The following is a 72,089-nucleotide window of genomic DNA, read 5'->3' as shown; positions in this document are numbered from 1 at the left end:
ACATGATTTTGAAATTCCCAGCACTGAGAATGCTCGGAATTGGATTGTGAACCTGGTGTTTAAATTTCACGACGATCCAACGGTGAATGAGTCCGAGATCGTCATTTTTCTGAGACAAGTTTAGTGAACTGCTGGAAAAAGAAAGAGTTTTGAGAGGAGAAGGGAAAAAACGAAAATGAGAGACAGAGAAGGCTGAGGAGTTAGTCTGAAAAACCTAACATGTTGCTACTTATAGCTAGGGACATTTATGACCTATTATTTACTCTATTTATTTATTTTTATTATTTTTACTAAAAAACTTTTTAAATTTATTTATGAAAAAAATGGAATGTTACACATATTACCTCGGTTATAATCCCACCACAATTATCAAATGATAATTTCTTTTTAGACATAACCCTAGCTTTGAGCAATTGATATTGCCTCATACATAACCCCACCACTTGATAATTTAATGATAATCAAACATATTTCACGAGGAAGCATCTCATGAATGTGTAGGTCCACACCAAAAAATAATTTAAATAATTAATTGCTTATCTTTTTTGTTGATAATAAGATAGTCAAACATATTTCATGAGGAGTTTTGTTTTTCTTGTTCAATTATACTTTTATAGTTTACAATATTGATATTAAGTTTTTATATTGGCCTTTTTTTGTTTTTTATTTATTAGAAATATTTCTATGTAGATTAGTTATAATGATGTTAATGTAACTACTCCGTCAAAAGGCTTAAATGATCACGTGTACACATTACAAGGATGGGTTCCCAAGTGTGATAAACAACTCAAGCCTATAGTTGGCAACATGTTTGATACTTTAGAAGAGGGCAACAACTTTTATACAACGTACGCAGTTGAAGTTGGTTTCAATGTATGCAGATCAACCGAAGTGAAATATAAAGATGGGGAAATAAAGTTTAAATATTATCTCTGCTCAAGACAAGGCTTCAAAGCAGAAAATAGGACTATAAGTGCATTTCTTGTTGATGAAAAAAGAATGCCAAAAATCAGATGGAGAAAACAAACAAGGGAAGGGTGTAATGCAAAGATTGTTTTCAAGAGGACAACAGATGGAAAATATAAAGTTTTTCAATTTTATGAAGGCCACAAACATGCATTAGCCACACCTACAAAGAAGCAATTTCTTAAGTCTGCAAGAAATGTAAAGAATGTTCATAAGAATTTATTGCTTTGCTTTGATAAAGCTAATGTAGGGCCTTCAAAAGCTTATCAGATAATGAAAGAGTAGATTAGGAATTATGACAATATAGGATGGACAAAAAAGGATCTCCAGAATTATTCTACGGGCTTGAAAGGCCTGATTAAAGACACTGATGACCATATGTTTGTTGAGAATTTCAGGAGGAAACATGAGATAAACAATTCATTTTACTATGATCTTCAGGTTGATGATGAAGGGAGGCTAAAATATGTGTTTTGGGCAGACGGTCTTTGTCGAAAAAATTACTCTTTGTTCGGAGGCGTGGTTTCATTTGATACCACATACGATACAAATAAGTATTGTATGGTTTTTGCACCATTCAACGGCATAAACCGTTATCAACATAGTATAACTTTTGGAGTTGCCTTGTTAGCAAATGAAAAAGCTGAATCATTTGAGTGGTTATTTGAAACATTTTTGAAATCCATGGGTGGTCATAAACCTATTGTGATCATAACAAATTAGGACCCAACTATGAAGATTGCAATGGAAAAAGGTTTTCACCGGTATTTCTCACAAATTTTGTATGTGGCACATTCTTAAAAAACTCAGAAGGTAGGTGCTTCCTTGAATGCCAATATTGATTTTCATAGTCCTTTTAAGTCTTATATTTGGAATTCTGAGTCTTCAAAAGAATTTGAACTAACATGGAAAGCTATTATTTGTGATTTTAAGTTAGAAGAAAATGGTTGGCTTTCACAAATATATGATATGCGAAGTATGTGGATACCTGCTTATTTCAAAAATAAATTTTTGGCTGAGTGAAAATTCATTATTAGGTAATTACTTGAATAAGAACCTTAGTTTGGTAGAATTCTGGATGAGATTCAATTCTGCAATAGAATCACAAAGGCACACAGAACTACTTACAGATAGAATCACAAAGATTTCAATGGATTTTGGTTAATTGTAAACCTTAAATATAATTTGGTTAATTTACTTTGCAGGTTTTATTGAAAAGGGAAACTTTTTTTTTAATAGAGTAGTAATATTTGGATTTTCAATTCATATTTTGTTCTAGCATCAATGCAATTTTGTTTATTTTGTTTCCTATATTTCTTAATTTTTGATTCATTGTTGATCATATTGTTTATTGAACAACTTTTATAAAATTAATTCATTTTGTTTTGTTTATTTACAATAGTGAATCAAGACAAAAGGCTACAATCTATTTATCAAGAAGAAACAAATAAACTATAACCCCCGTCAAAGAATCTCCAAACCCAACTTTCCAACTTATTCTTTCACGTATCCATATTAATTTGCATACAATCCACGTCACGTATCAAAGTAGCATAAGTTCACTGCCAAAAATCAAGTGGTATAAAGGAACTAGAATTTCATAACAAAAAAGCACTCTGCACCAACTAAAACAGTTTATATTTTGCAAGTACCAAATGAAAAATTTATACAAAACTCATAGATCGAGTCCAAAAATAGACATCTATTTCATAACAAGTCATATGACACAGTTGATATTAAATTGGAAAACTGGAAGCACCACACTTTGGGTAAAGAACAATTACCAATAAATATAAAGCTACAGGTGAAACAGTAAAAACAAACACATTGTTGCATGAATGGATAGAAGAGAGCAACACAAGCAATGCAACTTCCATATATGTGGTTTTTATGCGCCGCAATAACTAGAAGCTCATATTTGAGTGAATTGATTTCTTTCCCACGATTCAATGTTGCCCTTAAGAAGCTCAATTTCAACCTCAACATGTTCTTTTTCTTCACTTAAATTGATTATCATGTTAGAGCGCTCTTACAAGAACATTGACAGCAAATCTAAGGAGTTCCTACTCAAATTTTACTCTCTTAGCTTCAAGGTTGCTCTTAATAATTTATGTTTATGTTCTTGCTTCAGATTAAATGTTAGAGCACCATCTAATTTTGATGTCTAGTCCTCAACAGAGAGTTTTGAAAGAGTGGTAGATTCTAGAGATTTGAAAGAGTGTAGTCAAATGTGTCTGCTTATATATGTGAATGTGCTCTAATGCAAGATTAATCTTTGCCTGCACTGCACCCTCCATCATATATAAACTCAACTCCTGTTCACTACCCCAAGATAACAATAACAATGGCAACAATGCCTCTCCAAAAGATGTGAAGGCACACGTCATGTAGCAATGTGGCCATAATCCCCTCACTCATAGGCACGTCGTCCAGTGCAACAAAAGTTTGGAGAATTTCAGAGGTAGGGCAAAGAAAGGAGGTTTCGTGAGTGCTTAATTTAGGTTTCTTAATCTCAATTTCTTTTTTTTAATCTGTCATTTACGCTAATCTAACGGTTAAGATATTTATTCTCATTCTCATATAAGAATGTATTTCTCACAATAGTCATCCCCTTGAATTTTCCTTGCATTCCACAATATATAGGGCACTATACTTTCTCATTTGAACTCTCATTCACTCCCCTTTTATATTTTCTTACTCAAGTGCCAAAGTGTACATGCAAGCGAGGGGTGAAATCTATTTTAAACTACGGTTGTAGTTTTGTCTCGATTGTTGACATTGTGAGAAATTACGGAGAAATTAATTGATGTGGCTTTAATTGTGATTGCAATAAAATTGCGAAGATATATAACATGGCTGAAACTGCGGACTATTTTCTAAAACCTTGATAAGAAGATAACACCATCAATTGAATCCACCTCAAGCTAGAAGGCAACCCAGTTCATCTTCTTAATTTGTAAGTGTAAGCCGATCTTTCTTTGAAAAGGTTAGCAAAGTCAAATTGCCAGCAGACTTCACAAAATGAATGCATTATATTAGTGAAGTACTTGTACAGCATTCACACATACAAGCATCAATGATTACGAAATTACCTATAAACACAACCATTTTTTGTTGTTATTATGTGAACATTTGATTGAACATTTTACAACCATATTCAGTGTTATTTGTACATGCAGTTGGTGACACTTAAACCGAGAAAACGAGAGGAAAAAAGTAGCCTCTTATCAGCTATATGAATAATCAGCATTTTATTGGTTAACGTACTTTAGCTCACTCTGTGAAATTCAGAAACAAAGGCTGTAAAAGCACTTGTCAGGAAGTAACCTTAAGGATTAGAATACTGATGAAAAAATAACCATGATATATATCTTGACCTGCATAAAGAAAGGAGTTTGATAACAAACAGCACTTAGCATGTACCAATTTTTGTTTATGCATGCTAGAATTACAATGCCCTTTTTCTTGTGGCAATATAAAAGAATTTAATTTGGATATACTGTTAAATTAAGTAAAAAAAATGTATATTCTCAACTAATTAAAAATTAGTTTAAATATGATATATTTAAAGTAATTATTACAAAAAAAATCAATTTATGATTGAACTAGTGTAAAAAAACTTACATTATCTACGTATCCTAATTAAATTCATATAAAATTACAATAGTTTATTATACAAGTCTTCTATTAAGGGATCATATCCTAAGACATGTCAAGTCGATCAGAATTTGCAAATATGAAGATAACACAGCTTTCTCTCCAATTCACCCACACTCATTCAAACCCTTAAATGAAGCCCTCAATAGACTTAGCTCTGGTTTAATGGGCCCAGTCTCACCAGAGCCCAATCTAGTTTCCTATACAACTCATTTTTAATATCCATTCCTCAATAAGCAATGATTTTTCTGAAGCTGTGGGAAATCATTTTATGCCATACCCCCATCCAAAAAAAGAAAGTACAGGCAATAGTTTCAGCCTAAATTTATTATACATATATGAATATATGCATTCCTTTCAGCAATAATAATGAGATGAGAAATAATGAAAAGTGCATACCAAGCAAGCATCTCCAAATTTGGTATACATCACTGGTTCTTGGTATACGTAGTTATTGCCCCTATGTATGAAAGATGTAAGAGATTGGAAAATAGCTAAGAAGAGATAGAGTGTGCATGAATTGAATACATTATACGTGCAATATAATGTGCATGCAGCATGAGCAAAAGATTAATTAAAAGAAGATCGATCTAGCGAGAGAGGAGGGAGTGAGGGGAATGAAGCCTGGTCCGAGAAAACACTCACAAACTGATGATTAGTGAATGCATGGACACATCATATCATATAGATCTCTCGAGCCAAGGCGACATTCCCCACACCCTCATTCTCCCACCCTTGTAAATATCATATCATATCATATGCAAGTTATAGCTAGTATATATGAATTGAATTTTCTTTTGATTGATGCAAGTTCTGTTTTCTGGGCTTCGAAACTGAACTGTGAGAATGAGATATGCAATTGGTAATATTAATGGGGTGAGAGAGAGAGAGAGAGAGAGAGAGTGAGTGTATTCATTGCTATCTTGACTTTAGAACTTACCGTGTGGAAGTTAGAGGCTCTCTTTGTCGTTAAGGCTTTCCAACATTGAGTTACATATTGCTTGCATGCAAGGTTACTGTGCCGATTATATATTTTTCTCTTATTATTTTATTTCCACCACAATAATTCATTCAATGCATCAAATAATTTCAGAAATATAAAAGCTTTTTAGATGAATAATTTTAAATTTTTGTTCAATATCTTCTTCCTAATTCTCTTACTTATTGTCTTGTATGATAAATATTAAATACATTTTATATTTCAAAGATACTGAATATATTTACTTTTTTTTAATTATTTAATATGTATTTTTTTATAACGTATTGGAAAGATTTTTATAGTAGATGGATATGTTATCATTCTTTTTACATTTTTATTTAATTATAAATTGTTATGTATTATAATTAATATTGTTGACTTTTATGATTATTTTTAAGTGTGCTTCTGTTTGAGACACGGTAGATCCCCTAGCAAATTAAAATTCTAACCGTGGAATATTAATCTTAAAAATCTAAGAAGCATTAATATATAATGCAAATAAAAATTGTCAGTTATAACCAAATAACAAAGTAAAAAACAAACCACGAAATAAAAAATGCTGAAAATTCCTTTTATTATATATAATAATATAGTTTCTATACGTATATATACCGTTATTTTATATTTTCAGTGGATCAATTATTAACTTCTATTAACTTATAAGAGACAAAGACACATAGAGAGGGAGAGAAAAGCTTGTGTTTTGAAACTGATTTTTCGAAACCTTCAATTAAAGCCACTGGTTTGACTCACGTATACATGGTTTCCCTTCATTTGTAAAAACCAAAGGGACTTGTGGTTAGTAGTCAGTGAGCTTCTAGACATGTTTAATGGGCCCTCTCTAATGAGACTGATAAAAAGAAAAAGAAAAAAGTTGACACGTGCAATGCTTGAGTAGTATAATATGCTTAATGAGTTGAAGTAATGATTGAGAACCTGAAGGGTCCTATTTTTGCTTTTGTCATTTCCCCAATTTTCTCACCCTTTTCTCTCCTTTCTAAATATATGATTATATCTTCATAATTTAATTTGGAAATGACAAAGGAGTGGTCATAAAAAATCAAGGTCCCTGATTTCCTGCCCCGTGATTTGTAAAGTTTCGATAGATTTATCCATACATATAGGCTTTTACTTTAAATTAGATACTTATGTTATATCTATACAAATAAAATTTACTAAAGAATCAATTTTTGTGCTGTCTATTATCGTGATTATATCTTTTATTTTAATCTTTTATTCATTAAAAAAATGAATTAATATACAATTCAGTCGGAATATAAATAAGATTTAATTAATAATTATTTCTGTCATAAATCAAATTCGAATATTATTTAAATGATTTAAATTTAATTTCATATATTATGTTCAACCATTTAGAATGATACATTATATAATTATAGTTATAGTTTTTATTTTAAATTGAATTAGAAAAAATATGCTAAAGAATACTTCACAGTTATTCATTGTTTTAGCTTTACCTTTAGTCTTGGTTCTGCCCCCAGATACGCTGGACAAACCTAAAGGATGATAACATCAAAATCATGACGATATATAATTATATCTTTAAAAATAATTTGTCACCCTCACCCCTCTTCTTCCTTATTTTTCAATATATGATTGAGCTTAAAAAAATAATTTAGATAATGGGATCTTATGTATATACCCAATTAAATTCTAGAGAAGCACACTTAACTCAGATTTGGCCCTTTTGCACATTGGCATTACTAATAACTGGAGTTATTCACCACGGGCTTTACGTACAAGCCTACAACACGGACACTGCTACTAGCATCCGGCGAAATTGTTGGTATATCTAGTAATTTTGTATTTTTTCCATTTTACCCTTTCTTACCAATGATTCATGGGTCTCATATAGGACAACCTTTTACAAAAGGACAAAATTGAAAAAATACAAAATTACTGGGTGTATCAACAATTTCGCTAGATGCACATAAGAATGCCCCTACAACATAGGTTACAAAAGGTTAATCTTTGGACCACACATATATAATGGACCCCCAAGCAAAAGGGAGACAAAAAGAAAATCACATTGCTTCCATATTCTCAAATTCAAATAGTTTCCACCTAATATCATGGTCCAATTTGGCAGGCAATAGAAATTGATTTGTCAAATTTTCCCAAATACCGCAAGATGGGGGCAGCAGTCAATAACTCAACATGAGGCAAATCAAATGGGACGGCCAAAACTAACCCAATATCTTTCCCTATATTTGAATATTTTATTTAGTGCATATTTGAAAATAGACTATTTTAAGGTAAATAATTGTTTTCTGAAAGAAGTTTTTAATTAAATGATTTTTACTTAGACATAATATTAATTCAAACACCTTATTAGGAATAAGATTTTGGACGTGCTAATTTGTATCAAGAGATTTGCGAATTAATTTTTGTAAATACCTTTGACAATGTGACATGGTAACACTAATAATCAGTAGTGATCAGTGAATGTAAATAGTTATTTTCAGAATTTGACATGTATGCATTTTCTCTCGTATGCCACTGCATGTCTTTAGAGTTTGAAGGTTGTGATAATTTCACATATAGCAATTGCCATAACTATACAGTTTTCTTTTGGAGTGGACCGTCTCTAATCAAGGCAGGACCATGATTTCTCACCCCATTTTTAGCTTCGCCCTCACCACTTTTTTTTTTTTTTCCTTTCAGTTTCTATTCTATTTCTCTCTTTACACCCTCACTTTTTTTTGTTGGAGTGTTGTTGATAAGGTGCAAACTAATTTCCATTATTTATGAGATACACAATAGAAACTAGTTTTTATTATGTATTTTTGTTGAGTATTTTTGTAAAAAAATTACAAAAAATAGTGGAGTATGAAAAGATAAAATAAGGCAGTTGCTATTTTCTCTCCCACTCTTGTATACTTCTTTTTTCTTTTTTTTTCTCTCCAAAATTACCCTTGTAAACAGACATTTCCCCTAACCTCTTTCTCGTTTCTATTGTTCAGGAAAAAATACAGCCCCCTTATTTGCAAATTTCTAATTACATCACAACCCCAATGCTTATTCATCTAAAACAATTGATATCAGATTTCAAACTTTTGCAATAGATCAGACAAACACAAGATAGTCTGTATTTAATTGGTGTTTTTTCACTTTCGAAAGAAAAGTTGCTTTGGTAGGGAGTTTTATTTCGTTAAAAAAAATATATCTATGTTGGTTCTTAGCTTGGGGGGTGGGGTGGGTGCGTTTTTATGCAATGTTTTTATTTTCGGTTGTGGTAGGAATAATGATAGGAACTATCCAGCATATTTGTATTCAAGGCTTTTTTTAAAAAAAATTAAAACTTTCCAAGTCCCTTTAAATTTCAGTTAAAATTATCTCATAATTATATTTTGTGGATTCAACTTTTCTTTTAAGGTCTATAATCATCCATTGACTAAGAAATATATTAATTCATTGTACATTTTGTTTTAGAATTTGTATGAATCTTCATGAATATTATAATATTCAATCATGATTGACTAAGAAATATATTATCCATTATAAATTTTGTTTTAGAATTTGTATGATCACCCTTTATTCTTCATCAATTATATTTTTTAAAGTTAACTTGGGAAGAATAAGGTGAAACTTCATACTTCTTTATGAAATCAACTAATATTTGGGATTGTAGATTGGATCAATTTCCACCACTAATACTCAATGAAACCCCACAGAACCAGGACCAGTTATGAGTAGTTGTTGTGATTACAAATTCAATCTCTTTTGTTTGACATTGCAAATGGATTTCCTATTTGGTATGTGTAGTATATGTTGTTGATATTTGATAACAATGACAAACACATTTTATTATAAGTACTTGGATAAATGCTATAATTTGATTTTCATTTGAATTGTTCACAATATTTGGAAGTGCCCAAGAGAATTCCTCTTAACCTATATGAATTTATATTCATATTTGCAATACTTTTAACCTATCTGATTGTAGAATCTAATGATTAAAATTTAATGTTCAGATGGCGCGTACAAAAAGAGTTAGTTTTGATGGTGATGATGACAATGATAGACGCAATAGAACAACAATGTCTGAACGAAGGCGATGTCTAGAAGCTCAACAGGTGGACCCTTTGAAGATCGAGCATGTTGACCAAGTCCAAGTTGTTTAGGAAGTGGAGTCTGTTGAGCATGTGTAGCCTGCGGACCAGCAAGAGCCATAATCAGATGTTGAATTTCCAGGTGGCCCTAAGGAAACATCACTGTTGACTTTATACATTGATCATGTGGCCTGGGAAGTATGGGGTGGCATTGTAAACTACTATATTTGTTTGAATATTTAAAATTGATTCAATCATTGAAATGTTTTTTTTGTTTTGGGACTTATTTAGTAATTATATATGTTGTTGTAGGAACGTGGTGAGCTTAAATTAGTATCACATGGGAGAAAGTTGCAATTAGAGATTACGCTACATGAGCAGATACACAATGCGATCAAGGAGTCTGGTTTATTCCCGTTGACTACATGCAGTTATCAGACAATATACAATGGACTCTTGTCTACTTTTGCTGGGAGATGGCACACAGAGACAAACACCTTCCATCTATCCGTGGGAGAAATGATGGTAACACTTGATGATGTGACATACTTACTTGACATTCTCATTACTGGCGCTTTTTACAATTGTGAACATATGGATAAGGAAGCAGCAATTTCCGTGCTTGTGGAAATACTTGGAGTTGGATATTAGGATACCTTTGATGAGACAAAGAAAATAATATAGGGGAATTCCATTTAAGCTTGTTGTGGGGTGTATATGAGGAAAGGTGTGAAGAAAAGAAATGAGATGAAGCAGCAAGAGCCTATTTGTTTCATCTAGTCGGTTGCATCTTATTTGCTAATAAAAGTGAAACCTATGTGGAGGTAAAATTCTTAGATTTTATTCGTGACCTCGAAGGATGTTCTAGGTATTCATGAGGGGCAATTGCCTTGACATATCTTTATGAGCATCTTACTCGTGCTAGTTTTATTGACACAAAGCAGATTGGTGGCTATGCCACTCTTCTTCAGGTAATTAGGTGTTTGGTAAATTATTTGTTATATTATTAACATCATCATTGATGAACCGAGTATACACTTTTCTTGGTGACATAAGGATGGATCTATGAACATTTTATAACCATTGGCGTTAGGGACAATGTCTTGGGATATGAAGAGACGTCTCCGCGGGTTAGTCGATGGTCAAATAAGTAATGAGCTGACCACCAAAGGAGTTAGGTGGACTCCATATGAGACACATAGGACTCATCATCCGTTTAAGAATATATCCTTATTCTATGGATATATTCGTTTAGGCCCAGATTTGCACCTTCAATTGCCAGAAAGGGTGTTGCGCCAGTATGGTTATTGCCATAATATTCCCTAATACCCTTCTGTGTACATTGATGAGATTTCTATCCCACAATAGGTTGACGATAAGTGGTTGAACGTGCATAATCACTTGATCCAGCTGACAATGGGTGCAGTTAAGCTGGTTACTAAGCATGGTTCTACAAAGTCTCGCATCCTTTGTCCAACCAAGATATTCTGCTCCACCCCCTGATGCAACAATAGATCAGGCCCATCCTACAGTTCAGGCACATCCTATAGTTGTACGTGTAAATGAATTTACTTGCATAATGTGTATATTATTCTGACATTTACGTACTTCTTTGTTGTATCTATGGTAGGAAACATGTTGAAAGATTAGTTGACTATTGTAGCGTATCGTTGATCATAGGTTGGTTACCCAAGGCACTGATGCATATTGTGGGACTAAAAAGGAATTAGCATTAACGCGTGGAGTAACTGATGATGGTCCTATGAAAACTAGTAGGGCACTAGGTGGCACCAGAGGTGGGCGTGGCAGAGGACGACATTGAAAGTTATTGGATTGTATTAATGTCCAGATTGTTTGTTTACTTGTTCACTTTATGTCTATGTTAAGACTGACTGATTAGTTGTGGTAATTGGCTTATTATATTATCTTTAGTGAATATACGAATTGACAAATTATGCATATGTAATTTATTTAGTGATTGTACGATCAGTCAAATGTACCTACATAACATAATTAAAAACATAGTCACATTATGAAAGTCTACTTTATAATATGTTATGACTCTTAGCATAACAAATGGTTTACCTGAACAAAATGATTCTCATTAACATGACCTTTGCATATGATACGATGTATAGAAATATCTTTTTGAGGTTGAGTTCTGATGGAAAAAAACAGATGTTTTGCTTCAGTAACAACAAAACAAGAAGTACATTGTATCGACTTGCAATAAGATACCCCATGTTAGGTACAATTGTCCATTTATCCACACTAATCCGTTTAAATAAAAAACATTGAAATCATATGGTGTGAAAGTTAAATTAAAAAATCAATCATTTCTATGTAATAAAACACAAATCATTAAGACATGATCAATAAGTAAAGATTGTTTTATCTGATAGAATCGATCATATCGTCCTAAGATATTTGCGTACTCGTCACGCCATTGTCCCAACTCTTTATGCAAATCGTTATGGACTAAAGGCCAAGAATTTTCACCCATACCAAGTAAAGCTGGAATTTCCCAATACCCACAATGACCATCTGATCTTACATCTACAATGTCTAAAATGTATGGATGAAGGTTTCCATGGAATTGATCTAACATGAGAATCTTTCTCTTTCATGTTGGTTGTTGGGATGAGGTACCAGGTGACTTCCATGAAGATGAACTATCATGTTGTGAATGTAATGCATCCACATGCTTAAATAAAGAAGGATGATGCTTCGTTGACCGTTCAAATTTACTTGCATGACTTTTCTGCAAACTTTTGGTTTTGACCTTGTCAGTAGGTGGACACATAGAAGTCGTATCAGGGAATTCCATTTCTCACAGTTTATTCTTTTATAGTAATATTTCCAGTTATGTCAACCTCTTTTAAGCGTTTTGTTATAACATCAAACTCTTGTTGCACAAAGAACTCATCGTTTAAATCAGTAGACTCCATGTCGTTGAAACTTAGCCTTGTCCAGTACAAATGAACCGCTTAAAGTGGTATTCTACCTAAAGCATACCAAGCTAGTTTACAGGCATAGGGCAACCCATGTGTAGATCTTACAATGCATCCACAACGAGACGTGTCTACACCAACAAAATGCATTTTGTGAACCTCATCTGCAATATGATTCAATGCATACCTTGAAACAAATCCGCACATTCTCTTATACAATTGTACATTAAAAGTGTGCCGACAACGTGAATGCTATGTTCAAATAAGGCTTTAATTTCATTATGTCGCATAATGATCATGTTGTTCATCGCATCCCAACATTTACACAAGTCTTACATGCTAGTCTGGAGAAACCACTTCAACGCCCAATGGGCAAACTCAACCCTACAAAACAAGTTTGCAACAAACGTTACAACAGAATGAACATTGTATACAAATACTAGTTTAATAAACCATGGGTTATAAGTTAATTACCTGTTGGTTGTTGTGTTACCCAAGTACCATGACTTTATCTGTCCATGCCTTTACAAATCTTTCCTTGTGTAAGATCAACCAAGTTTCTTTGACATAGGCAACAAACTCACGCCAAGGTGCACAGGCAACTTCAAACTTTGTCAAATGATCTTCATCGACACACTCTGTAGGACAATCCATAATAGAAATTCATGCCTCCATCACTTGATCGCATGCGTTTTTGGGAGTTACATGTTGTTTGCACTTTTCTTTGGCATTCTTATCAATATGAAATTGACACAACAAATTATGTGAATCGGGAAACATAATTTTTATTGCATTCATCAAAGCCAAATTTATGTCCGTGACAATCACTTTTGCCAATTCATCATGCCTACGAAAAAGGTCTCTGAATCTTTAAAGTGCTCACACAAAGGTAGCTTATACTTGTTGGTTTTGTATGTACAATCCATGAAAAACACTATGTTAAATGCATTTAACAATTTTACCGCATCAAGATGTGTCCAAAAATATGTTATGCACAACTTCATCATTTGTTACATGTCAATGAATATACATATCACGATTTAACAAATACAGTAAGTGTTGCATTTATGATCTGGGGCCTCTAAGAGATCTTCAATATGTAGTTCTGGCAGTATACACTTATATGATGGTGGTGATATTTTTGTCATTGTGTTCTTTTAATGTCAGAAGAATATTTTTAGGCTTCACCATACTCTTTGTCATATTGGTAAGCATTGTCTTTTCATCACGAGTTAGTCAACCAACATATGGATGGCCGATCAATGTCTTGGCAATATCATGATTATGTGACCCACACAGAACCCTATGTACCCATCCTTCACTAGTCTTTAGTGGTCTTCCTTTCAACCTAAAAGAGCAATCACATTTTCTAGTCCTAGTGACCGCCTTTGCATCTTTTTTTATGTCTATATTTGCCACCCCTCTCACAACCCAAGATGAAAAATGTCTTCCTTCCAGGTTATTTTCCTGTGTTTGACCTTAAAATGACAACAACAAAACCTAACTCAAACACAACCTTCCGAACCCATTTCAATAATTCATCTCGAGTATCAAAAACCTACATAAACAACATACACCATTCTTTTTGTCAAAGTTCACCTTCCAAGTATTAAATACATCAACAATTAAATAAACTACCTATTAATTATAATGATGATATTATTACCTTCATAGTTGTAAAGATTTTGCTACAATCTTCATTTTTAACGGTATCATCCATATCCATGTCAACTTCATCAGACATCTTGTTGAAGTAATCATCCTCTATACAAACTAAAACTAAAACTATAAAATAAAAAAATGAATAAAACTGCAAAATAAAAAATTCAAATTTGCTTTCGAAATGACCATTCTGTAACCAAAAAATGTTTCTAGAATAGCATTTCCATAAGCACGAAAAGATGTTTCGGAAAAGGCCTTTTCAGAAGCAAAAAGTACATTTCAGAACAGGCTTTTTTGGAACAAGTATGCTTCCAGAAAAAGGTGTTTTGGAACGTTCATTCCATAAACAAATGTCAAGAATGATATTCTGGAAAAGGGTGTTCTGGAAAGAAATATTTGGCTTATGGAAATCCCCCTCCAAAAGAAGCACTTGCACTCCAGAACAAGTTCTTCAGAAAGGAATTTTGGCTTTCGGAAAGGTGTTCGCCTATATAGAAGAAAAATATTCTAGAGCAGGCTTTCTAGAAAAGGTGTTACTTTCATAATAGGTGTTCTGGAATCCTTTTTTTGGAAAGGTCATTCTAGAAACTAAAAAACAAGGGAGGTGCAGTGTGCTAAAATGTACCTGACATGGAGAGTTGGAAGAGGAAAGCAATGGAACCTCTATCGTAGTTGGAAGAACAATTCAGTTGGAACCTTTGGCGTAGTTGGAGCCTTTAGCACTGGAAAACAGGTGTGCTATGGAAAGAAGAGAAGAAGGAATGGAAGGGTCTGCGGGATAAAGAAGGGGAAAAAAAAGAAGATACAAGGGTTAGGGGTAGGTTGGGTTTTTTTAAATATGGGAGGTGCAGGATGCGATTAGGGAGGTGTAGAATATAAGTGCCGAAGGAGAGTGTAAGTAAAAATTGGTAGTGAAGGTGCACTTTTGGGCTAAGCCCACGAGAGGTGGCCCATATTGATAACTCTAACTGATCCAATTGACCCATTGCCTTCTTCTTCAGCCGTCTGTTACTCCTTCAGCTTCACCAATCATTTGTTGCTCAAGTTTCCAAATTGAAGGCAAAAGACGAAACCTTGCTCAAATTCAAACACCACTTTGAGGTCTTTCTTCTTTTTATTTGAAAAAAAGTCACATTTTTTTTCATTTTCCCCCTATTTATCAGAATCCAGTTTCATTGATGTTAAGCTTAATCAGTTTTTTTTTGGTATCTAACTGATTTTTTAATTCTGGATGGTAATTTTATGTGTGTTTGCATAAGAAGAAGTTATCTATTTCAAGTTGAAGTGTTTTAAGCATATTGAGAGAGAGAGAGAGAATAGTTTCAGATTAGCTAGTATTTTGTGTTCTAAGTTCCATGACCATAAGATGGCCAAGAGTGTTGACACCAACCTACCTCTCTCAGATCATAAAAACCCAAAGAATCCATTAAAGGCTCTTAACATTTTCAATGAAGCCAAATCCAGATACCCCAATTACTTCCACAATGATCCTATTTATGCCACCATGATCAACATCCTTAGAACATTAGGGAGACTCTCTGAGATGAGGGATGTGATTGAGCAGATGAGAGATGATTCATGTGAATGCAACGATTATGTTTGTGTCTGTTATCAAGACGTATGCGAATGCCGAGCTGGTGGATGAAGCAATCTCTCTTTATAAGAGTATTCATCGGTTTAACTGTGTGAATTGGATAGAATCCTTCAACGCCATGTTGCAGATAATGGTGAAGGAGAATCGGCTTGAAATGGCACACCTGCTTTTTGTTGAGAGCTCTTGTGGTTGGGAAGTGAGGTCTCAGGTTTGAGCATTGAACTTGCTTATGTATGCTCCTTGTCAAAAGAATCGCTCCGATTTGGCACTGCAATTATTCCAAGAGATGGATTATCAGAGTTGCTACCCTAACAAGGACAGTTATGCAATTTTGATGAAGGGATTGTGCCAAGACAGGAGGTTACATGAGGCCACCCATTTTTTGTATTCGATTTTTTGGAGGATCTCACAGAAAGGAAATGGTGAGGATATTGTCATCTATAGAACTCTTTTGGATGCTTTATGTGATGCTGAAAAATTTGAAGAAACTGAGGAAGTCCTGGGTAAAATTTTGAGGAAAGGACTGAAGGCTCCGAAGCGATGCTATAACCGACTTGATCTTGGCCAGAATTCGGATGGTAAAGATATAGAAAGCGCTAAACGCATGATTCATGAAGCTTTGATCAAGGGCTCAGTTCCTAGTTTGGCTAGTTGTAATACCATGGCTATTGATCTGTACAGTGAGGGTAAGATAGATGAAGCTGATAAGGTCATCGTTGAAATGCAAGAAAGTAGAGGCTTTAAACCAACACATACTGTCTTTGAAGCAAAAGTAGCTGCATTGTTCAAGGTTAATAAAGTGGATGAAGCAATCAAGGTAATTGAGGAGAACATGGTGAAAGTCAATTGTCTACCAATTGCTAAAGTGTACAATGTTCTCTTGAAAAACCTTTGCAATGTTGGAAATTCCACAGCCTCGTACTCAAGAGCTTGAACAAGGTGTCTAGCAAGGTTGGTTGCACAGGCGACATAGATACTTATGACATTTTGCTGAAAATGCTTTGCGGTGAGAGAAGGTATCTTGAGGCAAGCCAACTCCTGGAGAAAATGTCAATTAAGTCATACTGGCCTTGTACCAAAAGTTACAATTCACTCATTGAGGGTCTTTACTCCTTAGGTCTGCAATATGAAGCGATTATGTGGTTGGAGGACATGATAAACCAGGGGAAGCTTCCTTAAATTTTTGTCTGGAATTCATTGGCATCTTTATTTTGTAACTCAGAAAAGATAAAAGTGTCCTCTGAGACATTTAGTCGCCTAAGAAGTTTGTGATTACTAGAATCCTGTACTACAATTTTTTTTTTTTAATTTACATGCTTCTTTTTAATAGCTTCAAATACACCATAGAGTGTTGATTCTGACTTGGTTTTCCTAACTTGTTCATGCAAGACTTGGAGTATAGTAAGTTTCTTTATAGTTTGGCATTGTTTTTCTTCAGGGCATTGATTTGGTGAATAAGACTCTACTAATATCTTTTTCTGGTTATTTTTGTACTTTGCCTTTCTGTTGATAGCTTCAGTGTTCTTCTGTTTGATAATGCTGCTATAACTATGGCTGCAACATAAGATATTTTCTGTAAACATGGATCGATTCCACCAAAACTGTATAATTAATTTTTCATTTTTGGGTCATCTAATATATAAAGATTTAAGACCCCTTATCATGAAATACTATTTGGATAAAAAAATTTAAAACTTCCCATAATACTATTTTATTACCCTAAATAAAAATTTAAATTCATGATTCTTTACCAGCATAGCTTCACTTACCCTTCACTATAATACTGTTTTTATATGAATTCCTCACCTCCTTTGCTCTCTAGCTTGGGGAGTTTACTCAGCTCCTATTACTTGATATGTTGCTTCTGCTGTCGTTTTTTTATTAATGTTTTATTCTATGGATTTCACTACGTTTTTGTTTTTTATTTTCTTCGTTTTCTTGTTTGATTGCTGCTGTAATCTTGGTTCAATCTTGTTCTAATCAGATAATTTGTGTAATGGTGTTAAGGAAATGTAGAACATGACATAGTCAACTTTCACATGCATTATCATGGCTTATGCAAATTTACAATCAAGGGACGTCGTTTACTTGCTAGCTATGACACACCATTTGCTTGATAGAGAAAATATTGTGTTAATTTACTATTGTTTTGCAATCAAGGGATGCACTATTCATATTTCATACATTGTGTGTGTATATAGAGAGGTGAAAGAAAAATAATAAATAAATAGTATAAAGTATATAAGACTAATTACATTTTGTTTGAAAAATTCAAAAATAAATATTTTTTATTATTCGTGAAATATTGTAAAATTTTACTTTAATCTGTGCTCCACAAATGTGTTCATATAATAATTCATAAAAAAAACTTTTAAAACTATTTGTGTAGTTCAAAAGTATTGTTTATCTCATAATTTTTGGATAAGATAAAACTGTATTTCCTCAACACATTCTCTACCTAAACCAATGGACCACGACTATCTTATTTGTAGTTTATTTTTTCTAGTCTTTTCTTTTTGTCATTGGTTCAATTCCAAAGAACAAATACTACTAATAGTATAGACATCTTTTAATAGATTAATTAATATATACTGTATAAGACATTTTTACATAAATATTTAACAAAATTTAATTATTTTATTATGTTATTTTATTCATTGCTATGAAATGGTGATATATAAAATGATTTTCCATTATATATTCAAATAAAAATATCATACACTGATAGTGTATGCAAATTAAATTTATCTGCATCACACAAATTTTCAAAATGTTTTCTTAAACTAAATAATCAAGAGGATTTACTCAGGTGGTCGAGCAAGATATAAATTATTATAAATTTTCTATTTTCGTTTCTTATGAATAAAAAATTAAATAAACTAATGGATCTAAAGAATAAAATAATAGTCATTTATTTTCAATTTTTTAAAAAACCACCATAATCAGGACCTTTGATTCCCTAATAAGAACTAGAGGTATCTCTATAAACTTTGATCATCTAAGTCATCTATGAAACTAATTTTTCGTCTAATAATTACACTTAAAATTTTTCATTGCTATCTAAGGATGTATTATATGAGATTTTCAATTTCTAACTTTTAACTTTTAACGGTAACAAAAAAAGTAAGCCTTTTAAAAAAATAAAAATAAAAGTAATTGAAAATCTCATGGGAGGGAAGGACAAAAAACTATTTAGTGAGAATTAGTATTATATTCTATTTACTTTCTACCAAACAAGTTGTTGATCCAATTAATATTGGATTTAGTTCCCTTAAGTAAGATATTGAATTTAAAATTTGTGGATGAAAAAAATGATTAAGAATAGAGTTCTCTTTAATCAGAATTTTCAAGGAAAATTAACCATCAATAAAAGTCGATAAATAATCAGTATCAATAATATATATATTTGAACAGCATATGTGGGAGAATGAAGATATAATGCTCTAATATTATCGAACAGAACAGAATGTTAATGATATGCTTTTTTTTTTTTTTTACAAAAGCAAAGTTAACTAATATCATTAGTAATGAACGAAGAGATACAAAATGGATAGTATGATAGAACAGACGATCGAGCATGACATTCAGCTAGAGCATGGGCTATTACATTTGCCTGTCTATAAAAAATATTCAACTGAGAAGTTTGGTAATTGGATAAAAAGGCCTCTACAGTCCTCAATGAAGACCCCAACTTAGAACGACCACAGCTGCCTTGCAATCCAATAGTGTGTTTGGATTTCACTTTCAATTCAATCCTTCCTCTCACAGGCTTTTCCGTTCAGTCAACTTGGAAAGTGTGCAAACCAACTTTCAGTGAAAATCCAAACACACTATAACTCAATAACAACATGAGTTAAGTCTAACTCATATATCCAATGAATTAATGGCTTGGAGGAGACCTATATATAGTGTCTTTCTCTTCAACAAAGATATCTTGTTTCAGTCACCCTATCCTAATTAATTAGAACAGCGTAACTGAAACAAGATTATTGTAAAATAATATGTTAGAACTATTAATAAAGACTTACCCAAAAATATTATTGTACATGTCTAAACTATAAATATAAGGCATTACAACTATTCAATTAGTCCTGAACTTCGGAAGATCTTTCTGAAGACAATTACTCATCAAGTGGAAATTTAGCAGTTATTAAAAAGGAATCACTTTCTGCTTATTTTCACACACTAGTCCTTCAAGACTTTTCCTCAAAAGCATGAATTGTTTTCCTTCTGTTGTCGTTTTTGATTTCTTGTAATCAAGACAGTGAGCGCACATTGGGTTCAAAGAACTATACCTAACACTGGCGGCTAGTAGGATTAATTGCGATAAATTCGTTTAAATATTTTTTTGGTTTATTTCCTTGGCTTAAAAAGTCTTAAGCTCAATTAACTCACATTTACGTCCGCCATTTACAATGATTTTATACAATATATACATCTCTTAAGTGCAATCTTGTCGCTATTGCAAACGCAACGAACTTTATACCGAACAATAATTAAGATTGGGACACCTCAATCGTAAACAATAGGCCATAAATTTCTTTGGTCTCTTTTTTCTTTTGTATGCATGCATTCTTACAACTCAAGTTGCAATATATTTAAAATTTCAACGAACATTAAGTATTGGCCGTTGTGATATGATGCATCTCGTTGTCAGCTGCCACATATTTAAAGGACGGATGGACCCGAAGTCTAGTAGCTCTACCCCTACCTTCTTCAGTTCTTCTAATTAAACAATAGATTACACACAAACTATTAAGTTCCGGAAAAAATTATATTATTTATTGAAAAAAATTGAAAATTGATACATTATTGGACCGGATATATATACATAGAGGTGTTTCCTCCTCGTTCTCAAAGATCTAGCAAATTTTTCTAACAATTTTTTAACATATTGTAACAGAAAAATTGGAAGTTAAAATACACGTGTGTGTTAATACTCCCCCTCAAGTTGGAAGATATATATCTAAAGTACCCAACTTGGATATGAGGGATTGAAATAGTGGTCTGTGTAATGCTTTTGTCATAGGATCAGCAGCTAATTGGTCTTAAGACTTGATTTGGACAAGGTTGATGAAGCCAGTCTCGACATGTTCCCTGATAAAATGACAGTCTATATCAATGTGTTTCGAACGTTCATTGCATGTGGGATTGCTTGCAAGTTGTATAGCAAAATTACTATCGCAGAAAACAACACTTGACTATAAAGTCATATCAAAAGATCGCAGCAGTTGCTTAATCCACAAAAGCTCAGAAGTCAGTATGGCTAAGGCTCTGTATTCTGCCTTTGTAGATGAACGAGCCACCATGGGTTGTTTCTTGGACTTCCATGCAATGAGTGATGAATCGAGAAACACACAAAAACCAGTGGTGGAACGACGGGTGACTTGGCAACTGCCTTAGTCGGCGTCCACATATGCAGAAACCCGCATGGATGATGATGAGGGAAATAGAATGCCTTGGCTAGGTGAGGACGTCAGGTACTGCAACAGATGATAAATTGCATGTAGATGAAGAGTTCTCGGCTTGGACATGAACTGGCTCAAGCAATTAATGACAAATGAGATGTTTGGGCGCAAGATTATGTGGTACATTAACCTCCCTATTAGCCTACGGTATTGAGAGGCATCCTCCAATGGATCACCATCAGTTTCATTTAGCTATGAATTAGGATCCATAGGGACAGATTGAGGCTTTGATGCTGCAAAGTCGGTGTCAGTCAGGAGTTGCAAAGTATATTTATGTTGGCAAAGATGGATGCCACGAGGAGACTTGGCAATTTCCAAGCCTAGAAAATACTTGAGATCATCAATCACTTTGATTTTGAAGTGTTTGGCAAGCATTAGTTGGATTTCAGCAATCAACTTTTGATCTGGCCCAGCAACGATAATTTCGTCAACGTACACCAGCAATGTGACTAGAGTTGCTCCACTCCCTCTGGTGAACAAAGAGTGATATGTAGGGCATTGCTGAAATCCTTGATCAAGGATGGTGGTGGAGAACTTGTGAAACCATTGTCTGGAAGCTTGATGCAAACCATACAAAGATTTTGTGAGTTTACAAACCATGTTATCATTCTTGACAAGATAACCAAGAGGCATGTCCATGTATACTTCCTCAATCAAATCACTATTGAGAAATGTGTTATTTATATCAAGCTGCAACATGTTCCAATTTCTGTGAGCTGCAATGGAAAGAAGCACTCTCACTGTCGTGAGCTTGGCAACAGGTGAGAAAGTGTCCAAAAAATCGATCCATGCTTGTTGTGTGTACCCTTTCGCAATAAGAAGGACCTTGTATCTATCAAGGGAGCCATTTGCTCTATACTTGACCTTATAAATCCATCTGCAACTGATGGTTCTCTTACCGGGTGGTAGAGGTTGAACAACCCAAGTGTTGTTCATTTCAAGGGCCTGAATCTCCTCATTCATGGCTTGACGCCATTCAAGAAATCGAATTTCTTGATGATAGAACTGAGGCTCATAAATTTCTGAGACTTTAAACACATAGTCTTTGTAAGTTGGAGAAAGGTTGTCATACATGAGGTGATTTTGGATGGGGTAAGTGGCATTAGAGACATAGTCACAAAGATGAGTAGGTGGTCTAGTGACTCTGGTTGACCTTCCCACGTGTGCATTGGGTTGAACATCAGGTTAGGCAAGGTCTGGTTCTATCTCAAGTTGTGGTTCAGGTTCAGGTGGTGATTGAGGAGCGGGGTTTGGATCAGGAAACATGTCAGGCAAAGGTCTGGGTACAACAAGGTTTGGAAACGGATCAGATGTTGTATATGTGCTTGTGGCAAAAGGAAAGCTATTTTCCTAGAAAGTCACATCTCTAGATATAAGGAATTTATAATTGTCTAAATCATAGAGCTTGTATCCTTTGTAACCAAACGGATACTTAAGGAACACAAATTTAGTGGCCCGAGGAGTGAACTTATGTCTTTGAGCAGGGGCAGTGGCTGCATAGCACAAGCACCCAAACACCTTTATCAAATCATAGACTGGTACTTTACCATATAGCAACTTATATGGTGACTGGTTCTGCAGATTTGAGCTTGGTGTTCTGTTGATGATGTAAGTTGTCATGGATACACTCTCCCCAAAAATAAATTGGCAGCTGAGCTTGAAACATTAAAGCATGTGCTACATTCAATAGGTGTTGATGGTGCCTCTCTACTACCGAATTTTGTTGGGGTTTGTGTGGGCAAGAAAATTGGTGAACTACTCCTACATTCTGCAAAAAATCAATCAAGGCTAATTCTTTAACATTATCAGACCGCACAGCCTTAATGCTTTTGGAAAATTGCGTCTGAACAAGCTTGAAGAAAGCTTGTAATAGATGTGGTGCCTTAGACTTGTTTCTCATCAAATGAACCCAATTGTACCGTGAATTATCATCCACGATGGTTAAGAAATATTTCTTGCCATCGTGAGTGTCATGAGGAAATGGTCCCCAAATGTCACAGTGGATCAAGTCAAAAGGCGACTCAGAAAAATTATTATGAGAATCAAAAGACAAATGTTTAAATTTTGACAGAGGACAAATTAAGAAACAATTAGATGAAAAATCTTTTGGAATATGAAATGAAATTTTATTGCTGAGAATTTTTAGAACATTGTCTGATAAATGTCCCATTCGGGCATGCCAAACATTGGCATCTACAACATTATTACATTGACTCAAAATAGCAGTGTGCATGGAACTACATGCATATTCACTGTGTGGTTGGAAGTGGTAGAGACCTTGATAGAGGTTACCCTTGCCAATCACTCTGTTCCATTGCTTGTCCTAAAGCAAGAAACAATTATCAGAAAAAAAAAATACACGAGTTAGTGTTTGAGCACATAAAAGAACTGACAGAAATTATATTGACATGGAATTAAGGGATGTACAAAACATTGGACAGTTCTATCGAAGGAGTGAGAGTGACTGAACCAATTGCTTTCACATTTATTTTGTAATTATTAGGAAGTGTGATAGTTCTATTTGACAACAGAGTATATTGATCAAACAATTTAAGATCATGAAGACTGACCAAGAGTTGAAAAGATCATACCAAGATTTGATTGATCCGACTGTGATGTCTCTGAATTCATTGCCCGAGCCATTTGACTCTGTATGAAATTCAGCAGTTGTTGACATTGGGCAATGTTGAAAGAGTTTGAAGACTCTCCTTGATTGTCATTGACAAGATTAACCGTGCTCTTGTGCTTCTTGTGACCTGGAGGATATCCAATAATCTTGAAGCACTTGTCCTTGGTGTGTCCAAGGAGACCACAATGTGCGCAGAGTGGATGACCTTTGTCCTTCTTGTTGCCAGATTTCAAATTCTAAGAGCCTTGAACAACACATGCCAATTGCGAATCCAAGGGAGTTTGCACATTACTTACCTCCCGCTGCTTTTCTTCTTGAATCACCAGAGAGAAAGCACGTTGAATGGAGGGAAATGGATCCATGGTGAGAATCTAGCCATGAATCTGACTGTAACTTTCATTGAGGCCTAGCAAAAATTTCAGGACATACTCAAAATGAAAGTGATCTAAGAGTGATTGAACACCACCATAGTGACAATGATGTACATGCTTGTACTCACTGAGTTCTTTCCAGATCGATTTCATCTTTGTGTAATACTGCAAAATAGAGAGGGAACCTTGCAAGCAATTTGACAAATCATGTTTTAGTTGAAGGATGCGAGGTCCATTGTTTTGCTGGAAGCGATCCTCAAGATCCTTCCATATTGTTGTTGCATTTGAGGAATAGGTGACACTTGCAGCAACTTCTTTTGAAATGGAATTCATGAGCCATGATGCAACAATGTTGTTGTTACGGAGCCACACATGATGCAAAGGATCTTTAGGATCAAGTGGAGGAATTGTTCCATCAACAAATCTGAGTTTGTTTCTTCCACCAAGAGTCATGAGCATTGCTCGTTTCCATGAGTTCCAATTCTCCTATGTGAGAGGCTGAGATACGAGAATCAAACCAGGACTATCAACATTATGATGATGTAAGGATCATATGGATCGTCCATGGTAGAATGCTCGAATGGTTGAAGAACTTTGGAGATGAAAGATGAATAAAGGAAGAAGGTTGCGGAATTTACACTTCTAATACCATATTAAGTTCTGGAGAAAATTATATTATTCATTGAAAAAAATTGAAAATTGATATATTATAGGATCGAGTATATATACACAGAGGTGTCTTTCCCTTGTTCTCAAAGATCTAACAAACTTTTTTTAACAAACTGTAACAAAAAAACCAAAAGTTAAAATACACGTGTGTTGATATAAATTCTATTTAAATTTAATTAGAATTCACTTATAATATAAATTTTAGTGACATGAATTATATACGATATTTGATAAAATATCACAAAAATAAATTAATATTTATTCATATTTAACGATATTTTTAAATATTATCAAAAAAAATTAATAACATTTTTACGTGTTGAGTAAAAAACTATTGTTAGAAGTTACGCTTGTAATAGTGCTGCATGAACATTAGTTAATAATTTAAAGGGAGAGAGACAGGAGTCAGGAGTATATATCAAGATATGCATTATAGAACATATAAAAAAAAATCTAAATTCTTTTGCAACATCATCTTACTTCTTTTTCATAGTAATTATTAAATATTTAAATGTTTCATTTTTTTATAGATTACAATTTTTTCCTTGGGAAGGCAATTATACTTAAGTAAAATATTATAAACAACAAAGTTTTTTTTCCAAACATTTGATATAGTTATATATTCAAAACTTGAAGTTATGACTACTAGTTAAATTAGAATAATTGTGCACCAAATGACCTGCAAGCACCAAATGTATTTTTAAAACATTAAATATATATATTTTATTTAATACATTTCTTATTTGTGGAAAAATATAACATTACTCGATTTTTTTAAAAAAAAGTCTTGCATATCTGCATTCACAAAATAACAACTTTATTATGTTCATTAATTAATATATATCTTAATGCATGGCCGGTTTTCAACCTCTATCCAGTAGCAGCCCTCAGCCAAGTTGTGCAACTTGATTTCTGGGACCAGTTTCCACAGATACCGATTATGCAAACTATTTAACTCCCCCCAATTCCAATTGCACATATCAAACTCACCACTTACCTAATTCGAATTTTGAGTGATCACCAACACTTTAATAAAATAGGATTGATTAATTGGTGGTTTTTTTATCGAGTAATGTTAAATTTTGAGTTATCATTTTCCTCATTATTTAGTTTTCAATAATAATAATAATAATAATAATAATAATAATACAAAGGCTAGTCAGTATCTTAGGAACATTAGTGAAGAAATTTAAAATGAAAAGCGTCATTTTACCGTGATTTTTAATGTATTTTCAATGTGAACTTTAATAGAAAAATATTTTAAATTCTTAACCAGTATCTCAAGAATATTGGTTAACAAAGAACCTAATGATGATGATAATGTTTAAATTTACAGCCCGCTGCAAAGAATGCTACTAGTATTTTTCTATTGCAAAATTGCTCTCCATTGCCTAGCTAACATTGTACAAGTAACTAGTAATATATGTTTTCGGGATTTGTCTTCTTTGGAAGTTGGAATCTTGGACAAATTATTGATGAGCCCACACCATACAACAATACTTCTTATTATAGCAATAATAATTTATTATGACTATTGTATTTTTTTTTCAGAAAATAAAAAAAACAAAGTTGTCTTGTAACGGACTTCTCTGGCTTATTGACTTATTATTTTTGGCTTCTGGCTATATATATACTCATCCAAGCAAATATGTTGTCCTATTTAAATCCTCTCGATCGATTATAAAAACAGGTCGAAAAGATTCCCACGTTTTAAAATGATAAGCAGCATGAACATTTTTTCGGCAATAAAAAATAATTTAGATGTTTATCAATTGGAGAAACATCGTGATGGTTCTGAAATTAAGTGTTGTTTTAGGTCATTTTAGTTTATGTGATGAGACTATATATATATATATATATATATATATATATATATATATATATATATGAAACAGAGTCCTAAGTAGATGGTGATATTATTTTCAAGAATCGAAAAGTTGTATATTCATAATTGATTTAACACAATTTTAAAGGGAACTAAAAATAATTTATAATTGATTGGTTTTTAAAAAATTACATTTAATTGTTGAAAGATAGCAAAAAAATAATATAATTTTAGGCTTTCTATTTCAAAATGCAAGAACATAAAGAAATTAGTTTAATGCAATTAGAAAAATGTTAGATTTAAGGTTCATTTTATAATTTAGGTGTTTAATTCAATTCGATTTCTTAATTTGTCTACTATATTTTCTAATTTATTTAAATCTTAATTAATTAATTCTTTGATCAATCAGATATTTATCCCTAATTAACAATCATAATCTTGTAGGTGAAATTAAATAAGTATAAGCATTAAGATTTGAAATCTCTAATCGTATGAACATCTGATGGGAACTATTAACTACCATTAATTTTAAACCTCAGAAGTCCATAAAAACAAAATGTATTAACTAAATAAATAATTAGTTATATTATCATAATGTATCTGTAACGAGTAACGACCACCCTTTTAATCGGCTAGCCACGTGTATTCATCCTCATATTAATCATATACCATATTTATCCCTTTTTTTAAGAGATATTTATCGCGGTTTTTAAATTTTTAAAAAAAATAAATGATAGAATAATTAATTGAGAAATGAATTATAACTTGTAATGAAGATATGTGATAAACAAATAAAAAATATAATAGTTTAAAAAAACCGGAAAAACTTAGAAACCACCAAATACTTTTTTTTAGAATAACCACCACCAAATAAACTTGCCAAAGGAGGGAAACAATTTTGATAGTTTACTTAAAATCAAAAGATGCATAACCTGAATCCCCCTACTCATTTCAAGGGTTACTACAAACTACTATTAATTTTAAACCTCGGGAGTTCATAAAAATTAAAATACATTAACTAAAAAAAATTATTAACTATAATTCATTACATTATCATAATTTATTTGTAACAACCACTCATTTAATCAGTTAGCCACGTGTATTCATCCCTATATATATTAATTATACATCATATTTATCCCAGCTTGTAACTTAAAAAATATTAAATGATATAATAAGTAATTAAGATTCTGGTTTAACTTATAATGATGATATGCATGTGATAGACAACTAAGAAATATAATATTTTTCAAGAAAAAAACTTAAAAACTACCAAAAAAAAATATGAAAACACAATAAATATTATTTTTTTAGGAAGATGAAAGTATAATAAACATAAAATCAAAATATGAAGAACCTGAATACTCGATCCCCTACTAATTTCAAGGGTAACTACAAACTACCATTAATTTTAAACATTAGAAGTCCTTAAAAACTAAAATACATTAACTAAATAAAAGTATAGAATAAATTACATTAATATATCTTGAACTTCTATCAAATTATATATAACTTCATTCTTTATTATTTTTATTTTCTACACTAGCACTCCTTTACGTTTTAAAACATTATATCAGTACTTCTTCATATGTTCGAAAATATTACAAAAACATTCTTTCTAACATCTTCTAAAATCTTACACTAACACTCTCAAAAAAAGAAATGTAATAGTTCAAAAAGCATTAAATATTTATGTAATTGCACGAAATTTCAAAAAGTGTTACTATAATTTGCTCTAAAATATATTAACTCTTTTCTGCTGAAATAAAATTTATTAACTGATAAAATAATTAGTTAATTATATTATCATAATATATTTGTAACAGCCACCTTTTTAATCAGCTAGCCACGTGTATTCAACCCTATATTAATCATTAATCATATACCATATTTATTATCGTAGCATTTAATTTCTTAAAAAATATTAAATGATAGTATGAGTAGTTAAGAAATTAGTTTAACCTGTAATGATGATATGCGATCAACAACTAAGAAATATAATATTTTCAACAACAAAAAAACTTTTTTTTAGGGAAACAAACAAAAACCTTAGAAACCGCCAAACACTGTGAAAACAAAATGAAACATTAATCTTTTTTAATAAGATGAAAGTATAATAAATTTGTCTAATTAGAGAAACAATTTTGGTATATAATTTACTTAAAGCATACAGAACCTGAATCCTCCCCTCTAATTTCAAGAGTAACTAGAAATACCATTAATTTTAGATTAAATTATATTCGTATTTTTATTTTATTTTTTCAAATTACACGTAACAACACGCCTAATTTTAAGAGTAACTAAAAATACTATTAAATTTAAAGAAAATTATACTCACATTTCCTCTGAACTTTTTTCAAATTGCACACAACACCTATATTAAATTTTAAAAAAATGAAAGTATAATAAATTTGGCAAAGTTGAAAACAATTTTGGTAGTTTACTTAAGAACACGCAGAACCTGACCCTCCCCTACTAATTTTGAGAGTAATAAAAAATATCATTAATTTTAGAGCAAATTATACTCACGTATCCTTAGTTTTATTAAATTACACGTAATTCTACTAAAAGCTCTTTTAGTTTAAAAATATTACATTAATATATTTTTATATGTTACAATAATATCTTCTTAATGTTTAAAAATATTATACTAACACTCTCTTATATATTACATCAATACTTCTTATAAAAGAAATTATTATAATAATTAAAAAAGCAAATATGTTTATATAATTTTATAAAATTTTAAAGAGTAATTAATATAATTTACTCTTAATTTTAAACCTGATGGTCCATAAAAAACTAAAATTCTGTAAAGGGTAAAAAAACACAATATCCTGAAGTAAATAGTAACTATCATTATTTTAAAAAGGTTTAATTACTCATTTAGTCCCTATAATTTTATTATTTATATATTTTAGTTCCTATAGTTTTAAGCAATTTTTTTAATCTTTATAGTTTTAAAGTAGTTTTTTTAGTTCCTATAGTTCATATTTTAATTCTCTTTTAGTCCTTATAGTTTGAAAGTGGTTTTTTTGTCTTTATAATTTATATTTTAATTTTCTTATAATCCCTATAGTTTAAAAGTGGTCTTTTTAGTCCATATATTTTATATTTTAATTTATTTTTAGTTCTTACCATCAAAATATAAGTAATATTATCAATTACAATTAACTACAAAAATATTAAAAAATAATTCGTAACTAATTTATCGCAAGATAATTTATAATAAAAAATAGTTGATAATTTATAATTAATTTATAGCTAATTAATTTTATACATCTTTTGTAATAAGCATTAAAATGTAATTAAAATATAAATTATGGAGACTAAAAAGATCACTTTCAAACTATAAAGACTAAAAGAAAATAAAAATGTAAATTATAAGGTCTAAAAATATCATTTTTAAACTATAAAAAATAAAAAAAAAATTAAATGTAAACTAGATATGAACTAAAAAAATTCACTTTCATATTATAGAGACTAAATGATATCAATTGTAAAAGTATAGAGACCAGTTATTTAACTTTTTAAAACAAAGTAATCCATAAAAGCTAAAATTCTTTAAAAAAAGTAAAAAAAATCTCAAAATTCATACCTAGACTTTTTGTTTATTAATAATTCATACCTAGACTATTGAATTCAAAATCATATAAAATTTAAAAATTGAAGATAAGAGTGAGGAAGTTGGGAACTGTGAAAGGCCTGCTACATTTTATCACATGCAAAATAAGAAAAGTAAACAAAACTCAGCTCCAGAAGCATATGCATATCCAAAGCATTTTATCACGAACAATGATTCAAAAAGTGGGTCCCACTCCCATATCCAGCCTCTTTCCTTCCTCAAAAGCCACCATCACATTCACTTCCCACTCACTTATATAAAAACCCTCACACCATTCACACCTCACTTTACGTTTCCTTTTCACTTTTCTTTTTCTCATTTCGTCCGCCCTCAACCGCCGTGATGGCCCTCGTCCGCCACCGCCGCCACCCCAACCTCCGTCTCCCCCTCCCGGAGCCCTCCGAGCGCCGCCTCCGCTTCCCCCTCCCCCTCCCTCCCACCACCACCGCCAAACCAGCCTCCGGCGACGCCATTGCCGCCGCCGACCTCGAGAAGCTCGCCATCCTTGGCCACGGAAACGGCGGCACCGTCTACAAAGTCCGCCACAAGGCCACCTCCGCCACCTACGCGCTCAAGATCATCCACTCCGACACCGACGCCACCAGGCGCCGCCGCGCCCTCTCGGAAACCTCCATCCTCCGCCGCGTTACCGACTGCCCCCACGTTGTCCGCTTCCACAGCTCCTTCGAAAAGCCCTCCGGTGACGTGGCGATCCTCATGGAGTACATGGACGGCGGCACCCTCGAGACCGCCCTCGCCGCCAGCGGCACGTTCTCGGAAGAGCGACTCGCCAAGGTGGCGCGTGACGTCCTCGAGGGGCTCGCGTACCTCCACGCGCGCAACATCGCTCACCGCGACATAAAGCCCGCGAACATCCTAGTAAACTCCGAAGGGGATGTTAAGATTGCAGACTTCGGAGTCAGCAAACTCATGTGCCGCTCGCTCGAAGCGTGTAACTCTTATGTCGGCACGTGCGCGTACATGAGTCCCGACCGGTTCGACCCGGAAGCGTATGGCGGGAACTATAACGGTTTTGCTGCGGATATTTGGAGTTTGGGTTTGACCCTATTTGAACTCTATGTGGGTCACTTCCCATTTCTTCAAGCGGGTCAGAGACCCGACTGGGCTACCCTTATGTGTGCAATTTGCTTCGGCGACCCGCCGAGCCTCCCCGAGACCGCGTCACCGGAGTTTCGCGATTTCGTGGAGTGCTGCCTCAAGAAGGAGTCCGGGGAAAGGTGGACGACGGCTCAGCTCTTGACCCACCCGTTTGTGTGCAATGACCCGGATACATGTTAAGTGGGTTGACCCGGTTGTTTTTTTGTTATGACTTGGATCTTGGAATCACCTTTTTGAGTTGGTGTATATTCCCCCGGATTCAAACCTTTTCAGTTTTAGGAGAACCATCCCCTTTGTAAATTATGATAAAAGGGAATTTAAAATTCTGAATTATTTATCTACGGCTCTATTGTTTTCAATTCTTAACTGAGTCTAAGAGAATCATTCCCTTTGTACGTAAATTATGCTTGCCAATGATAAAAAGAATTTAAAATTCTGAATTATCTATTGCTCTTTTATTTCAATTTTAAACTGAGTCTAATTTTTAGTTTTTTACACCATTAACCAAGGGTTTTGTTGTTTTTGAAACATCTAACTCGAATATACTTCTTCCTTGTGAAGGATATTCTTGATGTTAAATATCAAAGAAATTTATCAGAAATCATAATATATATAATTTTAAAAATAATTATTATAAACATCAATTAACTTACCCTAATACTAATTTATAATTAAACATCAATCATTTTATAATGTTAGTATATATATTATTTTAAAAAAAATTGTGTTTGATATTTGAATTTTTACGGGTAACTAATTAAGTCATAAGTATTGTATTGAAGTGTGAAATTGAGAATGGAATAAAAATTATATGATTTTAAAGGGACAGAATGGGAAAGGGCAGTAGATAATCCAAATTCGAATGGAATGGGGTGGTTTGTTTGATCAATATTGGGTGGATAAGAAATGATTTGAATTGATAATGAAAGCAATGGGCAATGGGTTTGCTGGAATTAATGATGTGGGACTGCGAGGTGAAAACGATGAGGTAGGTGAGTGGAAGGTGGAAGGGTGGAAGGAATGCATGAACGTGGAACAATCCTTTGTTTTGCACTTTAATTACTTTGTTATGAGTTGTCAAGTTGATGAGCAATGAGCACTAGAGCACTAGCTTCTCTCATCATGGCTGTCGTCATTTTATTTGGAAGTTTTTGTGTGCACCACTTCACGTTTTGTGTGCTTAACATTGTCCTGTATGATAAAGAAGAAAACGTGGGGGAGAAATAAAAGAGGAAGCCACATGTTTGGACAAAATAATAATATTTTTTTAAAAAATTATAGCAGAAAAAATAGATAAAATGTAACCGTGTAAACTGTAAAGTGATATGTTTTATTATTGTTTACATTCTTAAAGTTCGGTCACAAGAACGAGAAAAAATGTTGAAAAGAAAGGAGAATATTTCGATAAAGAACAAAAAGTGATAGTAATGATTTAAAATCTCATTAGAGAATAAAGAGAAGATACCATTGAGAGAGGGAGAGAATATAACGAGAATGTAATTGTGTAAAATGATATTTTAGTTATTTGGTAGTAAGGAAATTTAGAGTTTTCTACTCCAAAATAAAAAAGAAAAAAGAAAAATTACACAAATAATACAAGAGTTAATCGTGTTTTTAGTTCCTAAGTTTTTTTTATATTTTTTGTCTTAAAAAAATTGATCAATCTTAATTGATGATATTTGTGTCTATTAATATTTTTAGTCTCTCCATTAAGTCTCATTAATTGATGTTGCAGCGACTTTAATGAATGTCACATGTTAGTTTTTAGTGATAGTCATACTTAGAGATTAAAACGGTCAGAAGATGCTTGATCAACAAACATGAACCCACCAACTAGTCTACGAGTGGTTTCTCTCTCATGCCTTTCATCGAACACCAAAGCTCTCATGCTTATCCATCACACACCTTTAATCGAACACCAAATCTTTTGCGAAACCTGGCTTGTGTTGTGCTGATTAGCTTATTTTTCTTCTTTGCGTGCTATTGTAAGCTCGATAACATCGTAGATCAAATACATATCTAGGGAAAAAAATCAAATCTGAAACTCCAAACCCAACTCAAACCCAAAAAATTCATCTTCCTCTTATTGGTGGCGACATGGATTTAGATCCTGAATCCAACCTCAAAATGAATTGAAACTCCAAATCCAGATAAAGCGGTCGTTGTCGCGGAGTAGAGCGATGGCTGGCAAATAGTTCGCGTCGCTGAACATTGTGTTGTGCAGGTTTGGGGAAATCAGTGGCAGCAGCGCAGAGATTCGGGTTTGGGTTTGGGAAAATCATCAAATCTAACTCCACGCTCACCTCCTCCTTATCTGAATCATCATCGTCACCCTCGTTCTTTTCATCACTACAAGGTCTGACGAGTCTCGATATCTTTCGAACGGTGTTTCATTCGTTGTTTCCGTCATAGGTCTGCGAGCAAGGTCACTGTCATTGTTAACAGAATGAATTGGTAAAATAAATTCCTCAGTTGTAGGATAAGTATATATACAACTCATTTGACCACCCCCATGTTATCTATGCACCAAGTTCATGTTATCTATGCACCAAGAAATGTTATGTGAGGAAATGTATTTGAAAAAAGCACACAAGTACATGTCTAAAGATAAGTTAAAATATATAAGTGAGGAGTAATACTCACGATAATTTTTGGATTAAATTAGACATAGACTCACGTTCTAAAAATCTAAAAGTTGTGGTGATATCATGGTAGAATCACTAGTGAGAATAACACCAAGTGTTGATGAATCTGAGAATTAGAACCCATTTGTAATTGGATTTATTTTGGGATTTGGTTCGATGAATAATGTTGTTGCATTTGTGATTTTGTGAGTTCGCATAAGGAAAACAATGGAAGAGTTTGATTATTCTGGTGTGAGATGATTAGCTGGCGTCAAGCTATTTTGTGGGGGTTTACACCGCCAGAAGTTTCAATACCTTTAAAAAAGCTTTAACAAGCATTTTCTAGCAGTTAAAACTGTCAGAAATTTTATTATCAGTATAATCATAATAAAATTAATGACCCGTTATTATTTAATGCCAAAATTTGATGGCAAAGATCAAAATCAATGACAGAAAAAAAATAATAAACTATGACCAATCAATTTTTTTAAGAGACAAAAAACATAGTGAATCTATACTATAACTAAGAGACCAAAAACATACTGAATCCATACTATAACTACAAGTGTTATTTATCAAAATGATACAGATTAGAATTGCCATTGAAAATTCGGTGCCCAATCCGATTTCTCACTGTCCCACCTTTAATTTTTTTTCCTGCGGAACATAGGAAATTGGTTTGTGGAGAACCAATTCTCTAACGTGCCATTTATTTTTTATTTGTTTTCTTAATTGTATATTTTATTTTTAAAACAATTTTTATTTTTATTTCCTTTTAGTTTCCAATTTTATGATTTATTTTTTAAAATATATTAGTCATAGAAATTAGTTAATTCCTTTAAATGTTTGCATGGAGGTGATTTTTGTGTCATTTTATTCATATTTATGATATTTTATTAACTAAGTAATAGTTTAGTTCTATAGATGAATATGATGATATAAGTTTCACATATTAAAATGATAATAATTCTTCAAAATGATGTCCAAATATACAAAAAAAAAATAAAATTAAAGGTCGTTCAAAACTCTCCTATATACACCAAAATAGATACGAGGAAACTAAATTTAATAAAAAGATGTCTCATGTGTTACAACCTAGGTCATTTTAGAAACAAATATTCTCATCGTGTTGGAAATACAAGATCAAGTCAACAATATTAATTTTAATCTTATATCTGTTTGTTATTTTAATTCTTAGTCAAAACAACGTTAATTTTAATATTATGTTGTATTGCTTGTAATTTTATTTTATTTCATTGTTAACTTAATCTATTTTTTTAGTAAAATTACAGTTGTGGATTAAATAAAAAATTTATTGACAAATTATTTATTTATAGAAAGATTAAAATATTTTTTTTAAAAAATAGAAATGAAAAGAAAATGGAAATTCACTGTAGAAAATAATGAAAAATATATACAATTAAAAAAATAAAATAAATAAATGACACGTTGAAAAAACAATGTAAAGGAAAAAACAAAATTTAAAAATAAAAAAATAGAATTAAAACCAATTTCCCAATATTGAAAGCAAAAACAAATTTGGATGCACATTGAGAAATCGGTTTAGGGATGATCAATTTTTTTTCTAGGAAAAGTAATTTGTATCATTTTGGTAAATATTTTGGCACATGTATTATTTGTGTAATTTTAATTTAGTTTTTGTATTTTAGCATGGGTCTAAACTCATAAATTTATGTCTTGTAGTAGAGTCCTTGAGAGAAAAGTAAAAGATATATTTTTAATGGTTTGAAATAAAAGTTTAATAAACATATATTATTAGTGTGAAAAAGCATTCATTGTTAATCAATCTTAACATTGATGTAACTTTTAAATTTATTAGTTATTTTTTCTTCTAAAATAATGTAAAATTATTATTATAAAAGTTAATAAATTTATATTATAAAAGTCAATTCATGATTATGTTTAATTAATTATAATAATTAATTTAAATAATAACATTTTATTGCTATTATATTAAAATTAATTATTTTAAAACACTAACGATATTAATATCAAACTAAGAGAAGGACTATTTTAGATAATATTATAAAATTAAAGAATCAAAATAAATATTTTATAAAAATTAATAAAAAAGATTGAGACAGTTAAAATCCATCATTATTTTTTAGCCAATTCATCATTATGTTTAATTAATTATAATAATTAATTTTAATAATGACATTTTTATTGTTATTATATTAAAATTAATTATTTTAAAATGCTAACGATATTAATACCAAACTAACAAGAAGGATTATTTTGGATAATATTGCAAACTTAAAGAATCAAAAAAAAAATTAACCATAAATTACCAAAGAAAAATTACTAAATACATAAGTGACTAAAATAATATTTTAGGCTTTAAAAAATGATTTGCAATCATCAAGATTTTTGTGATCACAATTGTATCTGTATCCACAACATTTTATCTTAGTATTTTTCTCATTATTAAGGATCCGATGAAATCACAGGTACAATTTAAAACTTTTTAGTTAATACATTATAATTTCTTTTCACTGAAAAATATATTAATAAAATATAATATTATTTAAAAATAAATTAATTTAGGATCACATATAGTGAATAAAAGTAATTTCTTTTCACGAAAAAATACCCATTAATGAGAAACGTTAATTGAAAAATAATATAGGGAATAAGATTTTACTATTTTTATTTTTATAATTCAATAATAAAACCAAGTTAATTAGGTAGTTAGTTTTTTTATATAGGCAAATGTATTTTTACGGAGATAATGTTACTTGAGCAGTGTAAAATTATTATGAGTGATAAAACTTATAACAACTTAATTTGTCAACTATTTTGTAAGTCAATTTTTTCATTAGCTTAATAGTGGGATTTAGAGATTCTTTTTTACAAATTAAAAAATCTTTTTGTAAAACAATTTTATTGATAACAATTAAAAGATACAACTTGATTTCTTCAAATACAACTAAAAATGAAATATAATCAAATTATTGTTTTTACAGAAATGCTAGGTTAGATATCTTAACATGATAAGGATTTGCATCACTTTATAATGATTCTATAACACGACTGACCAATCAAACATACATTTCTCTAAGTTTGGATAACACATTCCTAATAAATAGTTAGATGCATATTAACACATCACCCCATAGCTAGGGATGAGTGAGTTTTTTCTAGACTTTAAACTCTCACTCCAAAAGAAAAAATCTTTTACATACCCACTAATGCTTATGTTATGCCACTCTAACACAAACCAAGTTAAGGCTTGTAAATTGCTTGACATGTGCAATGCCTCAAATTAGTCTTCTCGAGGATCTGAATTACCCATTTCAGGACTAACTCATTAAATTTTATATCTTAGGACTCCATAAAAAGTAAATTAATTCTTTAAAAGATAACAAATCTCAAAATTAAATGTTGATGTGTCATCAAATTCAAAATCATGTATTAAATTTTGAAATGAAAGATAAAATTGAGAAGCCAAAAATTGTGAAAGGAAGACTAAATTTGTTGCATGCAAATCAAGAAAATAAAACAAGCTTTGCTCAAGAAGTTACCCACATCCATTGCATATTACCATGAACAATGATTCACAAAGTGGGTCTCCTTCCCATATTTGTTCATTTGCCTTTTAAAGCCATCATTATGTATCCCGTTTGCTTAATATATACCCCTCACACTTATCAAATCTACATTGTACTTTTATTTTCAATTTCACTTTCTTTGCCCTTCAACTACTATGATGGCCCTTATTCGTCGTCGCCACCCTAACCTCTGCCTCCCCATCTCTAAGCCTATTCAGTGTCGCCCCCACTTCCCCCTTTACTTAACCCTCACCACCACCAAACGCACCACCAATGATGCCATCACCATTGATGACCTTGCGAAACTCATTATTCTCGGCCATGGAAATGGCAGAACCGTCTACAAGGTCTACCATAAAGTCACCTCCATCACTTACGAGTTGAAGATCATCCATGGTGAAATTGACGCCATCACACACTGTCATGCACTCTTAGAAGCATCAATTCTTCGTCGTACCATTGATTGCCTCCATGTGGATCACTTTCATAGCTCTTTCGAGATGCCCATCGGTGATGTGGCAATCCTCATGGAGTACATGGGCGGTGGCTCCCTCGAGACTGCCCTTACCATCAACAGCATATTCTTTGCAGAGTAACTTGTGACAATGGTGTGTGAAGTCCTTAATGGCCTTGCATACCTTCACGCACACAACATTGCGCATCGTGACATCAAGCCCGCAAACATTATCATAAACACTCAAGGGAAGGTTAAGATTATTGACTTTGGAGTCAACAAAGTCATGAGTCACATGAAATATGTAATTCATATGTCGACACGTATGCATACATGAGCCCTAAACGATTCAACTCAAATGCGTATGGTGGGAAATATAATGGTTTTGATGCTGATGTATAGAGTTTGGGTTTGACACTTTTTGAACTCTATGTGGGTCACTTCCCATTACTTCAAGAGGGTCAAAGGCCCAATTGGGCCACTCTTATATGCGTCATTTGCTTTGATGAACCATCGAGCCCCCCAGAGACTGCATCACCAGAATTTTGCAACTTTGTTGAGTGTTGCATCAAGAAGGAGTCTAGCGAAAGGTGGACAACGAGTCAACTCTTGACCCACCCATTTGTTTGCAAAAACTCAAAACCTTGTTAAGTGGTTGACTCGAGTTTTGTTATGACTAGGATCGAGTCTGGATAACATTAATTTTTCTTTAGATAATCTTTTAAAGTTTATGAATATTTCCCCATATTCAAACTTTTTCGGTTTTAGGAGAATCATTCCATTAGGAAACTATTCTCTTTAATGATATAAAACAATTTAGAATTCAAAATTATGTATGGATCTTTGTCTTCAATTCTAAATTGAGTTTAATTTTTCACATTGTTAACCAATCAATCAAAAACTAATATCGATTGCATAGATTAATTGGTGTGTGATTGTTCCAATTTAATATCTTTGTCCCTATATATAAGATCTTTTTCACTTTATTGTTTGTCCTTTTTTATGAGGCCATCTACTAAAGTATGGTGCATTAATTATTTTTATCCTATAATATCCTTAATTAATTATAGTATTCTCTCTCAAAACATTAATTACTCCTTAGTGAGAAACAATTAAGTGGAGAGAGAAATGAAGAGTAATTTTGGAAGAGTAGTATAAATAATTAACAAATTTAATGTGATTGATTAAATTAACTACTTGTCTTAAAGGGTGTAAATTAGTTGAAAGAGCCTTATATATAGGAACGAAGGTTTTAATAGTCAAAGGAAGAGATTGGTAATTTATTAATACTCTTATGCATTTGGAATTGGATTGTGTATTTAGTAATAAACCAAAAAGAATCATGATAGGTATAATTTTGAAATTTTTTATTTACTATTGATATTTTAAAATTGTACATATATTATTTGTTTTTTTAAATTTTTTTCTTGATATTTTAATTTTTTACTAGTAACTAATTAAGTATAAGTGTTGCATTAAGAATGTAATGACATGTTTAATTAATATTGGTTAAGAATTTAATTGATTGATGACGAAAGCAATGGGTAACGGATTTTTGAAGAGAATGGAATGAGAGATGAAAACGATGAGGTAGGTGTGTGGAAGATGGAAAGGAATGCTTGAACATGAGATAATAATTGGTTGTGCACTTTTGCTTATCATGAATTGATAAGACATCAATAAGCTAAGTAGTGAGCAGTAGCTTCTATTAGCATGGTCATCGTCATTTTATTTAGACGTATGTGTGTGATAGAGTAACATAAAATGTGGGTTAATTATGTTTTTAAAAATTTTGACAAATCTTTTTGAAATACTATGTATCGTCTTACCAACAATACGATGCAAAAGATAACTTTTAATTTTTGTATGTGTTTTAACCTCAAGAAACTTATAAATAGATATGAAGATTAAAAGATATATTTGAAACACAATATTAAAACATGTTATAAGTAAGAAATAAAAGAGATAAAAAAACACACAAGAAAAAATTATTGTGGTTCATCTCTCATTGAGAATACATTTAATTCTTGACATACCTTCGAGTTTTCAAGCTAACAACTAACTAGTCTTTAACTTTTCTCTCCAAACAACATAATAAGTATTCTTTCTCTCAAAGCCTCTCCAAGCTTAACCTAAATCACTAAGACAAAGGTAAGGGTAAGGTTAATTAACTATATTGCATTTATCTGACAAAAGTTACAATGTTTAAGTCTTAATCCTTCTACACATAAAGAACTTTAAATTTTTTGAGAGCTTTGAATACAAGATACAAGGTTTCAACAATTCGATCATGGTCAAGAAGGTCTCTTGTATTTATAGGCATACTTCTAAAGTATTCATCGAGACTTCAAAGATTTCAACAATTTTTCACATATCAAAGCATATAATGGGAAGAGCATTTTTCACCCTAAACATTAAAACAAGCAATTAGTATATAAAAGATTTCAAAAAGCCAACTATAAGTACCGTAAGTGAACAACATATACAAGGTTTTTACGTGTTACATGTAAAGCATTACTAAAAATAACAGATTCAACGATGATTTTAATGGCCTTGCAAAGAGGGTTTTGAACCATCTTTGAAAGTTATGTCATGGAAAGTTAATACTTTTCACGACAGTTAATTGACCGTCTTCATATAGGTACATGACGGTTTTTTAAATAAACTGTCTTAGAATTTTTTTTTGAAAAAACATTTGCTTTTATGAAGGTTTTCAAGTCAAAATCATTTTAAAATGACAACTTTTCTAAGAAGGTTTTGACTTGAAAACCATCTTAGAAGGGTATCATTCTAAGATGTTTTTCAAATCAAAACCGTCTTAAAATGATTGATTTTCTAAGATGGTTTTACACTAAAACCGATGTCGTTATTAGAATAATTTTTCATGCTTATGGCCCATTGCAACCCACCACTTTTCTGTAGGGTTAGGACCAATGTTCTGTAAGCCTTGAAAGAAAAACATGTCTCACCAAACATTCAATAAAATAAATAAAAAACAAAAAAAAATTAAGCACTCATTTAATTTGAAAAGACACAATAGTATAAAAAAAATCCAAAAGCTATAGAAGAAACTTTTGATGAGTGGGATGATCGAACCTGATTTTGATATAGATTTTGATTAAGAATATTGGAGATGGACCAAGAGAACACCTGGTCTAATAATCCTCTACCACAAACCTCTTCCTTTTTGTCATTTGTTCTCACCATCTTCCTTGGCTGTGACATTCATGCAAGCCTAGTTAAGATCAACTTGTATATATATTCCAGAAGCTACATACAGAAGAGCAATGGTAGCTCACTTAGAAATGAAGGAATTGCATTAGTCTTCATTTGTCTTTTCATGATCCTAATTTATACAGGTTTGTGGTTGGTGCATTGCAATATGCTACCCTTACTAGACCTGGCATCAGTTTTGTTGTGAACAAAGTTTGCAAATTTATGGTTGCTCCTCTAGATTCTCACTGGACAGTGGTGAAAAGAATCTTAAGATACCTCAAAGGGACCTTGTCTCATGGTCTGCTACTTCAGCCCACCTCTATTGCAAAGCCCTTGAATATTCGAGCATTCTGTGATGCCGACTGGGCGTCTGATGTGGATGATAGGCGCTCAACCTCAGGAGTTGCCATCTTTCTTAGTCCAAATTTGATATCTTGGTGGTCTTGCAAACAAAAAGTTACTGCCAGTTCCAACATAGAAGTTGAATATCACAGCATAACTCAAACTTCCACTGAGTTAACCTGGATTTATGCTTTGCTGACAGAGTTACAAGTCTCTTTCACTACTCCTATTATTTTTTTGTGATAATCAGATTGCAGGCTCCCTTGTTCATAATCCACTCTTTCATAGCAGAACTAAACACATGGAAATTGATGTGTTTTTTGTCAGAGAAATTTTTTTGGCCAAGTAGCTCACTATTGTTCATGTTCCAGCTCTGGATCAGTGGGCTGACATTCTAACTAAGCCTCTCTCTACCTCAAGGTTTGAAGTTCTTTGCGGCAAACTCAATGTGAAGAGTGTTTCCTCTAAAAACTCTTCCCCTTGAGTTTGAGGGGGGGGGGGGGGTATTGGAGTATGTAAATACACAACTGTGCAAGCAATTTTGTTTCATATTAGACAACAATGTATATGCTGTAAGGGCGATTAGTTTTTACTAAATTGAACCAGTTTATCTAACTCTTTATGAGTAATAATATCAATTTTATCTTTTTCATTTTCTCTCTCACTCTCACTTAGTTTATCAAAAACCACTAAAGATGGATTTACCAGGGGAGGAAGTGTATTGTGATGTGTAGGAGTATCGCATGTAATGTCTATCTGGGTGTTGAGGGGAAGTAATATAATATGTGGGGATGCCTTTTATTTTGCTATCAGAATGATTATGTGAGTGTGATATGGGTATTGCCAAATATTGTGGCTAATACCTTATTCTTTTCCAAGATTTTTATTTTAGATGGATATTATGTCATTATGTGTAGGGTTTTTGGCGTTATGTTTTGAATGACAGTAAATTAAGAGCGTCTTATGGAGTTGGTATTTCAACATTTTTATATTTCAACATTTTTATTTTTTTATTTTATGATTGGTTTGGTTTTAGGATTGAGAGGTATGGATATATTAATGGATTAATGGATGTTCATCATATATATATATATATATATATATATATATATATATATATATATATATATATATATATATATATATATATATATATATATATATATATATATATATATTAATTGTTGATGTAATTGTTTACTAAACTTTGTCATATCTTATGTCAAGTTTTAGTTTTCTTTGATAAAATTTCATTTTTTCTTTTGAAAAAATGAATTGAAGGTTCATCTTGTTTCTTTATTTGTAAATCTTAGTTGATCTTTGATAAATTACATGTGTTTATTAACAAATAGATTAAATTTATAATCAAAGAACATGAATCATCACATATCTTATTAATAAATAGTAACAGTAATAAATCTGAGCCATATAATCATTTATAGACAAATTTTGAAATCTCAAGATTGGTAATTTAATTTAAAAGTGATTTTTGTTTTAAAATTGAAAATTACTACTTTAATTTTCTTATTTAAAAAATATAGAATAATTAATTACTACAAACAGTGACTCTATAATAACAATACGTTAACAAAGTACTACAAATACAATACTCTACAAGCTACAATAGATTCCGTGGGTAGAAAAGAAAATAGTGGTGACTTCATTCTTGGGTTAAGTTTGTGACTTTGTCAAAATGCAGAATATCCCTCTCAATCACAGAATCCCAAACGACACCTATTAATTTTATAAAATATGTATTTAATTCACATCATTTTCCCCAAAATCCCTATAATAATATCTTTTCACAGTCATGCTCAGATGAAAGTCCTACCTATGAAGCAATTGTTTACATTTTCCGTCAACCAAAATGCTACAAACGAAACCAGAGATTCGTAATTGCACATTCTCTTTTGTTGTCTCCAGCTCATAGAATATTATAAACTCAGATTCATTCAGAATTTCAGATTCACCTTTTTCTTTTCTTCTCTACCTTCTTTTTCCTCTGACAGCTTTTTGCAGAAAGTTGTGATTTTTCCTTGAAAGATGGCATCTTTGAGCATGATCCAGATCAGAACTGGGAATTGTGCATCTGGGTTTGGTTTGAATTGTGCTGGGAAGGTTAAGGTTGGTCCCAGCAGAGTTGGGTTTAAGGTGTTTGCTTCAGAGACTCAGGCTACAGAGCCTGATCTTAGTGTAACTGTTAATGGGTTGCGCATGCCTAACCCCTTTGTTATTGGGTCAGGTCCACCAGGGACCAATTACACAGTCATGAAGAGGGCCTTTGATGAAGGTTGGGGTGCTGTGATTGCAAAAACTGTAAGCTTTTTTTACTTTCATTTACTCCCCCACCTTTTTCTGCATTAGCTAGTTTGTCTCTTTACAGTGTTTGGTTTGTTGGTAAGAATGAGTTTGTGTTATGATAAATACAAATACCTGAAACTTTTTGTTGTGAATTGGGAATTAAGGCTGAAAACTGGAGAGCTTGGAGTTTTGTGGTCTAAAAGGCCAATCTTTTGAACTGTTTTTGACTTTTGATCTGTTTCTGTGGATTATGTCATCGTGTTAAGCTATTTAGTTACGAGTTTCTGTTGGTTGTCCTTGTCCTGTTATCAAGTTATTATAGGCGGGATCTTCAATTCTTCATGGTTTAGTGTAGTTGACACTTGGATGTTCCTAGTAGATCATCAATTTTGCATTTTTGCCTCTTAAATCTTGAATTGTTGTTGATCCTGTTTGCAAAATGTAGATTCTACCTGGTTCCAGAAAGAATCCTTGGATCTTATTTTGGTGCAGTTGATACTTTTGTTTTCAAATGAAATTAAACCAATGTATAAACAGATTCTCAATGAAGGCAATGCCTTGTTTCTGTAACAAAACAACACTGTACCCGTGTAGTAGGAATATACTTAAATAATATTCCCTTTAGACCCTATTTTGTTTATGAATGTTCTTGCATACCATGCTACTGATTGTTTTGTGTTTTGAAAGGTTACTGTGGGATTTGATCTTTTTATCTTGCTAGGTATCACTTGATGCGGCAAAAGTTATAAATGTAACTCCTCGATATGCCCGGCTACGGGCAGGTGCAAATGGATCTGCAAAAGGAGAAATTATTGGATGGGAGAACATAGAACTTATCAGTGATAGGCCACTTGAAACTATGTTGAAAGAATTCAAGCAATTAAAAGAAGAGTATCCAGACAGAATTCTCATTGCTTCTATCATGGAGGAGTACAATAAGGCTGCATGGGAGGAGCTTATCGATAGAGTTGAGCAAACTGGAGTTGTAAGATGTGTTTCATGGTTGAGTTTGTGACATTTAGCATTTTCCCAACTTGAATTTTCTGATGGCTGACCTCTCTGATATACTCTTAGGATGCATTTGAAATAAATTTCTCATGTCCTCACGGTATGCCAGAACGCAAAATGGGTGCTGCTGTTGGGCAAGATTGTGCTCTTCTGGAAGAGGTTTGTGGATGGATAAACGCTAAAGCCACAATTCCTGTTTGGGCTAAGATGACTCCCAACATAACTGATATTTCACAGGTTGGCTTTGTGCCTTGTCTTTTTATAATACTCTAACCATATTCTAATGTTTAAGAAGTGGAAACTTGTTAAGTTATCAAATTTATGGATTGTCACTGAAATTTTGTAGTCTTTGTTTGTGGAATAGTTGATCCATTGCGCCATGCAAATGCGGTTGTAAGAATTTTTTATGGACTTGTACTTGTCACTTAGAACTGGAAAAAATGTGTTTGTTTAGCTTTATGCATGCGTGCAAACTATTTTCTAAAGCCAATCTTTCTTGCCCTTTATATGTGAAATGTCTTGGTGAACTTTTTTTATGCCAGTTTCAGTTTAGTTAGTAAATGTGTATTGCCCAGTCTCTTTGACAATTACCATGTTAGTAACTTTGTTGATGCTTCTGCTTATAGCCAGCAAGGATTGCTCTAAGTTCAGGATGTGAGGGAGTATCTGCCATAAATACAATCATGAGCGTCATGGGAATCAACCTCAATACATTACGTCCCGAGCCTTGCGTTGAGGGGTTTGCAGTCTCACTCACAACAAATTCATAGTTTTGCTCTGCTTTGCTTTTTTGACCATCTCAAGTACCTAATTTGTCTAAATTTTGTTGTTAGGTACTCAACTCCTGGGGGTTATTCTGCAAGGGCAGTCCATCCCATAGCACTTGGGAAGGTGATGAGCATTGCAAAGATGATGAAGTCAGAGTTTGATAGTGAGAACTATACACTTTCTGCCATTGGTGGTGTTGAGACAGGCGGTGATGCTGCTGAGTTTATCCTTCTCGGGGCAAACACTGTTCAGGTATAATCAACAAACAGCCTTTTAGGCCTATTGATACTCACAATAGGGCATTCTATACTTTGGTCCCTCAGGTTTCTCCTTGATTAATGGAAAATGAGTTAATCCAAACACACACTAAGTGGATGATGTTGTTTTTTTTTTAATTGTAGGTGTGCACTGGGGTTATGATGCATGGCTATGGACTTGTGAAGAAACTATGTCTTGAGCTTCAAGACTTCATGAAAAAGCACAATTTCACATCCATAGAAGATTTCAGAGGGTATGGTATTGAACTGATATGTTCTTTTCCATTTTCGAATTTTTTTTACAATAATCACAGAACAAAAGCATGCTTGACTCTTTGCCCCTCCTTTTTTTTTTATTATGAAAATCTCAGGGTTTCTCTTGAGTATTTTACTACTCACACTGACTTGGTAAGAAGGCAGAAGGAAGCAGTTCAGAAGAGGAAAGCCATAAAGAAAGGGTTGCAATCTGACAAAGACTGGACAGGAGATGGTTTTGTGCAAGAAACTGAAAGCATGGTTTCAAACTGAAATAAAATGTGCAGTTAAATTATATTAGCGTGTTTGGAAATGGACCATGGGCATGGTGTTTCACATCTTAATTAATGTTACTAGTTCTACCTTTTACATTTCCAAACACATTTAAGTAACCTTTCATATGCAATTGCAAATGTTGTCCAAACGTTAAGTATAACTATAGACATTATGTTTTATTATCAATGATGGATATTAATCTTTTCCAAAACAGTATGATGAATTTTATTTCAAGAAATAATGAAAGTAATTTGCTTCTGGGAAGATTATAGTTAACCTTCGGTAGCATTCTTTTGCCAACAAATGGTATTATTACTTTGGACGGTGCACTCTAACACAAAGAAGGGCTTAAAGATGGTTGTCAACATTTAATTTTTATTCAGTCATGAAAAAATACAAGATATTTTTAGTTTTTTAAATGTGAGTTATTTTTTAATCCTCAAAATTTGAAGTTATTTTTTTAGTTTTTGGAATTAGTAAAATGTTTTTTTAGTTTTTCTGTAAAGTGTAAGTTAAATAGAAAATAAGATATTCATAATTTTTGGTATTTTTGACTGTCATCATATTTTAAAATATAAAATACAAGTTAAAAGTTGTTATAAATTATGAATATTTTATTTTATAGTTTGTTCGCATTATGCAGACTAAAAAGAATATTTTATGAATTTTAAGGATTAAATAAAGTAAATTTAAATTTGAAGAACTAAAAGAAAAATAACTCAAATTTAATGGATTAAAAATATTTTTAAACCAAGATATAATTTAACTAAATTCTTTAGAAATATAGTTTAAATAAATGAGAAAAAAATTCACAACTTTAGCTTTCGGTCTATGATTTTGATGCTCAAACAATTTAGTGACAAGTATTTTTTGGTTTAATAAAATGATTGAATAATTAATGTATTAAAGTTAAAGTTGAATTATTCGGATAGTATTTAAGTTTGATCTTGGATAAAAATAATTTTTTATTAGATTTTATTTATCTTTCGTTCAAATTTTAGATCGAGATTTTTTTTCCATGAATAGGAAGTTCAAAACAAAAAAAAAAACCTTATATTTTTAGGCTTGGCTCAAGGCTTTTTATTCTTTTTCAAAAATATAAATCCAATATTTTCAATTTGGAAAAGCGAGCAAGCAAGCAGCCGCCGCAAAGAGAACCATGGTCTACCAAGTACCAATTGACCAGTCAATTCAAATAATGGTTATTCTTTATTTTAGAAAGAAAAAAACGTGAAAATGTTTCTATTGTTACTCAACCGTGTGAGATTGTGACCTCTAATATAAGGACTACGTTGCATTCCACTATCCTATTATCTTTTATAATATTTTAAACAAATTGTTTGTAATTATATTAAGTTCATATTTTTACTAATTATATATCATGTTATTATCAAGTTAACTTTTAATCTTTTATTTTGCAAGAGACACGGTATAGGCTTAATTGTGTATTTTACTCATAGTTTCATGACTTTGCAAATTTTGTTCCCCAATTTTCTTTGGTTCATTTTACTCCCATATATTCAAATTTTGCCCTCCCATTAGTTCAACATCCATTATGTTAATTGGCTGTTGATGTGGTAATGTGATGCTGACATGACAGGACACGTGTTACTGACATGGAACGATGATGTGTTATTGTCGTGATGACATGTGAGTAGAAAGCAAAGTGTGCTACATTTTGAAAATATGGAGCAAATTATACAATATTTTAAAAGTAAGAGATAAAGGAGAGAAAAATAATAAATAGCAAAAATTGTGACTCTCTGTTTCAAGACTTATTTCTATATTATTTTTTTATTATTATTATTTATTACTTAAAGTATTAATATATATAATTATAATTATAATTATCTCTATTCACTAATTCAACCATAGTCTAACACGATTGGACTAATAAACTATGAATTAATGTCTATACTAGTTAAACGAGTGATGATTTTTTTTTTATAAAAAAAATGGTCTATTTTCTTGTCCTGCTGTCCAAAAAAGAAATCCCCAATTTTGTGGAGATATTCAAGAGTTTGGTACTGGCTTAAAATTTGGGAATAGGATAAAGGTTGGTTTTGTTTGTTTTGGGCTGACTCCATAGGCTTACCGAGGGAGAAGGGTATCTTGGTTGGCCCATGCTTCCTGTACTTCACATATTTCAAACTGCACCTCCTCTAATTTGAAAGTTTTTAAAAACTCCCCCAAATACCCTCAAATATCTTCTTTTCTGGCACCCATTATGAACCCTATCTCTACTTTTCCTTCTCTTTGTGCTAAGTTTTTTTTTTTTGAGATTCTTTATCGTTCTGAATTGGATTTACTTGTTGCTTCCAGAATGTAAAATCTTAATTCTAGTTTTTTTATATGTAAGAATTGAAGACAATATAAAAAAATTTATGACAATTCATGTACTCTTATCCAACCAATTGAGCTAACACTCCTTTGACAAAAATCTTAATTCTAGTTAAATGCACAATCAAATTTAAACTAATTGTTTTATGCATGAGATGCATGAGGTTCAATTTTCTTTTGTATTACATTTTTAGTCTTGTTGTCATGTAAAATTAAATTTTGTTAAATGCTCACAATGATTCCCAAAGAGAATTAGATAACTGACACCAAGGAGGAAACTTTGCTTATCAACCATAAAGAAAGCTTTTTCTGTTTGTTTGTTTGTTTTAACTCTTGGTTCATCAGGGGAAATAAATCTTGACTAATATGGAGTTCATCCGAGAGATAAGTAAAGTTTGATCAAGAATTATTTCTACGAAGGATTAAACTTGAATACTATCCGAACGATTCAACCTTAACTTTAACATATTAACTACCTGTGTTCAATCATTTGATGATAAAAAATGCTTAATTGTAAAAGGTAGAACTAGGAAACTAATTTTGTGTGGAAAGTAAAGGATACAAAACATTAAAAAAAATAATAAAAGAAAGTGATATGGTTAAATCTAGATGATAATAGTCTATAGAAGAATTGTGTGGGGTGGCTTGTTCGAAATAACAAGTACAAGCCTATATTTGTAATATTAAGTACTTAAGCATCCTATCCTACTATTTTTTTTTTCAACTCAATAATTGCTTAAAACATGATTAACACATTTGTTACATAATTGTACATTATTCAATTCATTTTCATGGTTACATTTGGCTAATTTATGAGGGACTACTTATTTTTTGGTAACTTCTCAAACCTGTGCTAAAATTTTGTCATGATCTCCCCTTTTCTCAACACATTTATGGGTCTATAAGTACCATTATCTTCTTTTGTTTGAAATTAGTCAATTGCTTCTTAGTCCCGAGGAAGCTTTTTATCTCTTACTCTATCGTGTCTTCATCGTAAGTAAAGAAAAAGTACATATTTTACACTTAAGAAATAGTTAATTTCGTTAAATTATGTTATTTCTTATAAAAAAATAATTATTTTGTATAAATTATTTTTCATTGAAATTTGATATCAAACTTAAAAAAAAGTTGTTGACTTTATTAAGTGAAAGATATTTTAAAAATACTCTCATCAAATAACACATAAGTAATTAAATAAAAAATTAAAGAACTTTTTTTCAAACAAACTTGTCCAAAAATTATTAGAATTTGCTACCTAACAATGTTAGTCTCAATTGGATGGAAAGAATGACATTGAAGCCTTTTGAAAAAAATAAGAGATTAATTTAAATATTTTATTAAAAGAGGGACTAAAATTGGATAAAATGTATAAACGGAGAGACCAAATTAATAATTTTGCTTACTTTTTTATATAACAATTTTTATCATGCATAATCTAATTTATAATTATGCATGTAATTGATATTATGCATAATCTTTTGTTATCGAAAAATCATGCGACAGATTTGTATAATTTGATTTATAATTTAAAAAATCTTATATATAATTTTCCCTGCTTGTTATTTTTCATTAAATTTACTCACTTAATATAATTTACATATACATGTCTCATAAAATTTAAATATAATATTGAAAGCAACTATTGTTTAAAATTCAGAAAGAATATACTTTAATTTCCAACATATGTCCATTACCAACGAATTTTTTTTAGTTATATACAATTAAATTACTTATTTGAATTATTAAATTACTAGATCTCTCCCCCTTATTCTTTTACCTTTAGTCTTTTATTGAAGTTAAATCATCCCCCATCATACAAAAAATGTGAGTGATCTCCCTTTATTTTATATATATATATATATATATATATATATATATATATATATATATATATATATATATATCCCATTTCTAACAAAACATAATGAGGAACAGAAAACTAAAAATCGTTGTGACCATATTATTGTTATGACAAGCACAAATTACCTAACCAGAGACTCACAATGAAATGATTTCCACTAAATAAGTGTGAGAATTTCTTCAAAGTACACATGGTATGAAAAGGTATTAATAGGACATGAACATACAAGAGTACAGATGAGTGCGGTCTTTACCCATTACCATATAATATGTAGTAGGGAGAAAAAAAAAACTAAATTATGTACATGATATTTTAAGAAAATTTGCGATCATATTATATGTGCATATGTATCTTCATGCGTGAATAATGAGAAAATTCTTGTTTTAATCTGATTAGAGTCTTATAGTAATCAATTATATAATTCAACTAATTTTTAATAGTTCTAAACTACCTTTGGGAGATAGTTAGAATATGTGTTGAGATGAGTAGAAGGAAGAAGAGAAGAAAAGTGCTTATGAATAGTGACTCACAACTTCTAATATTTGATTATGAAGATCTTTTTTGTGTAAAGTGAGTTGTGATACTCTCTTAAGTTCAAGAAGACACCTAAACAAGATTTTTTGCAAAAATGAGCTGTGTCTCTCTTTGACTCTGCTCTTTCGTGTGTGTTTTTACACATTACTTGTTTGTGCCTGAGTTGTTAAAGGTAAGCTGGAATAAGTTTTTCTAGTTTGGGATAAGGGTAAGTTTCTCTTAGACTTCACAGATGATCATAGGATTGGGTGTCTACGTCTTTCTCTTCCTTCTACTCGTTGATAGGAATTGATGTTGGCTTGGGTGCCTAACTACTCTTCTCTTTCGTGGCTACCAGGGATTTAGATTTTATGATTGTCAGTAAGGATTCTATATGCTAGTGAAAATCTAATTCGAATTTGTATTAGATAATGTGATTAGCTTCTCTAGAAATAAGGGGTGAATCAAGAGTGTTGTCCTTCTTTTCTTGATCTTATCTTTCTTTCTTTGGTCTTGATCAATATGAAGGTTAATAAAACATTTTCTAAAAAAAAGAAGTTTAACACAGGATCTTGTGTAAAGGGTGATTGATTAAGTATTGATTTATCAAAGTTTTGTGATATGATTTGTGAAAAAAAAAAAAAACAGCGTGTGTTCCCATCGCTGCCGGCAAGGAGAACCGTCCGATTTCTGTCGCCCCCTAACCTGCTTCATTTGCGTTGTTACCAAAGCCACAAACTTTGAATCAAAACAAAAGATTTGATTTGATTTTCCACAATTTGTTTTGGTCGAAAGAAAAAGAGAGAAAAAAAAATGAACCTTTACGGGGGCTTCTCCGTATATAGCTCTCGAGGACCTTCTTCACTCATTCTTTCCTTGTCTCTCACTCACTCTTCACCAACCTTATTCCACCATTCAACCCTTTCAAATTTCAATTCTTAACTCTACTCCTGTTCTTAACTCTACTATGCTAGATCACACTGTTTCCCATGCATATGACACTTTTTTCTCTTTTTAATCTATACCTTTTTTTTTTCACATTATCTACCTCGTTACAATTCACTAATAAGATGTTTTTCACTTTTTCTAGATTAACGTGTCAAATAGTGCAAATTTTAACACCTCAAATTTTAATTCGTCACCAATTTGAGGAACTAACTTCAACCATTGATTGGAGGGAGTTTGAAAAAATGTATCATTCCATAATGAAGTCACTTCTCATTCCAACAAAATGTCAATGTATTCCATGTATACATTATGATTGATAGATTCTATTACTTACAAGCTCAAGTTAGGAATGAAAATATATTTGAAAAAGGGACTTATAACCTAATTTATATTAGGTTTTATTTGTTTTTGTTTTGGAAAATATATTTGAAATCATAAAAAAAAATTTCAAATGTTAATAAGATTTAAATATTTTTATTTAGATTTGAAAAGCTAGAACGAATACATGAAAAGCTAAAAGAAGTTATTATTTAAAAAAATGATTCTTTACCAAAAAAAAAAAAAAACAGTTATAGTAATCATACTCTATATTATATAAACATGTTAGACTCAATACCATAAGTATATAAAAAAAGATTTTTTTTACAAAGTGATTTTGAAATGCACAAACCATTGGGTATATCAAGTATATAGAAAAGATTTAAAAATTAATTTGAAATGGTAGATATATTATGACTAATTGCGCATAAAGTGAAATGCAAATTTAAAAGAGATTGAAAATGTCAAATTGAAAAATAAAAACTTAACTCTCCATTCTCCAAATTGTATATTTCAATTCATATATAAAGTGTTTATTTTACTTATTAAGCATAAAACCATTTTTCTCTCCGATTTTTTAAAATTTGTATAAGAAATTATATGAAATTTTATTATTATTTTTATTATTTTTTTTATAAATATTTACAAAATAGAATATAAGATAATTTTATAAATAAAACTAAAAAATGAAAAACATTCCCATAATAAATTCTTAAATTTCTGTGTAATTCTCTCCCTACCAAACTGCAATGCAGTAGCCAAAAAAAGAGTAGATTTTAGGGGTTCAAATTTCAGAACAACTCGTAAACCATAAGGATAAATAATAATAATGTATTGTTGCGGTATCAACTATGGTTTATGAACAATTGTCTGATGGGACATCTGAAGAAAAAAAATTGAAAAACAAGAATACTAAAGTCCTATTAGGCTTACAAGTTTACACTAATTATCAAGATAATATAATGTCGGTAATAACACAAATGGCATGATTCTTGGGAGTTTCCTCCGTCAATCAAGTTGGTCTGTCTGCACCTTCCTTCATCGATCAGCTCCGTGGACGAGAACTGCCATAACCCCTCCCACGGTCTTGGAAAATTCCCGGACCTAATTGATTGATATACAGGATGCAACAAATTTAACAAACTAGTAAGTATAATAGCAGCGTGCTGCTGTACTTTGAATAAGTCTCAGAGTCCAACGACACAATAAATCCCTTATGGATAAAAGTGACAAACTAAACCGGGGTCATAGTTTTACAAGAAGTTTAATCAATTGTTGGGAAGGAAGAAACTTCTTTTTATAAACAGAATTCATTTAGAAAGAAGAAAAAAGACATCAAAATAAAGACTTAACAGGAAAAATCAAAAAATAAAGATCAAGAACCATCCAACATAGCATGTCGATCTCTCTAAAGATTTATTCAAGAATCAAGACCCTCCCCTAAAATGACCATTAGCAGAATACCACAGATATTTCTAGTTCATCCAAAATGAGCTCAAAAGAAGACTGTCATCCAGAGGAATCAAATGCACCAAAACAGTAACAAAGCAAACCCCACTCAAAACTATCAAACACAATGATATGTGAATGTTATTCTTTTAGTATTATTCATTGTTTCTTCTAGGTGAGGTGAGTGTACTAGATTATATGCGTGATCCTTCACAGCTACAATTACAACCAAAAAATGATATGTACATTGTAAGCCCTCGTTATACTTGGGTCCAGTTAACTAACCTGAAGGGTGGAGGTGGTGCACCACTCCCCATTGCTGCTAATTCAGGACTCACTTTCTGTCCAGCTTCCTCGAGTATGGCTATAAGATCCTTTGCAAATCTGGCATTAGCAGCTGTGAAGTATGGGTATGCAGTTCCTTTTGCGCCAGCTCTCCCTATCCGCCCAATGCGATGAACATAATCCTCAAGTGACCCCCGGAAGTCATAATTTATTACATATTTCACATCCTTCACATCTGACAGTAATCAAATAGTAGAAAGGATGAAGATATACATAAGCAAAGCTATTGGTTAACCTTAAAAAGTGACAAAGTAAACTGAAAGTCATCAAATCACAAAAGCAGCTTTTTCCTATTTGTCACAACAGAACTAATGACCAGATCGTCCTCCAGCAGCAGATAGGTGATTCTAACTTTAAAAGGCAAACAATTCATGCATAATGTAATAAATAATCAAATACTGGTAAAAAGTAGACAAAAAAATATTAATTAAAAAAGCATTTAATATTTCCAAAATAAATAAAAGTACGGAGTATTTCCATAACTATATATCACTAAATCATTTTCATCCACTGAATAACAATATGACAGAGAATTAAATAAAGCAAAAGTTTTTGCACCTAAACCAGGACTTTTGCCTGATTTAAATTCTGAGAGCACCCAATCTCTTTCTGCGTGACTTTTATCTCCATGAATTGAGAGTGCAGGCCATCCATCCATGCGGAGTTGTCTAGTGATTTGATCACATCCTTTTTTGGTACCCATAAATATCAGTATTCGGCTGCCATCCATGATGTCCTCTGGCAATTTTACCAATCTGACAAAAAGGAAGACTCCATGGCCATATGTGATAAGGTGTTAAATGCAACGAGAATGAAAATAAGGTAGAACACATTCTACTTATCATATTTCTGCTTTTCCAAAACAATGTCAACATATTGCCGTATTGCATGGTTAGCTTTTAAATCAGAAGAGCCTCTATAATTACCTGCACAATGATTACAGAAATTGTTGCTTAAATAAATCAAGTTCTCACAAAATACAATACTATACATAAACATCATACATGCTTCGACAATTCATTTCAGACCAAAAACCATTTCATCATAGAGGAACGAAATTTAAAAGAAAAAAACTACCGTTACATATCCCAACATAAAATATCTTACTTTGTATGGGTTATAAAGGAACTTCCTTGCCAATTGTTCGACCTCCTTTGGCCAGGTAGCACTCCAATACAAAGTTTGACGATCTGGACGAATCTAAGAAAAACAAAAAACAGTGATCATATGACAAGCAGAATAAAGAAACTTTAAAATGCAGCTTCAGCAATCTGTATTTCTAGATTGATTTGGATTAATTGGTAGGTGCAGCTAGTACTATAGTTAGGGGACAAAATAGGAAATATAGTATTGCTAGTAAGCCAAATTGGACTTTTTATAAATAAATTAACATTGAAAAACAATTTTTTTTAAAAAATAATTGTGAGCCCCTGAATGCACTAGCAATGTAGCTAGAAGCCTGGAACATTACTCATAATAAGCGAATGAAGCATCAAGAACAACAACTTGACTGTGACAGTCACAAACAATAGTTGTAATAGAATATTACACCATTTCAAAATATTTACCACATCATAAAATAAAGCCAACCTGGGAGGCAATCTTCCGTAGCTGAGGATCAAACCCCATATCCAACATCCTATCAGCTTCATCCAATACAAGGTATGTGACCCTCTGCAAGTTGGTATGATTTGACTCAAGCATATCAATTAACCTTCCTGGAGTGGCAATTACAATTTCGACACCTAATCACAAAAATTAACAGAAGCAAAATAAAATCCATGATTATGAAAAAATAAAATAAAAACTGTACAAAGGGGCAACATTGCAACAAGCAGTCAGTAAGTTGTTTAACCAAACTCATGGCATTGTATAATTCAATACATACCTTTCCGGAGATCACGCACCTGAGGTCCCTTTGGAACCCCACCATAGATGCATGTACTCTTAATCCTAGATGATGCACCAAATTTAGTAGCCTCTTGTTGTATTTGGACGGCAAGTTCACGAGTTGGAGCCAAAACTAACACAATTGGTCCATCTCCAGGATCTGAAAATATCGTAAACGAATGGACGGCAAGACAAAGGTAACATAGTCAGAAAAGGCACCCTTACATCCAATATGAAATCTAATTGTCTCAGTTGTTTCCTTATTTCCTTACTTAGAATAGGCTGAGCATTAACATGCACAATGGATGACAAATTGGCAACAAGTAAGCAAGTGTCTTCCCTGATCCTGTTTCTGCAATTCCTATTAGATCACGCCCCTTCAAAGCCATGGGCCAACCTTGAGATTGAATGGGCGTAGGTTCAGTAAAGCCAGCTTTTGTAATTTCTTCCATTACATATTCTGGATTAAACCAAGGCCGAAAAATCAGTACACTGTTTGAAACAAGTCATCCCATAATCTGATAAAATTTTTTGCAAGATAATCATACAATATAATCAATTATAAACAAAATGATCTTCTCCCTTTCTTTTGCCTTATATTCTGCAAACAGGAAGTTTTGACCACTTCAATCAAATGAAATCACATACTGTCTACGGAATAAAATAAAACCAATTTCTCAACCATTAGAAAAATACTATTAGCACGCTATTTTGCTTGAAAATCTTGCCCATAGAACTAATAATCCCTCCAAATTACCAGCTCTTGACACAGTTTTGTGCAAAACAAAGCAATAAAGAGAAGAGTCATGTACTTTAAGCTGAAGGAGGTGGAAAGCAAAACTGATGAAATAGAAAAAAAAAGGAACAGAAATACCTGGAAAACCAGCATCATGAAAGGACTTGACAGGTTTCGGGATATCTCGACCTTCAACAGTTATTTCCCTCTGCTGCCGGTACTCATTAACTTCAGCATCTGTCATTGCCCTTACAGCTGGTGACTCAATGTAGAAGTTTTTCTCAAAATGAGGTAAACCATCCAAACTAAGGTTCCTCTTTGGTGACCCACCATCATCATAATCCCTCCTGTTTGATGAAGAGTGTTGTACAGAACCACCAAACCCTGTAGGTGCACCTAGCCCAGAATCGCTAACAAACAAACACAGTAATTCAGCAAAGAGAGGATAAACACTTAATAATAGAATACAATATTAACATATGGTGGAATAATAGAACGCAATATTAACATGTGTGTGTAATAATGCATTAAAAAATACAACCCTCTAACCCTTAAGTATACTAATACTTGACAGTCTTCTAGACTTCAATTCAAAATTCAATAAGTAAAGAATTATGAATATATCAATCTCAGATAGCAACACATAGCAGCCAACTTTGAAAATGATATATCAAGATAGAAGGAACAGGGTGGCTGCTATTTTAAATATTATAATAAAAATTAAATAGCTTATACTACATATATAAATACTCAAAAGCAAAAGAGAACCCATAATTAAAGAAATTCATGAGAAATAATAAGTTTTGGTTTACACACACAATCACCATCAATCTAGGAGCAATAAGAGCATAGTAATGAAGTCAAAAAATTAAAGACAATGGTGAAATTAATAGAAAAAGGTCTAACAGTTCAATGTTTTACTCATGAAATTATAGAGTGGCACTACCATAAAATTATTATTCCAAAAACCTCCCACCTTTTCTATTTATATAGTGAGATTTGAGATTCTAATAGAAATGGTGTCATCCAACAACTAATTTGAAATAATCTAATCAATGACAATCTTATATTTCTAGATCCATGCATAATGTTTTTCATGGAAGGAACTTAAGAGCTATGAAGCACCGACACTGACACAGACACCGGACACAACACGTGGACACCTCACCTCTTAAAAAAGTTAATGGGATGTTGATTTACTTGTCAGTATCGGTGTCTTGTCAAACACGAACACGTGTCGGACATCCGGACACGTGTCGGACACTTGGACACGGTAAGGGGATGGGATGTTTGTGCTTCATAGCTTAAGAGTGAATACTTAAATTCAATAAAATTTAATTGCCTTTGACAATTTAATTAGTACCCTCACCTTAGTGCTTTAAATTAGCTAAGCAACACTGCTCACCAGCCTCTGCACTTGCCATGTGCTGAGGCTCTAACTCAAATTTGGCTTTATTCACAAAACCAATAAATATATTGAAAATCCAAATGACATCTATAGGTAAAAAAGAACATGGACATTGTAAATCAAGTGCCATCAACTTGTATTATTGTCAGAACCAAAAGAACCAGTGAACCACATCCAAAATTCTGCAAATGACAATTTAGGATGTCAGGACCCTGAACTCTCAAATTCACAAATCTATAATCTAGAATCCAACAAAAAACCAACAGAAAATAAAAGCATTGGATGAATCAATTCAAGTACATTTGAATTCAAGAACTTTTTTCCCTGACGATAAAGATAACATCATTAGACACTTGGGATGGATTTTGACCGAATAAGCTTTTTAAGCAGAGCTTTCTCTTCATCAATTTTCCGCTTCTCCTCTGCGTCTTTTGCTTTGACCTTCCTCTTCTCTTCCAATATCCACTTCAAGAGTTCACATTGTTCGTTTTCTGGAATTGGCTCTCGTTTGATCATGGGATTTGTAATAGATGGTGGCGGCACAGGCATCTCAACAACATGAGGGGTAGCATCCTTAGTTGAGACACGAGTTACATCTTGCTCCTCCTCACCAGTATCCTTCTTCTTTGTCCTCATAAACAAATAAGCTACAGAGTTCAGACAATCATCAGTCCAATATCTAGTAACAAGAACAACATATGTTTTAAAAATAGAAATTCATTCAGGCATACTAGAGTTGGGATCACAAAAACAACACAAGCAAGATCTAACACTGAAAAATGACATGGTAGCAGAGCAGAGTAGTTGCTTGTTCAAAATATATTAAATGACACATGTTAAATGTATTCAATAAGTGTGGCAATACATTTTCAGTGTATTGTACAGTTATGTGAATCCTTAATTGAGAAGCCGACTTTGGCTAAATTATCATTAAACTAGTTACAAGATTCATCAACACCTTTTTACGCTCAAGTTGGCAAGGGAAATGCAAGGTATAGTTTAAACATCTTAATTCTACAAGATGTCAGAATATGAAGTGTAAAAGAATACCAGTAAAAGTGATAACTACATTTATAAAACTAAATTCCAATTACATATTATCCAACAGTACTGCAGCTACCATATAGATTAAAAACAAATATAGCAGAAATGTTGTGTTTTGCACACCTTAGATATTTAGACCTTGTCCACTCTATCTTATTAACTAAATCATGTATAGGATAAAGTGCTTGCACATCATGTTTCTCACTGAGCTTAGATTAGAAACAAACACACGGCAATCAATCATCTTCCATAAGATCAAGGGCAAATTTGTAGGTGTTTGAACGCATTATTTTGGTGAAATTTAAAAAGTATAAAGCTGTATATAGGATGATTAATCTATAAATTATGAAATTAAAATGATTATAGCATGCTGTAGTCCAATATATAGTCTAATATACAGTCCCAAAAATTGGATAAAAATAAATTCTAGAGAGAAGAGATGTACTTTGCATGGTGACGCGGTGGTGGACGGAGGCTGTGCCGTTAGGGTGTGTCGCGTGTGACTGCGTGAGCATGAGTCGTGTTTTGTTTTGTTTTCCTGGTAAAAAACCCGTGAGGAGAACAAGTGTTCTTGCTACAATGGTAGTAACCACAATGTGAGTTATTTTTTATAATGATAAGAATTGATATTTTTATTATTTATGACTTGCAGATATGAAAATGATAACTTAAAAGAAAAAAAAGATCGAGAAAATATCAAAAAGTAATATTTTTAACATGTTATTACTTATCTTTTTTTATCTCAATCTTTTATTTCTGTCATCTTTTATTTTTCTTATCTTATCATTTCTTTTATCTTTATCATCTCTTAATTTAAATCTTTTATTTTTATCTTTAAATTTTTATCTTATCTAATATATTTCTTTATCTATTATTTTAAAAGAAAAGTTTAAAGTGAAAAAAGAGAAAATTAAACCTAATATAATTGGGTAGACAAATCAAACCTAATGCGGGCTGCGGGCAAACTCGCGGACCCCATGAGCCAAACCCGCATAGTCCGTGGGTTAAGCGAGCCCAAAAATATAACATAATCATGGACCCGTTTAAAAAAATTGGTTCGTAATCCGCGCAGATCTCGGACCCCGTGGACCAATCCATGGACCTGGACCCATTTACCCACCCCTAGGTGATTACTCAAGATGACAGTTTTTCTAAAAATGGACTCAAAACAAATCAATTTCAAAGAAGGTGTATCTTTAAATCGATTTGTGGGTTTCATCATTTGTTTCACACGTGCACATTGAGGAAGTTGAAAGGGATTAAATCAGACGTACTTGTACATCATTAAAATATGATTTGTAGTATTAATAATTAAGAATTAATTTAAATAAACTTCTTAACAAATAATTTTAAGAAAAATAAAATAAAATGCGACAATAACTTAAAATAAATCAATTTTTTTTTGCATAAATAAAAAGTAAGTTAACATTTAAAATCCAAACTATTATTAAAAAAATTACATTGGTGTAGTTTTATTTACAAAAGTCATGGTATAACGGAAACATTTGATGTCAATGAAATAATACCACAAAAGTGTGTAAAGAATAATTTAATAAATCAATTATAATGCATTAATTGGTGCGGAAAGCTAGCAATGTATCAATAATGCACCGCATTACCACTTGGATGTGATATTTTAAAAGGGAAAAGTAATTTAATAGGGGATTTAAACTTTATGATAAATTTTGTAATATTTTATTTTTTAAAATAAATTAAAAATGATTTTTTATTTAAAAATGAGTAGAGTCTTAGAAAAATGATGAGATTTTTATAATTAAATAAATAAGGAGAAATAATTTTATTAATTAAAATAATGATTTGAAGGGAAATAAAAATGATATTTTATTTATTCATTTGATAAGAAATAAAATAATTTTTTTATAAAATAAATAAATAAGTAAAAATAAAGAGTAAATAAAAGGATAAGAATACCCTAACTATAAATAGAGACGTAATAAGTCACTCTTTACATCTACGACACTAAATAAAAAGACAAGAGTATCCTAGTTATAAATAAAAATGTAATAGGTCATTTTTTACACTTACGACACTAAATAAAAGGACAATAATACCCTAACTATAAATATAGATGTAATAAATCACTCTTTACATTTACGACACTTTTTTTTGCATATACTCAAACTTGTCTCATTAAAATGACAATCTCAGATTTCTTAACCGTTGGATCCTCCTGAAATTTGAACACGTGATTCAGAACTTATTTTTGCACATACCCACCGTTGGGATTTTAATGTCTGTGGTGGAAGAAATGTTCCTCACACAAGGTTTTCTCTTTTTCCGCATACACCCAAAATCTATCCCAATAAAATTACAATCTTGGACTAATAAACCGTTGGATCGTCATGAAATTTGGACATCTCCTTCGGAACCCATTTTTTCATATTCTCAACGTTGGGATTTGTAAAATAATATTTTTGCAGGAAAAAATTAGTCTCGCACGTTGACAGTAAAATGAAGGCTATAATCTCTTCCCATTCTCTTTAATGCTTGGAAATCCTAACAGAGCAAATAGAGGAAAAACTTAAGGAATCTTAGAGAATTGATAGAGACACCACTATCATTTTTGGACTACACACGTGAGTCCGCTTAGAGGTAAGGGATGAGTTTATCGCAATTGGGGTTAGAATAAACATGTGTGAGGATCCTTAAGGGATCAAATTGAGATTTATTTTGGGATGTTTATTGAATTATAATTTTTCCTTTATGATTATAATTACAATATTGTTGTGTTTGATGGACCAATTGATGTCCTAATACGAATTGGTTGATAAAATTGAGTGCTCTTGGTGTTTTCGTATTTTTAACCTAGGATTTTGATATGATTGTGTGAAATTGTTTGAGGGATTTTATTCCCCATGTTGTGAGAAATATTTTTGTATAAATTGTTTGTACTTTGGACAAGATTTGCTAGATTAGCATGATAAATTGTTATATTGAGATTATGAAATTATGGTTAAAATTGTGCCTAAGTGATAAATTGAATATATGGTGAATTGTGAGATAACATGCTGCTTTGAGATCATAAAATTGTTATTGGGATTGAATATAAGTGCAAAATTGAACATGCGTTGATTTGTGAGAAATACACGTAAATATGTGATGGTGAATTGTGACGTTGATATATGTTAAAACTGTGGACATGAATTTTTGTTGTGAATAAGTGTGCGGTTAACACTTGATGTGATAATACTTATGTTGTGAGCTGTGAATTATATAATAACTTGACTGGTGTTTACCTTGAGAAAAATGTTTATGCGTAGTGTTAAAGGGAAAGTGTAGGATTCCTAGTTAGGAACCTAAAGTGTTAAATTGTAGTGCAATGTGTTAAACGTGTTTGAAACACGAGTGTGAGGTTGTGGGTATTGTATAATTCATGAACAGTGTCTGCATGCAAATTTTTTTTAGGGATTGGACCTGAATCATAAAGGTCAGTCCCTAACAGATTCTTTAGAATCTAGGCCTTTAGGGTAAAGACACTCAGTTTGAGTGCTCTTTTAAGCCATATGTTAATCCCATATAGTTGAAGCATTCTCACAAAACAGAATGACCCTGATTGGTCACCTTATGATTTTACTTTGTGAGAGTGACCTGATATACCCATTGTATGGTGTGTCTTGTTATGTACTCCTAAGTGCCCCAGTATGGTTTTTCACTGGCATGATACCACATTGCATATAGGCTTAAGTCTTAGTATAATTATTGCATAATGTTTGTTAATTGCCTATTATGAAATTAATGAGTATCATTACATCTTGATCCGAGTGTGTGATTCATGTGCAATGTGATTGGTGATTGAAAAATGAATTTTAAATGATAAAGTGATGAAGTGACGTGGATTGTATTAAGTTGAGTTATGTTATAAATACTTCCATAATTTATTTTGATTACGTCTTTGTTTATTTGTATTTTTTTTAAAATGTGATAACTCACTCCCTGTGTTATTTGTGTTTGGATCCTGTGATGATTTCAAACCTTGTGTTCATGGGAATAGATGACTAGGTGAATGACTTTAAAGAACCTCATAAGTGCTCTAATAGAATGTGATATTAGGGATGAGTTTGTTGGACAAGTGGCCTCAATAACTTAAGACAAGGGGGTGAAATAAGTCTTACAATTCCCACTAACAAACTTTTAACCCCCTTCTAAATGATAGACTCAAAATGCAGAAAAAGAAGCAGTATCAATTTAATAATGTTCTTTAAATATGCAAGACAAAATTGATTGCAATAACATAAATAAGATGAGGGAAGAGAAAAATCCAAACTCGATTTATACTGGTTCGACCACTTCTCGTGCCTACGTCCAGTCCTCAAGCAACCTACTTGAGATTTTTCACTATCTTTGTAAAATCTTTTTTACAACTTTTGAACACCCAAGAAATCCCTTTCCCTTGTGTTCAATAAACTCACAATTCAAGAGACAACCAGTCTCTTGATTATAATTGACTTTCTGAGAAGAACAAAAAGATTTCTCTCATTTAGAGTGGATAATACAATTTGAAGTTCCTGGATGAACTCTCAATAGATTTGCAAGTGTTTGCCCAAGAGTTGTTGTGAGAGCATTTGATAATGAAGTTCTCTAGGAATATCTCTCTCTTGCTTTTTGAAGTTAGACATACATATATATAGGCCCTTCATGCCTTTTCAAAATGATTTGAAGAGATGTATCTTTTCAAAAAAAAATTTCTTAATTTTTTTACTGGCAATCGATTGCATGCTTATGGTAATCGATTTCACAGTTATATTTTGAAGGGTCGTGACTTTTGAATTTGAATTTCAAGAGTTTCGTTATTGGTAATCGATTACAAATCATCTGGTAATCGATTACAGGTTCAAAATTCAAATTTAAAACCCTTTTTAATAGCTATTTTTCAAAATTGTTTTCTGGTAATCGATTACACTGCCTAGTAATCGATCACCAGAGCCTTGGATGTCTTGGAAACACTTTGTTTTGAGGCAAGAGTTGATCTTGAGTTAATCTTGAAGCAAGACTTTGTTTGTTGAAACAACCTTGTATTAATCTTGAAGCAATGCTTATCCTTTGAAGCAGTCTTGTTTGATTCTTCTTTGACATCATCAAAATCATGTATTCATACATTCAGAGAGTTTTTATTTTTATTGCATAATGTTATTTTATTTTATTTTACCACACTAATTTAACAAAATTTATTTTGTAAACTTTGATGGCCTTGTTCTGAGCTGGATATATTTTTAATAAGTTTTATTTGGTAATATTGAAGTGAATGTGAACCTTTACCCACGTGAATTAGTTTATCAATGTTTTTATATGTTTTATTTATTTATATGTATGTTGGGATAGAGGGTGTCACAAATTTTATCTTGATTGTTGTCCTCTTATTTTAATTATGTTGATCTATAATGGGAACATTTGTTTTATCCCAGTAGTCCGTACTCAGTCAATATACTATTATCACATAACCCAATACTTTTGCCCATTCATTTTAACCAAAAGTCTCATGAAATTGGCTTGTCTACACTTAAAAATGCTGTAAACTTTTTTGAATGTCTTGGAGGAAGACCCTAGTTATTTGTTAGAGCATATGGAATGGATAAAAAAACTAAAATTTATTTCAAATGGAATAAAATTGTGTTATATTGTGCTACCATTACCATTTTTTAATAATGAATTTTGTTATGGTGTCTTACTAGTGTATGATGTAGCCCGTTCATCTTAAAATTGTCACTATATCTTATTAGTGAAAAATGCTATTTGGAGTCATAGATGTGTGTAGATTTGAATAAGAAAGGATTGCATTAGTACTTATGGGATAATGTAAAAATTAGTTGAGTATTCTGTTATGTTAGTTAAAGTAGTTAGCTTGGGCGTGAAGTTAGTCCGTTAGTTTGGCCTTGTATACAAGCGTCATAAACCATATATACTTTGTAATTCAATTCCATCAATTCTATTCACTCTATTAGTTTATCATGGTATCAATTGGAATTCGTTTTCCAAATATTCTCTGATTCTTCATAGCTTCCTTTTGAAGCACTTTTCTTCTTCTTCGTTGAAATTTTTTCTGGTTTTCTCCCATGCCTGCTGTGATGGATGATGCCAATCCTTTCTTCATTCACTCTTTAGACAATCCTGGTTTAATGTTGGTTTCTCATCTGTTATTGGGTGACAATTACAGTTCTTGGAAGAAGGCAATGGAGATGTCTCTTCTTGGCAAGAACAAATTTGGTTTCGTTGATGGTTCAATTGTTGAACCTGCTTTAGGTCATGCGTATCATGCTACTTGGCATCGCAATGACGACATTGTTGCTTCTTGGCTTTTGAATTCTCTTTTGAAAAAAGATGCAAGTTAGTGTTCTACATTGCTCTTCTACATAAGCTATTTGGGATGATCTCAAGGATCCTTTTGAGCAACCAAATGGACCTTTAATTTTCTAGTTGAAACGTGATTTAGTTTCTCTTCAATAAGGTTCCATGAGTGTGTCTTCTTATTATGCAAAACTGAGATCAATTTGGGAGTCTCAATTAGAATTGAAGCCTGCACATACTTGCACAGGCAATGGAATCAAACCTTGGTGTGAGTATGCTCAACTTGAGTATGCTATGCATTTCTTGATGGGTCTCAATGAAGCCTACTTTTGGATTCGGGGTCAGATCCTCTCTATGGATCCTTTTACTTCCATTACCAAGATGATTTTTTCTCTGGTTGTTCAAGAAGAAAAACAAACAGAAGGAAATTGGTACCGCGTCTACTACTTCTTTTCATGCTTTTGCTATAAAGAAAGGTTCTGATTTAAAGAACAAAATAAATCAAAAAAATTGTCTCATTTGTGCACGTTGTGGTATTCAAGGTCACACCAAGGCTCAATGCTATAAGCTGAATGATTATCCACCCAATTACAAGAAGAACAAGTCTATCTCTACAGCAACAAATCACTCCAATTCTGGTTCTATGAATAAGTTTCTATGGGTTCTGTGAATCATGGCTCACAACCATAGCTTCAACTTACTGCACAACAATACTAGCAGTTGATCCATCTTTTACAGGGTCAATGCTCACGTGCCAAACAAAATGGAAATGATTCCATCGGTATGATATTGTCTGCTACTCCTTCCTTTAATCTCCTTAAAGATGCTTAGATCATAGATTCAGGTGCTAGGATTCATGTAGCTTGCTTTTTTTTAATCTTATCAAACAATTTCCAATAAGAGTGACAATCACATTGTCAAATCACACTGGTGTGCCTGCTGTTATTGTTGGCACTATTTGCATTTCACCTACATTGTTACTTCACAATGCATTCTATGTTCCTTAATTCAATTTCAACTTGTTATTTGTTAGTGCTTTGTTTTTGCACAATAATGTTTTCTATCACATTCCTAAAAAAAATCAAATTTTCATTCCGAAGATGTCCTACTCCAGGAGGATTGGGAAGGGTGATCTCATTGAAGGTCTCTATGTCTTAGCTTCTCCAAGTGTTTTGGATTCAAAAGCTAGTACAAATATATGTAATTCTGTTTCCATTCATGAATGTAATAATTCTGCTTTAGCTTGTACAAATTTTGCAAGTTGTAAAGTTCCAAATATTTGGCATTCTTGATTTGGCCATGTATATGGTAAAGTACTCAGATCTTTGAGTAATGAAATTTCCTTTAGTGTGTCCAATGATTTTTCTACTTCCACTTGTCATATATGTCCTCTTGTAAATTTCATAGATTTTCTTTTCCTTCTTTTAATCATATTTCTCAGACTTTGTTTGATCTTGTGTATTGTGATATATGGGGTCCTTATGCCAAAAGTACATAAAATGGCAAAAGATTTTTTCTCACTTTAGTTGATGATTGTAGTCGCTTCACTTGGATTTTTTTTGTTGAAACACAAGTCCGAAGTTGCAGATGCAATCAAGTAGTTTTTTAAGATGATAAAAACACAGTTTGGTTCATCAATTAAGTGTATTAGATCTAACAATGCAAAAGAGTTGGGACTCAGATTTCTTAGCTACATAAGACACTTTTCATCAGGTTTGTTGTGTGGAACGACCACAACAAAACTTAGTGGTTGAAAGAAAACATCAACACTTGCTTAATGTGGTTGGGGCTTTGTATTTTCAATCTAAGGTTCTTATACATTTTTGGGGTGACTGTGTTGCCATTGTTGCTTACTTGATTAATAGGGTTCCTTCTCCTTTACTCAACCACAAGTCTCCATATCAGGTAGACAGGTACTATTTGGTTCTAGACTCGATTATGATTCCTTAAGAACTTTTGGTTGCTTAGCTTTTGCTGCTACTTTACCTTTTACAAGGAATAAATTTTCACCAAGAACTGCTCCTTCTATATCTCGAGAGATGTTATTTTTCATGAGATCATTTTCCCATTTCATTCTAATGTTGTTGATCAAGAACTACCAGAATTTTTTAATGATTTTGTTATTCCATTACCTATTTCTGAGCATTCTTCTTCAGTTCCTGACTTTGAAGATGCTCATCCAACAATTGATGATTCTGTAATCAGCCTTGGAACAACTGCTGAGTTAGTAGAGGCTTAGTTAAATCCTGTCTCTCTTCCTACCACTTTTTTTACTATAATTTTTGAGTCTGCGCCACCATAACAACTTCTTAGAAGGTCATCAAGAGAGCATAAAAGACCTGAACCAAAAAGCGGGGAAGAGTTTCTTGCATTCACTGATCTCTATAGAGTCTCACCCTATTACCAATTTGCTCACTTCACAGCAAACCAGGCCATTTTGGAGGCCTGATTACTTGTCTGATTTCATCTGCTTTACATCTTCTCAACCATATCAAATACATTATTTTTCCATGACTTGACTTAGCTCATCTTATCACAACTTCATCAATCAAATCTCCACTACTTATGAACCATAGTTTTATCATCAAACAATTTCATACCTTGAGTGGAGATAGGTTATGATTGAAGAAATTAAAGCATTAGAAGCAAATAACACTTGGTCTCTAGTCTCTTTACCTATTGACAAACATTGTATTGGTTGCAAATGGGTCTACAATCTCAAATATAAACCTAATGGAACAATGGACAAATACAAGGCTCGGTTAGTAGCTAAAAGCTACACGCAACAAATTGGAATAGATTTTTTAGACACTTTTTCACCTGTTGCCAAGCTTATCTCAGTAAGAGTGCTTTTAGCAGTAATAAAAGTTAGGAATTGGTGTTTACAAAAACTAGATGTTAACAATGTTTTCCTCAATGAGGATCTGTTTGAGGAAGTTTATATGCACTCGCCTCAAGGATACAAAACCACTACTTATAGTCTTGCATGCAAACTCAATAAGTCCTTGTATGGCCTTTAGGCAATGGTTTTGCAAGTTTTTTTCTACCCTATTACAATAGGGTTTCATTCAATCCAAAAATGATTATTCATTTTTCACTTATGGGTTGGATCTTCATTAGAAGTAATCCTTGTATATGTTGATGACATTATACTTGCTGGCCCAAGTTCTTCATGTGTTGTTAAGGTCCAGACCAAGTTACAATCCATGTTCAAATTGAAGGTTTTGGGTTCTTTGAAATATTTCTTAGGCCTTGAAATTGCCAAATCTAATAAAGGCATTTCACTTTCTCAATAAAAGTACACACTATTATTGCTAGATGATACATGATACCTTGGTAGTAAGCCAACACAACTACCTATGGATCTAAATCTGAAATTGACCTTGACTGATGGTGATTTAATCCCTGATCCTTCTCTATATAGGAGACTAATTGGTAGGCTCATGTACAAGACCATTTCACGGCTTGACATTACTTTTGCAGTACACAAGCTAAGTTAATACATGAATACCCCTTTGACAACTCACTTGGTTGTTGTTTACAACTTGCTTCAATACCTCAAATCTACTCTAGGACAAGGCCTTTTCTTTCCTGCTCAAAATTTCTTACACTTGTCAGCTTATGCTGATGCAAACTGGGGAAACTATTTAGACACTTGTAAGTCTACAACTGGATTCTGTGTATTTCTTGGTGATGCACTGATTTTATGGAAGCCTGTGAAGCAAGGTACTGTCCCAAAGTCCTCTACTGAATCTGAATATCGAGCATTATCATCAGTGGCTAGTGAAGTTGTACAGCTCAAGCGTTTGCTAGGACATTTTGAAGTTGATATTGGATCAATCATGTTGTTTTGTGATAACAAACCAGCCATCCATTTGACTTCAAACCCTTCTTATCATGAGAGATTGAAATATATCGACATAGACTGTCACTTTATTCGAGAACTTGTTCAGTCAAACATCTTCAAGTTGATTCATGTCAAGACTCAACATCAAATAGTTGACATATTCACCAAGCCTCTACCTACTTCCTCTTTCACCAATTTCATTCGCAAGTTGGGAATCATAGAGAATTTAAAAGTTATTTGAGTATTTTGTTAAGTTAGTTAAAGTAGTTAGCTTGGGCATGAAGTTAGTTAGTTAGTTTGGCCTTGTATGTAAGCATCCCAAACCATACTTTGTAATTCAATTTCATTAATTTTATTCATTCTATCAATTTATCAGTACTTACTATATCAGTCTTCTATTCCTTCGTTTCCTATTGACAATGTTACTACATTGAGCTTTTTTGTTCATCATTCCATTGTTATTGAACTACTTAGTGAACCTATGTTGTAAATAGGACTGATGGTGAAAATGTTGTTAACATCATGAAGGAAAATAAATGTCAAAATACAAAACTTCAATTTTATAGTGTCACTCAACATTGCAATTGATACAAATTATATTAACTTAAGTAGTTGATTTTTTACACTTCATTTATTTTATTAAAGATATTGTCACTTTTATAATTTGTTTTATGATTTAAATTTCTAGAATTGTTTGATTCTATAAAATGCTAGGAGTTTTAGAATGATCCCTCACTCATAGGTCCAACCCAAACAAGTAGTGAGTTGGTTTGGTTCAAGTTTTATCAGCATGATTAGGTAGGTATTCATTTGTTTTTTTTTTATTGTGGTAATTTGTAGGCTGGCTTTGATTTGTTTTCTTTAGATGTGTATGTCTGATGTATTGGCACAACACTGCATATCTATTCATTTTTAGAATTTACACTTTATAATAAAATATATCATATTGATCAAGTTTATTGAACAATTAGGAACTAATTCAATGGTAATGTTACTGGAGAGAATGTATTCAATAGAAATTATTTTTAGGCCAGTCTTTTGTTATCATGATGTATGTTTTCTTGTATTTGAACTTCCCACCATGTAAGCTTGAGAGTTAAAATCTCATTTCTATCGCTTAAATCATGTGTGTTTGAATATTTGAGAGAAGCAGTCATGGTATGCTATTAAAATTTACTCTAGTTCATAATCGACGATAGAATACATGTCCAAAATATTTGGAAGTCATTGTCTGGTGTAATAATAACCCAAGTCTTACTTGTTAACAACATTTATGTTGAGCCAATAATAGGATTAATACTTGTAATATTTGTAAATATTTTATTTATTTTCAGCTTTCTTTTAGTTAGTTTGTTCAATAGGAAAATTGCTCTTGCTATCAGCAAGTTTTTTATATGATTTTTTTAGAAAACCACCAACTTGCATAATTTTCCTATCTTACCTTCTTGTTTATACTTTGAAAATTAAGTGTTTAAACTTTACACATAACATTGTTTATACTTTAAAAATTGGTTTGAAAATTGGGTGTTTTCTAACATAGTAGTTAAGAGTGTAATGACTTCAATTGTTTCAAGGAAACATATAAGAGATGAAGAGGAGGAGAAAGAAGAGCAAACAATATTGATTGTTATTAGTGTTGTTACTATGCTTTTGGAAATAATTGTTTGGTATCATGACAAGAACTTTGTTAAGGAGCCTGTCAAAAATTGGGAATTGAAAAGACACGGTTACATTAATCATTTAATCATCTATGTAGAGGATCTAAAATGAATTTTATTGAACAACTAAGGGTCACTAAAAAAACATTTGCTTAGCTTTGTAAACTTTAAAAGAGAAAGGACAATCGGTAAGAACACGAAATGTTAATATTTAAACATTAATTCAATAACGCAAATTGCCATCACCAAGTGTCACAATGGCTGTCATTAGACACCAATACAAATCCCCAGATGCATAAAACTCAAGTGAGGTTCACACAAGAACACCAATTTCATTCCAAAACTTAATAAAAAAAGATACCACTCACTGAAATTAAAGTGCCAAAATAATGTTTAAAAATAACATATTGATAGTGTAAATTATTTTCCACTACACAAGGTGGTTCCAACATAGCCCAACAACAAAAAGAAATCTTATCTCACTGGGTGAGGTATGGCTAGCTACATGGATCACACCATGCAATCAAATTTCTAACATAACCCAATGATTGAAAAATAAAAATATGAATATCCAATTGAGAAATGAAGAGTTGGGCTTACAATGTATGTGGTAAGCTAACCTTTTTCTTCACATGCAACTCCTCTAAGTCAATACTCACATTATGAACTCTTTTCGTTTAATTTGCTTCCTTGCTCATGAGATCATCTCCATCTAATGCATTCTTTGCTCCAATCCCAGTGACACAAATAAGTCTACAATATCATCTC

General features: G+C 32.2%; 3 protein-coding genes, 1 long non-coding RNA gene, 1 other non-coding gene and 3 pseudogenes across 6 annotated transcripts; 4 read left to right on the top strand and 4 right to left on the bottom strand.

Annotated features, from left to right (window-relative positions):
* Nucleotides 1-5,225: 5,225 nt before the first annotated feature.
* MIR166S (microRNA MIR166s) lies at nucleotides 5,226-5,349 on the bottom strand. The gene has a single exon (NR_126726.1). It is a non-coding gene; the product is annotated as a microRNA MIR166s (primary transcript).
* A 9,956-nt stretch (nucleotides 5,350-15,305) lies between these two features.
* LOC100793286 (pentatricopeptide repeat-containing protein At1g05600-like) lies at nucleotides 15,306-17,365 on the top strand (annotated as a pseudogene).
* Nucleotides 17,366-24,350: 6,985 nt separating this feature from the next.
* On the bottom strand, nucleotides 24,351-24,809 carry LOC102665263 (uncharacterized). The gene has a single exon (XM_006584140.1). The coding sequence runs from the start codon at nucleotides 24,807-24,809 to the stop codon at nucleotides 24,351-24,353; it is 459 nt and encodes a 152-aa protein (XP_006584203.1).
* A 5,915-nt stretch (nucleotides 24,810-30,724) lies between these two features.
* Nucleotides 30,725-31,925, top strand: LOC100778369 (mitogen-activated protein kinase kinase 9). Its single transcript, XM_003528937.5, has one exon. It carries the CDS (start codon nucleotides 30,812-30,814, stop codon nucleotides 31,766-31,768), a length of 957 nt encoding a protein of 318 aa, XP_003528985.1. The 5' UTR covers nucleotides 30,725-30,811; the 3' UTR covers nucleotides 31,769-31,925.
* A 6,017-nt stretch (nucleotides 31,926-37,942) lies between these two features.
* On the top strand, nucleotides 37,943-38,889 carry LOC100792760 (mitogen-activated protein kinase kinase 9-like; annotated as a pseudogene).
* Nucleotides 38,890-43,433: 4,544 nt separating this feature from the next.
* LOC100818990 (dihydropyrimidine dehydrogenase (NADP(+)), chloroplastic) lies at nucleotides 43,434-46,872 on the top strand. The gene is made up of 7 exons (XM_003528928.3): nucleotides 43,434-44,112; nucleotides 44,819-45,082; nucleotides 45,172-45,342; nucleotides 45,732-45,844; nucleotides 45,939-46,125; nucleotides 46,275-46,384; nucleotides 46,502-46,872. The coding sequence occupies exons 1-7, from the start codon at nucleotides 43,840-43,842 to the stop codon at nucleotides 46,656-46,658; spliced, it is 1,275 nt and encodes a 424-aa protein (XP_003528976.1). The 5' UTR covers nucleotides 43,434-43,839; the 3' UTR covers nucleotides 46,659-46,872.
* A 6,539-nt stretch (nucleotides 46,873-53,411) lies between these two features.
* LOC100792232 (DEAD-box ATP-dependent RNA helicase 20-like) lies at nucleotides 53,412-57,533 on the bottom strand (annotated as a pseudogene). The gene is made up of 9 exons (XR_415110.3): nucleotides 57,200-57,533; nucleotides 56,598-56,785; nucleotides 56,324-56,485; nucleotides 56,026-56,180; nucleotides 55,529-55,635; nucleotides 55,274-55,351; nucleotides 54,994-55,190; nucleotides 54,376-54,610; nucleotides 53,412-53,745 (listed from the first exon to the last, which is right to left on the bottom strand). The product of XR_415110.3 is annotated as a DEAD-box ATP-dependent RNA helicase 20-like (transcript).
* Nucleotides 57,534-58,726: 1,193 nt separating this feature from the next.
* Nucleotides 58,727-59,120, bottom strand: LOC100791709 (uncharacterized). Its single transcript, XR_005892177.1, has one exon. It is a non-coding gene; the product is annotated as an uncharacterized lncRNA (long non-coding RNA).
* Nucleotides 59,121-72,089: the final 12,969 nt, after the last annotated feature.

The sequence above is a fragment of the Glycine max genome, chromosome 7, assembly GCF_000004515.6.
Source record: "Glycine max cultivar Williams 82 chromosome 7, Glycine_max_v4.0, whole genome shotgun sequence".
NCBI classification, from domain to species: Eukaryota; Viridiplantae; Streptophyta; class Magnoliopsida; order Fabales; family Fabaceae; genus Glycine; species Glycine max.
The sequence above is the reverse complement of the archived record's forward strand: the minus strand, read 5'-3'. Positions and strand labels throughout refer to the sequence as shown.

Excerpts from the sequence above, each read along its gene's own strand:
- LOC102665263 (XM_006584140.1), bottom strand. The coding sequence starts at position 24,809 with ATGCTCATGACTCTTGGTGGAAGAAACAAACTCAGATTTGTTGATGGA.
- LOC100778369 (XM_003528937.5), top strand. The coding sequence starts at position 30,812 with ATGGCCCTCGTCCGCCACCGCCGCCACCCCAACCTCCGTCTCCCCCTC.
- LOC100818990 (XM_003528928.3), top strand. The coding sequence starts at position 43,840 with ATGGCATCTTTGAGCATGATCCAGATCAGAACTGGGAATTGTGCATCT. Across the intron at positions 45,083-45,171 it reads GAGTTGAGCAAACTGGAGTT|GATGCATTTGAAATAAATTT; the intron begins GTAAGATGTGTT and ends ATATACTCTTAG. Across the intron at positions 46,126-46,274 it reads TCGGGGCAAACACTGTTCAG|GTGTGCACTGGGGTTATGAT; the intron begins GTATAATCAACA and ends TTTTAATTGTAG.